Source organism: Muscardinus avellanarius, assembly GCF_963383645.1.
Source record: "Muscardinus avellanarius genome assembly, chromosome: 4".
Lineage (NCBI taxonomy): Eukaryota > Metazoa > Chordata > Mammalia > Rodentia > Gliridae > Muscardinus > Muscardinus avellanarius.
In genome coordinates this window covers 105,589,724-105,650,671 of record NC_137789.1, presented here as the reverse complement: position 1 = coordinate 105,650,671, position 60,948 = coordinate 105,589,724, and the positions used below count along the sequence as shown (strand labels likewise).

Here is a 60,948-nt window from a genome sequence, read left to right as displayed (position 1 = left end):
GGTACATGTCAAGCCAGACTCAGAAAGGGCAGTATTTCAAATGTGCATCTGCCTGGCCTTGGCCACAGCACAGTGGACCTTCACCCGCTGGCACCAGCCCTGCGGCACCACACGCAGGCACCACACCAAGCTCCTGAACGGTCCCACTGCCTAGGGCCTGCAAGTCTACAGCAGGCACCACATGCACATCCAGATCTGGAATCCAGGTGAACCCCACCGAGGCGCACACTGGAGGAAGGGAGAGATGCAGAGGCCTGGAGGAGGAAAAGCCCTTTGTTTCCAGGAAATGCCTGCAATAAACATGGGCACCACACCCAAATGGCTGCTGGCAGCCACAGGCAGAAGCCCACCAGTGGTACTAAGAAACTTGTGGGGGTGAACGCCCAGTCAGAGAGGGCTGGCCAGTGACACCTCGGACTGCATCCTCCCTCCCCTTTGCTTGTCCCCCAGCACCAGCCCTCCTGGCCCTGAGAGCTCATCCTAGATTTCTGTTTGATTGGGCCAAATGCCACCCTCCCACAAAGCCAGGTGCAAAGGGAGAAATTCTTAGAGAGCACATGCACAGACCCGAGTGCCCACTAGAGGGCAGCCTGCGCATCCTGTGACCTCTGCCTCACCCAGGCTCTGGTTGCATTGGGGAACTAGAGCCTGCAGGAAAAGGGAGCAAGGGGTGGTTGGCCCTGAGCCACTCCAAGAGGGCAAGAGAGCTGTGGGACTGTCTGCAGACTGGCCGAGGAGATGAGATGGTGTCGGGCCTTCCTGAACAGGGAGAGGGCTTCAGGAGCATCTGGCTGGGTCTGACAGTGACACCACGGTGAAGATTCTAAAGGCACCTTTGCAGGAGTGGGTGCTATCCTCACCTAAGCAAATTTCCTCTATCCACGAAGTCTCAGTGCTAAGTTCACATGTGGGGTTCCATGAGGGAAAAGGATTCACACATAAAAATCTACGCTGGTCTTCGTTTGACGGCTCACTCACCATTGGAGGGTGGCCGGGACAGGTATAGAGGACTGGAACCATGCCTGGGTAGTTCCTAAGGGCATTGGCGGGGCTGGCCTGAGGTTCAGCTCCCCTGAGTGGGCAGTCTGTAGCTGCTTGGTGTCCCCAGGCTGAGAAGGGACATAGGTAATTGCACTTGGACACAGTGAATTTAGGCACAGGCCAGACATGGTCTGGAGGATGGTGAGGGTTCAGGCTGACCTCAGGAGGCAGCTATCTGGACAGCACCTGCCAGTCAGAGGAAGGCCACGGCAGAGTAGTTCCACAGGCCAGGCCACACAACCTAACGACTCAGACAACATCACGGGCCGGCTCCAAAGGGGAATTCTTGTACCTGGCTGAGACCCGTCAGCCTTCTCCCGCCCTTCAAAGCCAACACAGGGCTTCCACCTGAACAGCCAGGGATCAGCTCCTCCCAGCATCATCCTTTTTTCTCCTGGTAGTGGAGGGCCTTGTGCATGCTAGGCAAGTGCTCTACCACACCACTGCTGCATTCTCTTAACAGGACAGCTGTAGGACATCTAGGACTCAGGCTGAGAGCAGGACCCCCAGGCAGGGCAGCACCCCGCCCTAGTGGGCGCTGCAGATGCTGAAGAGTGAGTGCCCAGGCTGCTCACAGCCTGCTGCAGGCCTCCCCAAGTGGGCTCTCTTGGCCTGGCACCATCATGCCAGGCTTCAAGAACACAACTGTAAGTAGACTTTGTAAGGGACAAAAACCACTTGATGGTGGTGAGTTGGGTTTTCTCTGTCTTATAAAACTGGTGCAGGAGGTCACTGCTGATGAGAGAACAGACTGAGAGCAGGCCGAGGGCCCTACAGGAGCCTGGCCATTCCATCTGGCTGAGGTAACAATGGCTAGGGTAGCATCACAGTGGCCTGTCGGTTTGCATTCCCTCCACATCTGGGAGCCAGCCCACCTGCCTCTTGCCCTTGGCAGTGACTCCACGGCACCTCCCGGCAGTGCGATGCGGCAGGCAGTTGCCAGCACCTATAGCACACACGCCTGGACCCCATGGCACATGTCAGCTCCTCAGTGCACAGCTAGCCCTAGCAGGAGACGCCCATCAGCAAGGGAATCATGTTCAAACACTCAGTTCTAAGTACACTCTTCCTTTCACATAGACCTGAAAAACCCTTTTCAGTGCTGACAAAAAAGAAACATGGGGCGGGCCTATGATATAAGGACTTGTTGTGAAACAGGCTCAGAACCACAGGAACTGTGCCTCCTGCCTCTCAGCAGCCATAGCCCCAGGACCTGTGACCACAGGCCTTACCTCTGCCTGCCTGCTGTCAGCCTGCAAGTGGCTCCTGGACACTGAATGTCCTGCTTTTTAGACTATATAAGGCAAAGAGTTCAGATTTAATTTGATGTAAGAGAGAGAACAAGGGGAGCAAAGGGAAGAGTTTCTCAGTACAACCCTCCACTAAGCACCAATCCCACCAGACACATGTATTACAAAATAAAGCTTCTCTCTTATAAAGTGCTATTTGCTCAGTGAACCTCGTCCCTGTACCAACATGGTGCTGCAGCCCTTTCTACTTGGCAGAGAGAGGCAGGAGTGAGAGCTGCTGTCTGCAGGGCCTGTTTTTAACCCACCTCATGGCTCTCACCACCACGTGACAGGAACAGCCACACATTGGGGCCTGTCTCCTCCCTCTGCTCCCACACTCCCTTCTGCTTTGGTATTTCATTCCCTTATCCAGCTCAAGACCGTGGGATAAATCTCAGCCAGCTCCCCATGGTGGCCATGGGGTGTCTGGCCTTCCAACCCCACGGAGCAGCCCAGCAGAAGGGCGACCCAGCCGTGCTGAGCCCACAGGGGGCTTCCCAGGAGATTGGTCAAGGAAAGTTCAGAAAGCAAGACTACTGTTAAGTAGTCACCTGCCCATTCTATGCTACTAAAGGACATGAGAAAGGTATACAATCGGCAGTAAACAAATTCTTTTAGCTCTTCATGGGTGTCCGGGGGTGGGGGAACACCCTCACACTCTCAGACATGAATGATTTCTGCTCCAGTGTCTTCAGGCTCTGTGCAAGAAGAGTTTGTGTCGGAATGGCATATTCCACGTCCATCTTTATTTTCCAAGCTGGGTTCTGTTAGTGCAGGTTTTTCAAAAATGTTCTTTTTGCTTGTTTCTGGACAGTTCTGAACATAAATCACTCTGTTATAAGCTTTGAGTCTCTTCCATAATTGCAGGTATACTTTGCACTGGACATACATAAAAAGAAGTCCTCCTGTGAAGCCAATGGCCACGACCACCAGTTTAGTCCAAAAGGGCCACTCCAAGAGTCCTGCGAGGGGAAAGACTCAATCAGCCGCTCTCTCATCAGGTTGCATTTAAGATTAGAAGTGAAACCCACTGCAGGGCTCCCACATCCAGCACATTCTTTGCTCACCCAGTCCCCCTTCCTGGAAATCAAAGTGGAGGAAGACCACCACCTTTTACCCTGCTCTCTCAGGACACAGTTCTGGAGGTTCTCACATGCCACCATTTCATCTCTTCTGACCAAGTTTTAAAGTCAACCACTGCACTCAAAAAGGATGTCTGGCACCTCCCACTTGTCCGCCCCTAGATGTTCAAGTGGGGCTGGGCAAGGCCCCGGCACTCACCCTGGGGCCAGCACTCACCTGTCGCCTGTCCGTGCTTGATCTCCTCAGCGGTGCGGTCGATGAGTACATACAAGGACCAGACCACACAGGTGATGGCGATGACATGGAAGGTCACTGAGCACATGATCTTCCTGCGCTCGCTGGCTGTCATCTGCAGCTTCTCCCACTGGAAAGACGACATGCAGAGTGAGGTTCAGGGCAAGGAGAACAACAGGTGAGCGCTGTTGATGCCCCCCCCCCCCAGCTGTGTTCCTTCCACCACTGGGCTTCAACCAGGTACCAGGCACAGCCAACCTCCCACACAGTGAAAGGAAGCTGGGCTCGAGATGAACACTGGACTGATCCTTGCAAGCAGACATGAAGTGGCCCGATAAAGGAGTCTGTGAATTCAGTCCTGATTAAAACATGCTGGGAGCTAGTGCTGCCTGAGGTCTCTCCCTGGCATCTGACTCGCATGGCCAAGAGGAGGGTCGCTAAGAACACAACTCACAGGCAGAGGTTGCGTGGGGTGAGGGTGGCAGGTGCTCATGCTGTGGTCAGTCCTGTTACCCTGGCAGCAACAGCTTGAAAGTGATGCTAAGAGATCCCGGTACAAGCAGACACTGCCAGTGCCACAACCTCAAGCAGATTGTTACAGAGCCAGACCTTCCTTCTCACCTACTGCTTTCTGAATCAGAAGAAAATGTCAAAGTAGAGAGGAAGAACAAAGCGTGAACACTGCACCCCCCAACCAACACCAATGACAGGTCATCCAGAAAGTTCCATGAGGGGCAAGCTGAAATCAGCCTCAAGGATTATCCATGTTATCCAAGTGCCCAAGTCTGACTAGAGAGATCGAAAGAGTAGCTACTCAGTAATACTTCTTTTTCATAGTTTGCCTTCTCCAGCATCCAACTGCTTCCTGCTGGGGTTTTATAACCGGCAAGCTCCCTGGGCTTCAATGTCTCCTGTCTCCTGGTTTCCTATGACTCCCGCGGCCTGCCCTTCCACACCCTCTCAAGTGCCCACCCTCACTTGGGGAACATTCTTCTACAAGACAACTTGATTGCTCTGAACTCCCTCACTTTGCCCTCAATGTCTATCTGTCCTGACAGAACTGCTCTAAAAGCAAAACCTCTACAGCACGCTGACACCTCCCCAGCACACAAGGCGCCCATGACATCTTCCTCTTCTGCCGGTAAGACAAGCTGCTCTGCCACAGGACCTAACTTTAATCTCCTTGCCTCGTGCTGGCACTGGATTGTGTGTTTCCCCTCATGTTTATATATTAACATTTGGAGACAGGACTCAGACCTTCTGCACTGGACGGGTAGAGAATCAAAGCGTTCGGCATTAGAGCTGCAGGCCAGCGTGGCAAATGGGGCTCCTCCAGGATGGGAGAGTGGCCAGACCCTGAAGACCTGTGTGCCCAGCTGCCACCCTCCCATCAGCAGACACAAACATGGGCACTCACCTGCTGGGAAAACACTAATCTCTGACATCTAGCCCTCACTGGAGGGCAAGACACAAACCGTGAATACAGAGAGAGCTCAATGGTGAATCAGATGCCACAGGCCAGTCTGTGGCTAGGCTCAGATGGCAACAAGCAGTCGACATGAAGGAACAAGGTGCTGTGAGGAGCTTCGGTACCATGGACACAAGGGCTGACAATGTGAAAGTGGGTGTCTGGCTCAGTGGGGAGGGGCCCAGGTCTGGCAGGGTGGCCCTCTCCACCCACCTTCCGCAGGGGCTTCAGCCGCGCCTCCATGACGAAGGCGTACTTGCAGAGCTCACAGCAGCGCGCGTCGGAGCTCTTGATCCACTGCTGCAGGCAGGACTGGTGCACGTAGTGCAGGCTCCCGGTGCAGCGGCAGGGCGTGATGAGCGGGCTCTCGTCGTCCCCCTCGCAGTGGCAGATCCTGAGTGGAAGGAGAAGCAGGTGCTCGGGGAGGCCCCACGACGGGGAAAGTGCCGCTGCAGTGGAAGGCCGATCCCCAACAAGGAACTCAGACGAACATCACAGAAGTGGCCCCAAGCACAAGAACAAACGAACAGAGGGGAACGGTTACTACAAGCTAGTTTCCAGCTTACCGCACCACCACGGAAAGTCGGGATCACGCTTGGCAACAGAGAGGAAAAACACGATATAAGAAACGACAAAGCTCTTTTGGGGATAAGATATAAGGACTTCTCTGAAAGGCAACATGAAGTCATCTTCCAGGTGACAAGACATTAAAAACAGCAAGAGAAGAAATGTCAATGTCACACAAATCTAGCACTCCCCAAATCCTGCAGGACTCAAGAACTCGCTAGCTGAAATCACTGGCCTCCCCTTTAGCATGCCACAGATCCCCTGCCTGCCCTTTTTCAGGGAGTTACAGAGAATCACAGAACCTCTCCTGCACCTACAATCTCACCCCGAGAAAGGCTGCAACTTCACGTCTCTTTTTGAGCCCACTCACAGCACTAAGTGGGAATTAATTTTCACACAGCCATCATTTCCAGGGAAGCATGCAGCAGGGTGCAACCACTAACCTCCAGAAACTCAAACAGACTTTTCGAACAGCTGGGGCATAGTAGGGACTGGTATTCTGAAAGGAGCCAGGCCCTGACCTGGCCAGACTCAGGGGCTGTTTGCTTAAGGCTCAGGGTTTCTGATCCAAGAGATGTAACATGTGGCACCGAGGAGGGGACACTGGGGTAAGGTCGGCCTGGGGAGTCATGGGAGGAGCGGCAGAAGTGAACAGAGAGCTGTGGGGCCAGACAAGGATGTGGAGAAGATGAGGGTGGAAGGCAAGTTGAGGACAGGGCAGGGTGGCCCCCGCAAGGAAAGAAGAAGACAGGAAGGAGCTGCTGCAGAACAGCCGCTTCCCACATTCATGGGGTGGTGGGGTGAAAAGATGAATAAACACAGGGATGGCAGGGGCAGCAAATGCTTAAAATTGGGGCTCCCAAGCTGGGAAGCTGGAGGTACTGTTTTCTATTTTCTGTCTTCTAATTTCTTTATGCAAAGTGTACTTATTTTTAGTTGAGAAAAGTCAGTTTGGCCTTTAATATGTGTAGCTTCTTCCTCTTTAAAATTTTGTTTTCCAAATAGCAACAATACTCCATTCTCCTGGAGAAAGCAATGACCCCATCACTGGCTATGGGGTCCCCTCACTTCTTTTTCCTGAAACTTCACATATTAAAGCAAGGCGAGGCCATGGAGGTGCGTGCAGACAGGCGAGGGGCGGCTCCTGGCAAACCCACCTGCAGGCATCCCCTGAGGCGGACCCCGACACGGGGGAGGTGGGGGTGCGCTTTTCAGACAGTGGAGAAGGACAGTCCAGGTCGCTGTCCTTCTCCGCTGAGCAGAGGGGCGCCCGCAGGGCCCTGCACTTGAGCTTGGCAGACGTGCTGTCCTCGAAGACGTCGTCATCACCCATGTCGTCTGAGCAGAAGCCCGCGCTCCCTGCCAGGCCGCTGGAGGACTTGGCGGTGTGTAGGTGGGCGGCCCAGCTCTCCAGCTCGTGGAACCTGTGCAGGCTGCTGGCGCTCGAGGCGCGGGAGAGTGAGAACAGGTATCGGAGCAGCCGCCGCCTTCGTGAGCCCACCTCGCCATCCACCTTCTCTTCCAGAAGCGGGGCATGCGGGCCCCCCTTGCCGGCATCCACCTCTGAGGCAAGTGAGCGATTGGCAGAAAGGGACGACACACAAGATGGTTTGGAGCTGCCAAGGGGTCTGCGGTTCAGCACCTTTTTTTCTTTCCAACGGAACCTGTTACCTTGGAGACAGGGGTCCTGAGGAAGGACCAATTTGCCTTCAGAACAGGTTCTTTCCACATAGCCGAAGTTTTCCCGAGCATCCCGGGCCCTCTCACCCACATCGTTTAGGGACTTGGAGAATGTTAGTGTTCTTCTGGCTTTAGTATCCTCCTCAGGCTTCAAGGCCTGGACCCATTCTGATCCGAAGAAACTGCTCTTGGATGCCTGCAATGTGTCTTTACAGATAACTGTCACAGTGAGCCCTTGTGTCAGAGAACTCTGGCACTGAGGAGCTTTCAAGACAACAGCAGACTGCACAGGACCGTGGCGACAACACTCAGAAAGCGCTGCACTGGAACTGCATACAGAACAGTGGGATGAAGCACAGAAGGTGACACATTTCAAAAGAGAGCAGACATCAAGTGGAGAAACGAGCTTGTGTGGTAATTCTGTGAGCAAACAGACATAAAATTTGGCCGGTATTCAGACTACAGGAAGCATGCTTGAACAAAAACCGAGAGCCCACGCACACTACTGCTCATCTCCAGGACGACACGCGCCACGCTGGCACAGGAAGCCAGGGTTACCTGCAGATGTCCTGGTTGGACGGCGTGACAGAAGTGCGAGAGAAGGCGGACACTGGAGCTGACGCCGAAGGAGGACTCCCAGCCTGGAAAGACACTCAGTCAGTGTTCAGGAGGGGCCATGAGAACGGGAAACACCACCGCCTTGTGCATGGAAGTGGGTGGAAAAGCCAAGCCCCACTGCTTGGCAAGGAACTCGTACTAGGTCCTGCAAGCCTAGGCAAAACACCTACAACAGCACTCTTGTTTCTCATCTGCATGTACTGTCCTTAAGGAGATGGGGGGGGCAGTATATGTCCCTGAATGTCCCTTTTCTTCTCCCCAAAACCTACTCGCATAAAAGGAACAATGATAGTGAGCCTGGACTGGACCTCCAGATACATCCCACCCTGAAGGACACTGGCTTTCTCTCCTGCACACTGGGAGGCAGGGAAGTATATGCTGCTGCAGGACAGTTGCTTTCGGCACACAGGCCAGCACAGTTGCTCCTTAGGAACCTGGCATGCAAGCAAACTGATGTTGATGATGTCCCTGCTTCTGTAACCTAACCCATGACATCCAACCCCTCCCTGTATAACCGGTGGGGATCCAGCACTATGGAGAGATAGGGGCTCATCCAGGCAGCTGTTCCTACACAAAGAGCAGAGAGGGACAGAATGTGCTGCTTTCAGGCAAGGTATCAGAAGCAGTGTGTGGCAGAGGTACACCTGTCTAGCCTGTTGCCACTGGAATTTCCCCTTAAACATTTCTCAATTAACTCTACGCTTCCTACACCATCTCTGGGTATCTTCCTTGGTCTCTCAGCAACCTATCCCATCACCCTAATATAACCGGGCTGTGAACCTGACACAGTGGATAAAAGTGTATCCAAGAGATACCTGAGACCACAGAGCATCACTTCCCAGCTCTCGCAGATTCGGTGGCTATGTGTTTCCTAAGCATCTAAACATACTCAGTTCATTGGTAAGCCAAGAAAGCAAGTACTAGAAAGTGCTATGCAAGTGTAAAAGACTTTTGAGGCACCATGCCTGCCAGCACTCGCTTCCCTCAGTGCTTCTTCACTCAGTTCCTAAGACAATCCTACTCCTGGCTCTACAATTTGAGGGCACTCTCCTACCTCACAACCTTAAGCACAGTACCCATGTACTGGTCCATAACACCTCACAACTCGGTCACGGTTCCCTATGCAAAGGGAAATAACCTGACTACAGGGCCCCCAAGCCACAGCTCAGCCCAAGGCCTAGGAAATGTGAATTAAAAATAACCAAGAAAATTTACAAATGGCCAACAAATGTATGAAAAAAATGTTCAACACTATTAGCACTCAGGAAATGCAAATTAAAATGACTCAGAGATTCCATCTAATTAGTTAGGATGGCAACCATCAAGAATATAAACAATAATAAATGTTGGTAAAAATATGGGGAACTTTTATTTACTATTGGTGGGATTATAACTGGAGCTCAAAAGACTAGAAATGGAACTACCATATAACCAGCTATATCTCTCCTCAGCATTTTTCTAAAAGATTAAAGTCAGAATACTATAGTGATACATGAATATCCATGTTTATAGCAGCACAAGTGCGAAATTATAGAACCAGCCTAGGTATCCATCAACAGACAAATGGATAATGAAAATGTGGTACATGCATACAATGGAATTTTACTCAGCAATATTGAGGAACAAAGTTGTGCATTTGCAAAAAAAAAAAATATATATATATATATATATAATCTGATTGCATATTTCCTACACATATATACATATATATGTATACATATATACATATACATACATACATACATATACATATACATATACATATATATATATATATATATATATATATATATGTAGGAAATATGCAGTCAGATTAGCCAGTATCAGAAAATCAAGAGTTGAATGTTTTCTCTCATATGTAGAAACTAGGAAAAAAATAGGAAAAAAGGGGAGACTTCTGATAAGACAGACAGACCAGTAGAACAGTAGAAGACTGGCAGAGAAAGGCTGAGGGGGAGAGGACCGATGAAGGAAACAGTACAAATAATGCTACCCCATATTATGCTCACCTTCTCCAGGCCCTGCTCCTTGATTTAGGGGAGCTCTACCCAGCCCATCATTTTCTCGTTGAGGCCAAGGCCCACGTGCTCTGAGTACCACACCAGGATACTCCACCTGTGGGACCCATGGCACCTGTTCACCAGAACGACATTGCTGCTACCTACCCTGAAACCCTGCCCCACCATGCAGCAAATGCGCCATCCTAGAGAAAGCCAGGGCTGGGTTGCTGCTCCTTCTCCCAGTGTGCAAGATTAAACATCGTTTTAAGTCTCAATGATCTCAAGAACCTGAGCCAGGGAGTCCCCTGCTGGCTTGCTGCATGTGTACTCCAAAACCTCTCACTGTTACTCACAAGTACATCTTCTGAATCACCAAGAACCCACATCTATTTCCTAAACAAATGTGCTATGAACACTGGTCAAGATTCTTAGGAATCTGAAGTTTATCTGGAATCATGAAAATGACCTCCCTAAGCTGGGTGTGGTGGCACATGCTTGTAATCCTGGCATTCGGGAGGCTGAGACAGGAGGATCCAGGTTCATGGCCAGCCTCAGCTACTTAGTGAGGCCCTTTGCAACTGAGTGAGATCCTGTTTCAAATTAAGAATAAAATATAGGGCCTGAATGTAGCTCAGATGTAAAATGCCCTGGGTTCCATCCCCAGTACTGGAAAAAAAAAAAAAAGATCTCCCTAAAGTAGCCTCCATTAGCACCTTTCATGATTTTTCCTAAAAAAAAAAAAAAAAAAAAAAGGAGGGGTCTCAGGACCCCTGTGGACAGGGCGCTGCTACTCCCTCTGTGTCTCACAGGCCCAGCGACAAGAGCTACTTCTTCTCTCCCTGCAAGGAAGGCTCCTCCTCACTGGGCATGAGTTGGTCCCTACATAGCTCCCACCTCAGAGACATGGCAGGGACTGACCCAGGTGTGTCTGCACTGGCAGCAGACACCAAAGCTGCCAATATGGTGGCAGCAGTCCCAAGGAAAAATGGCCTCACAGCAGGGCAGGGAGAGTCTGCCACTGCTCAGTTTTTATTTAGGAAACAGGGATACTCTCATCACCCTCTACTGATGTTCCTGCACTAACTTCATCCTCTCCCACATCCAGAAAAATGTTACAAGCAACCCTCAGGGGGTCATGTCAAAGCCTCCACGAGACCTTCAATGACAGAAAAAAGTCTCTTCTTTATCAGATAATAGCATTTCAAGGATTTAGAAAGTGAAGAGCATTTCTGTTTTCTCTTACCTGTGAAAGCTAGGAAGAAAATAGGAAGAAAAGGGACTTCAGAAAAATTAAGGCAGAGATCAGTAGAACAACTGATCAGGAGAAGGGGATTGTGGGAGGGAGGTGGGGAGGACAAAAATAAAATTGAACTGGGTCCATATGTGAAGGTGTCACTACCAAGCTCAGTAACATGTAAGAAGAAGGAAGAGAGGGGAGCGGGCTGGGATGTGGAGGGAAAAACACTACATGCTGTGCACATGTGTTTCTATCACTCTATTTCACTGATATATAGTTAAAATACACCAATAAGAGGATAAAATTTCAAGGACATTTTAAAACTCTGCGTACTATTATTTTACATAAATATGAACTTCAACAAATGCTGACTTCCTTTCTAACAAGAGTAAAAAAAAAACATCCATCAGGGCTCTCAGAAGAGGCCCCTTCTATGACCAGGCAAAGAAGAGCAGATGTCCCAAGGCTCACAATCCATCCATGCAGAACCAGAGCAATTTTAAAGAGCTTGATTTGTTGTTGGTTTCGAGATGAGTAAAATCTACTAATTTTCAACAAGGATCTAGAAGGTCAGTCTTCTAGACCATAACAAAAAAACCCAGCATCTTCCACAGCTCTTGGGGAGGTCAGGGGGTGGGGGTATCAAAGGTCAGCAATTCAGCAGGCGGCTCCCCAGCACAAGACCTCGGCAACTCTCTGGCTCTTCCCGAGAACAGCGCGCAGGTGGCACTCAGAGCCAGGCTGGCCGCACTGCTGTGCCACACAACGCTGATCCTCAGAGCCAGGCTGGCACTGCTGTGCCACACAACGCTGATGCTGAGTGTCTGGCTCACCCTCCATGGGGTCAGATTACACAGGCTACTCAGAGAAGTTACAGCTGCCCATTATGAGAAAAGCTCTGTGTCCCAAGAAAACTGAAGCCCTCCGATTGATTCCTGAAGCTTCCTGCCGGTTCCCAAAAGAGACTTTCCAAGCATTAAATGAATGTAAGGGAGTCTCAAAATAAACTAGTTTTCATGAAAATCCCCTCTTGCTACGTTGTGATGAGTTCTACCAAAACAAACCTCTGGATTCTTTCCACGCCCAAATTCCAACTGGTGTTATTTGCCAGGAATGACAATTACTTCAGTCTGTTTTGCTAGAACTCGGTCTCTCTTTTTAAAGTATCTTTTTATTGGTCATTATACATCATAATGAGATTCCAAATGACAGAAACATGCACGTGCACCGCACTTAGTGTGCTTCCCTCCAGACTGCACCCTGTTCTCTCCTCTCCTCATTCCTGTTTGCAACATGGGTGCTATTTTGTGTGTGTGTGTGTATGTGTGTGTGTGTATATATACACACACACACATACACACACACATTATTTGAACTGCTTCCTCTATCGAGTCTCTTAATGCCTTTCCTATCAGATTCAGTTTTGAATGGTTTTAAGAAGGCACCAATGAAGACTTACTACAGAGCCCTGGGAATGGGCACCTCTCACTCCTGTTTCCTTCTGGGAGCACCTGCTGCCTTGGGGGATGATGACTCTCCTCAGCAGACTCCATACTGCCTCCTCCCTGAGGACGCCAGGTGACTTCTTGCATCACTTCCTTCCCTGGCTCCTTCCCAGACTGTCTCCTTCTTCCTTCTCTACCACCCCTCCTCCTCTTTTTCATATTTATTTATTTTGGTACTGGGGATTGAACCCAGAGATGTCTACCTCTGAGCTACACCCCCAGCACTTTTTTTTTCAAATTTTGAAATAGGGTCTCACTGAGTTGCAGAGGCTGGTCTTGAACCTGGGAGCCTACTGTCTCAGCCTCTCAAGTACTAGGATTATAGGAGTGTGCCATGCCCGGCTCCACTCCTCCTCCTCTTGTTGTGAACCCCATTGTACCTTCTTTTCGTGAGCCAGTAAAGCTACATGTAAACACTGGGGTCTCAGGCCCTCAGCCTGTGTAATGTTTAGCAGCAGATGCAGGACCACAAGGAATGGTCTGGTTGGATGAGCTTGTCTTTAAGCTGGAATATGAGAAGAGAGTTGATAAGAAGGGTAAGAGGCAAGCACAGCTCACATTTACAAGTGACCTCCAGTTATAGGACAGCAAATTGATGACCTAGTAGAAAATAAGACAACCGATATATAGAGGGCTCTCCAGCACAAAGAGATGCTTCACCTCACTCACAATGAAAAGTAACAAAAGAAATGCAAAAATTAAAATCAAATGGTGTACAAGGTGGTGGGATAGTGAGAGTGTGGGGAAACCGGAGTGCTTGCACATTGCTGTAAGACAGTGAGCGGCAGAGCCACCTTAGGGTGGAGGCAGCCTTTAGAACGAGGGCACGTTCACTTTGTCCAAGCAATTCTCCCTTTAGGGATTTTCCCCCCGCACATCTGCACCCATGGGCCAGGTGATCAGATCGACAAAGGAACACCCAGCTCCTGGCAGGGGCGTTGACTCTCCCCATGGACCCTTCAGGAGAGGTATGCCTCTTTTATCCTGAGCAAAAAAAAAAAAGCCTATGATTAATAGTTTAGGAAGTAAAACAAAACTACAGACAGACAACCAACTGTGACAACTGTCTAACTTCAGGATAACTGGTGGAAAAGCAATAGATTTGGCAGGTCGTGGCCTATACCTTAAAACACCAAATAAAAGAGTAAAAGAGAAGTGCTCAGAGTGCATCTGACATGCTAAGGAGGAAGTTCTGTCTCTGGGCTGGGAGTGAATGGATTCCAGTGTGAACCTATGTCTGACTAGAGTTCATGATCAAAGTAAATGCAAAGCCACGGTATGACTATTTCTACAAAGAAAACACAAAACATCAAAATTAGTCAAAGAAGGTGGTTAAATCAAGAGGTCACGCTACGCTGTCAACACACAGATGTGCAGACAAATGGCCCTGCTAGCTCCCAGGGAGAAGGTCTCTCCTCATCAGTGTGAGGCCTCTCTTGCTGGGTAAAAAAGCACCACAGACTTGGCGGCTTGGACTTCTCAAGTATACCATCACACAGCTTCAAGGACCCCAGAGTCCAGGCACAGAGTGCTGAGGGTCTCTGCTCAAGGTCCCCTTCTTCTTGGAGGTGCCTCATCACTCATTCAGCTTGTTGGCTGAATGCTGGTCAGTGCAACTTGACGACAGAGGGTCCTGCCCACTTGCCTGCCACCACTCAAGGGCCATGTGCATGGCCCATCACAGGACCCTTCCCCGTCTCTAGTACCATCCATCTCTCTGACTTCCCCATCTGCTACCAGCAAGAAAAAAAAGATCTCTGCTTTTCAGAGTTCATGGGACTCCACTGGTGTCTGTACCCTAAAATAATCTCTCTATTCTAAGGTCCACTATCAGGACACTCACAGGCAGTGTGGCAGGAAGATGCTTTAGAAATCCTGTTTACCAGACTGCCATGGGAGAAGACAGATGATGTCTTCTGACATCATCTGTCTGAAAAGATGGTCTGAGGAGTTTCCAGAGATAGGGAGTCAACTCAGGACCAGTGGGGTCTTTGACGTATATGACAGCAAAGAATTTCAGCTTGAGGTACAATAAAAGCACAGATGTTTCTTAGGGAAGTGAGGAGTACATATTCACGGGAAAGTGTGGCCATCTAGAGAACAAAAGGTACATTTAGGGAGTTCCCAGCTCTATTTCTTTTCTTTCCTTCCTTCCTTCCTTCCTTCCTTCCTTCCTTCCTTCCTTCCTTTCTTTCCTTTTTTCTTTCTTTTTTCTTTTTCTTTTCTTCAGTACTGGAGATGGAACCCAGGGCATCTGCCTCTGAGCTATGCCCCCAGCCCTATTTTTTAATTCCTTATTTTGAAACAAGGTCTCACTGAGTTGCAAAGGGCCTCACTAAGTAGCTGAGGCTGTCCATGAACTGCAATCCTCCTGTCTCAGCCTCCCGAATGCTGGGATTACAAGTGTGCCCCACCACGCCTGGCTCCCAGGTCTTTTTTAAAAGGACACTTGGCGGGGCAGGTATGGGAAGCTATGTGGGGATGACATCAATCCAGTGATCTCAGAACAGTTGACTGTAGCCTTGTCATTCTCAGGATTCTTTAGCTGACATGGTCTCCATTATCTGATCAGTAACTCTTGAAGGTCCTCTCAAATTATAGGTTTCTCAAAATATCATATCTCTTTGGTTAAACCATTTGGTGGGCCAACAGTACACAAGGCAAATTACAGATTTACCAGAATCTGGGAGTGACAGGTCTGGAAAAGTATTTGGCACTTTAAAATTATATTTCCTTCTTTTTCCTTTATGTCTCCTTTCTACCTGTTTTTATTTCTTCTATCCTACCTTAAGACCACCTTTTAATTAGTGCACCCTGCCCAAAAGGTTGATAAAGATTACTATCCTCTCACTCCAAACTAAGAGGCCGAGAGCTCCTGCTAACTGCCAGCTCAGCCTGATTTTGGTGGCACTGACAAGTGCTGCCTCGCGTGGCATTTAGACACTGAGACGTGCAGACCATGATCGTGTCTCAGCAAACTTTCTGCTTAGCATAGAAGTTACTCTGTTAAAACCAATATTTCAATCATGAGAGTCTGATTTCTATAAATACCCAGTTGTATTTGACTCTAAAAATGAGAATAATTATAGGAGGAGAGGCTACTCTGTGGTCGCTCTGATGGACACAACGTGGACTCTGCTGAAGGACTGCCAAGAACAAGCTCTCACAGAAGCATTTAATAAGACTGACCACAAAAGTAACAAATACAACATAGGATTCATGGAGGAGATGAATGCCCAAGGACACCCATGATAGATGGCTCTTATTAGCCTTGCCTAGCAGCGAGCAGCACTATCACTAAGTTCTTCTCATCCTTGGCCTTTCAGAGAGAGCTGCAATAGCAATGTATCTACAGCACAATGTGTGGCATGTGTCACCGCCCTGCTAGAGCCAAGCCAGAGCCCTAGGGCTTCTCAGGGCCGCCTTCCCTAATGGGTCTCTCATCGATCTCAAAAACCTTTTACTACTGTGACTTTTGCAAATACAATTGAAACGTATTCTCACTGCCAAGAGCTCTCCTTTGGACGGATTCTGAAGTGGGAGCTCATAGTGCTCCAGACTCCTCCCTGGAGCACACCACAGCACAGGGGTTCAATCACTGAAAAATCATGTCAACAATCCCCAGGCCTACTGCAGGGATCAAACAAAACCCAAAGAGACACAAACGCCACACACCATTCCACGTGCGCTTCATTGAGATGCTTCCACTCAGACCCCCACTGCTTGACAGTCCGGACGGGGCACTACAGGTTCTGTATCTGCTATATACAGATACATCCCCACAGTTGCAACCACCATCCACCCGCCTGAGATAGAGCTTCTGCCCAAGCTGCTCTTCGGCTGGGCTTGGCTCAAGGTAAATGGCATGTCAGAGATGAGACGACAGCCTGGAGCACAGGACCCTGACTTCTGGGCTCTTCCTCCAAAGCCATGTGAGGTAAAAGGTGGCCAATGAGCCAGGCACAGTGATGCACATCCGTAATGCCAGTACTTGGGAGGATGATTCAGGAGGATTGGAGGTTTGAGGCCAGACTCAGCAACCTAGTGAGACCTTGTTTCAAAATAAAAATAAAAGAAAATAGAAAGGGCTGAGAGCTGCCAGGTGTGGTGGCACACACTTGTAATTCCTGCACTTGGTAGGCAGAGATAGGAGGATCACACAGGTTCGGAGCCAGCCTTGCTGGCTTAAGAGACCCTGTTTCCAAATAAAAGTATAAAATAGGTCTGGGAGTGTAGCCCGGAGGTAGAAGAGTTTCCAGGAACCCCAGTACCACAAAAAAAAAAAAAGGAAAGAAAGAAAAAAGAAAGGGCTGAGAGCATAACTCAGAGGTACAATGCCCAGTAAGACATGGGCGCGCACGCACATGCGCGCGTGCGCGCACACACACACACACACACACAATGGCATAAGAAATCTGTCTTCTTTTTGAAGCACAAGCTCACTCACACAATCTAAAGGAAGGTTCAGAGACCTGCCTGAAACCTCCACACTGGCCTCCATCCTGGCTGTCCCTAGAGGGGCCTCTGTACTCCACTGCTAGCCAGTGGCCCACAATTCTCAGCCCAGGACCCCTACCTCCTGGTCCTCCAGAATGCTCCTACACCCACCTGGCAGGCCTGGGGCCCCCCACCACTTGCTGTCTGTGTACCCTGCTCATTTCTTCCACAGTACCATCAAGGTGTTTCTGGAACAATACATCAACTTCGTTTGAAGATGTGGAACAATACATCAACTTCGTTTGAAGATGTGGCTATCTAGCCTGGCACATAGCAGGTGTTAAATGAATACTTTTTGAATGAATCAAACAACTATATTCTGGGGAGACCGCCTCTAAAACAGTCTAAGGACTGCTTCATACTCTTTAAAACTGCTGTGCCCTTACCCAATGAGCTTTTGCACTCAATATTTACTGCATTAGGACATATTAAAACACAAGAGCATATTCCACTAGGGTCTGATGGAAAATGATCTCTTACCTATTGCTCAGCGTGTGCTCCTAAGAATGTAGTAGAAAAAACAAGGAAGAACTCAGTAGCATCATGAAACTCAACCCCCTACTTCCAGAAGATCCTGAGTCAGTCTTGGAAAACTGCTAGCCTATCACTTAACCCAAAATTAAACTGTAAGTAATAAGAAGAAAGAAATATGCAAAAATATGATCCTTTGACCTTATAGAAGAGGACCCACATAGCAGGCTTTGCTCCCTGGGCTCTGCTGGGATGCAGGCGGGGCCAAATGGTACCCATGATGCAGATGGAGCAGGCTGCTGCTGCCTGGTACTGCCAATCCCTTCAATGCAGTCCTCTTGCTTTTGTTGCATAAAACAAGTCTCTTGTCTTGGAGATAACTATTTTCTCCAGTATAAATTAAAAACACCCACTGTCTCATATGTACACCCAGGAGTCCAAGTAACCTTGCCTGTCATTGGTCAATTCTAGAAAAGAGAAGCCAACACTGGCCTTGACAACTACATCTGGGTGTGCCTCTAAGGAAAAGCAAGCCAGCAAGCTCCCTCCTGAGGTTGTCCATACACCTCACATAGGACATCCTGCTATATCTTATTTCTGTCTAAAGGAAAAATGACCAGAAACTATTCAAGGGGCCTAAGCAAGTAACTGCTCAAATTTATCAAGTTCTGTTTGCCTATCAGTACAGTAGTGACCTTCAATGCTCATTACAATGTCCAGTCTGACTTCTATCCAAGACTATTGCCAAAGAAGAGGTCTATCACTCATGGTATAAGAATACAATTATGCTGAGCTCTAAAAATTATTTCACAGGGGTGCCAGTCTTCGGTCAGAGCTGGAGAACCTGGAGATGGTACCTGCTGGGGGCTCCTACTGCTTTCTCTACGGGCAGGTGTACCCACCAAGATTTGCTCCAGCAATGATGTTACCTGGACCAGCACTGGACAAGAAGCCTTCCCTCAGGGTAAATTAACATAATGGGTAGAGTGCTGCGCCCATGCCCCACATGCTGCCAAGAGGCTTTTGAAAGCCCCACCTTTGGTAAGCATGGCCTTGGCCAATCCGGGGATATAAGAAAGTCCAGTTGGATGGTGGGTTCAGGCCTTCTCCTCGAGGAATTCCAATTTGTCTGTAAAGGATCTCAGGTCAAGGAACTCACTGGAATAGCTGTATCCACACAGCCTCATGGGCTCCAGACACCTGCAGTGGTCCATGACAGCCTTCACTGCCTCTCTGCTTCCTGGAAGCACTGAATTTCCCTGGGAGGGACAAGCTCTTTCTACCACAGTTTGCCTCCATCCTGGCTGGCTCCTGCCCACTATCTACCTCCTGCTTAAGTATCCCCTGCTTAGTCTGAACCACGCGTGGTGGCACACACTTGTAATCCTAGCATTCGGGAGACTGAGAAAGGAGGATCGCAGTCCATAGCCAGCCCTAGCTACTTAGAGAGGCCCTTTGCAAACCAGTGAGACCCTGTTTCAAAATAAAGAAAAAAATAGAGTTATGTGTGTAGCTCAGAGGTAATAATGCCCCTGGGTTCCATCCCCAGTACTGTTAACAAAAAAAAAAAAAAAAAAAGAAGGAAAATAAAGGTGACTGAACCACTTACACTTTGGTGATGAGAATGAGCCACTAGGAAACCCTGAAATCCAATCTAGATAAAACACTATGAAACAGACTGAGGTTTATTTCTATCTCTTCTCATCCTCTAACACCCAACCAACAAAAGGTAAACTGCAGAGGCATAAAGAAGGGTCTACTGGCAAAGGCAGCGAGGATTCTGTGTAGCAGAAAATGTGCCCCTGTTCTGACCTCCTTTCCTTTTACCTTTTATCTCAAGGGTATGAAGCATCTGATAAAATATGTCTGCTCCACTGAAGATAGGGTTTTTATACGTCATTGCCTAAAAGTAGCCACAAACAGCAGGTTCATTTGACACACATTGCAATAAGGCACTACATTCTCTACAACAAAGTTATCTTATGAAGGGTCCTGCCCACCTTCCCCCTGGCAGTACTGAACTGGTTCAGCCTAACAACTTTAACAGCATTCTAACTTTCTTAGTTCTGAGGGATACACTTTGTGACAAATCTCAAACTAATGGATTTCCTAGGAAGTTCTATGAACAGTAAAAATTTCAAGGAAGACACCTCCAATGGCCCCAGTAAGTGCCACCGAGTAAGGAACTCAGTAGCCACAGTTAAACACAGACAGAACATAATCAAAATGTGTACAAACAAGGAAGGAAAAGCTTCTGTCCTTGAACAACAGTAAATATAGTAACAGCCGCCACTAAGAACAGTTTGGGCCCCATCTGTCCAAGAGGTCACCAGGATCTGATGCTGTTTGACAACAGTCAGGTGTGTTGGTTCTGTGCAGTGAGGGAGCTGCCTGCTAGTTCTAGGACAGGGGAGGTCAGAGGCCCAGAGCTCACTCATTTCCTTGAAGCCTCATCTCTGTCCACTATTGTTCTGGGAACCCAATTGTCAAGAACAGAGACTGTGGGAAACATTCCAGATGCAAGCCATAGCACTCAACCATACCTACATCCACCTCAGACTGCCCTGCAGCACCTGTCTCCAGACACACTGCTGCTGAACAATATAAATAGATGTTCATGTTACTGTGGTTGGCTTTGTGTTACTTCTCGGTCAAAATCCTAAATGGGACGACAGACATTTCTGGTTACTAAGATGTCTTTTGCCTGATATGATTTTCTGGAAGACATGAAAATTTCCCCTGTACCTCACTTCTCCTGACACATACTCAAAACTGCCTCACTAGAAAAACATAATTGCCATACATCTTATATATCCCAGAGCAGATTACAGAAACACATCAAGAACCAGAGTCTTTAAATGACAGGAACACAAACACATGCAATAGGTGTAAGAATACAAAAGCCCCAAGGCACTGAAATAACATATTCTGTTGTACTCTACCTTAGAAATGTTGCTTGAATGACTCATGGAATGTCCCAAAGTCTTCTCATTCTGCAAGAAAACCAAACAAGTGTTAAATATCAAGCTTTGATAGAAATATACAAAGAACAACTCACTGGTCCCAAAAATCTTACTGACAAATTTTCCTGTAACTGGAATTTGAGATGCACAAACTACTATGTACTAGATGTGTGCAGCCAGATATTAGATACTGGAGAACTGGGAAAAATTAATAAAACAGTAGTTTATACCCTGAAAAAAATTATCAGGAAAAAACCCAAGAATTTCAAATCAACTAAAAATAATACCTGTCTTAAGACACACTCAGAGCCGGGTGTGGTGGCGCACGCTTGTAATCCCCGTGCTTGGGAGGCGGAGACAGGAGGATTGTGCTGGTTCGGAGCCAGTCTCGCTGGCTTAAGAGACCCTGTTTCCAAATAAAAAAATAAAAATAGGTCTGGGAGTGCAGCCCAGAGGTAGAGAGCTTCCAAGAACCCCAGTACCACCAAAAAAAAAAAAAAAAAAAGACACGCTCAGGTGTAGGTTCAGAGGTGAGAGGCCACATGTTCGGTGACACATGCTACAGTCCATGCTATGAAGAACCACTAAGTTTCACCTGAATCATACGGCTGCCAAAGTTCTGGGCACCCAACAGGAACTTCTCCGTGCTCACAGCTCCATCAATCTGTTCTTCCTCTTGGAGCAGAAATCTGAAGCTCTGCTGGCCCCTGCCCTCACAATCCTCTACATTCAGTCACAAAGTCTTGTATTAACTCCTCCACCTTGATGTCTCCCCATCTCAAACCTGATTTCCATCTTTATTATCAGTCCCCTAGGTTAGACTTTCTTCACTGGAATTCTTCCATCATGGTTTGGATATAGAATGTCCCCCAGAGAAAAGCTTATGTACTGGCAATGCACAGATGTCCAGAGATGAAATAATTGAATCATGAGGATTCTAAGCTTAGGGTGAACTAATCAATGATTTAAACAGATTTGCTGGATGGTACTGTAGGCAAGTGGAATGCGGCTAGCGGAGGTAGGTCATGGTGGGAGGGGTCCCTGGCCCTTTTCTCACCCTGCTTCCTGGCTGCCCTGAGCCTCTTTCCTCACCACACCCTGCCACCATGCAGTTTCTTCCGTGGTGTCACCTGACCATGAACTGAACCTCTGAAACCATGAGCCAACTGGTTTTCTCTTCTAAGTTTTTCTTGTCAGGTATTTTGGTCATAGCGATGAAAAAGCCAACTGATACAAGTTCCTACCTGGCAGTTTTGCTTTTATATTAATCTTCCTGATATATAAGAGTTATAGCATAAACTCTGTACTCCTCTTCCAAATTCATATATTGAAGTCCTAACCTCTAATAACTCAGAACGAGACTATATCTGAGGGGGACTTAAAAGCTGATTACATTAAAATGAGGCAATTTAGGAGATCCCTAATCCACTATGACTGGTGTCCTTATAAGAGGAGCTTAGGACACAGGCAAGTGATAAAGATCACATGAAGACATAAGAGAAGAGCCATCTACAAGCTAAGGAGAAACCTCAGAGGAAGCCTATCCAGCTGGTAACAAGCTCAGACTATCAGCCTCCAAACTATTAGTTAAGCTCCCAGTCTGAGGTATCTTGCTTTAGTAGTCCCAGCAACTGAATACAGTAATTTTCTACACTATGCCTTTCTTTTGAAAAGTAGACATTCTAAATATAAATCAAGAAGATGGATTCCTAAGAATAGTAACCAGTGGCATAAGAATTAATTAGATAAGGCTGAATGAACTGATGAGGTTGATTGTAATTTTTCTTGGGAATACTGTTGATAATGTTTGAATGTTCTATTTTCTAGACAGCAAAAAATTCTTATAGGTACTATATTTGAAATCCACTAAGTTCCTGGCTTGGATTCCTAGCCTTAGGAACACACATTAAAGAGGCTTTAAAAAAATACAACCTGAGCTTCCTCAAGGCAAATTGCAGCAAGACAAACTCAAGAAGGCCCATTCTTACTGTGCCTTTATAAAATAAAACAGGCAAAAACCAAACAGATGTTATCGGATGTGATCAAGAATTACTTTTCTATGAGGATTAATTTTTTGTTAGTGCTTTTATTGGTGAATTGTAGAGGTTCGGAGTGACACATACATGTGTGCAGGATTCCCACTCTGCCTCCCCCTCCCATAGTCTTTTACACTGATACAAATAACTTCATGTATGAATAAAGGACATTGGTTTTTTATATGAAAAGGAGAGCCTATAGAAAAAAAATGTGTTACAGTGGAAAAGTATTTGCTAGTTCTTTGTTGCAAATAAACTGTAGGTATCTGGTAGATATAAAAGTGGTGTCCTGTCTGAGAGTGATGTCAATTAAGTTTATCCCCATATGGAAAAACTAGTTGTGTCTCCACTTGTAATTCTTCCTTTTCTCCACCGAAATTGTTGCTCTGTTGATTTTTTTCCTTCAACCTGGTGAAACATTTGTCTACTACTCTCATAGCATATGAGTAAATTATATTTCTTTAGTACATGTTCATAAGTTGTTTTATCTTTTCTCATTGCAAGCTCATAGGTTGTTTTATTTTTTTCTCATTGCAAGCTCATCTTTTCTTGCTTCTTTTTCCTTGTGGTTAACACATATAAAGTTTACCATTTTTAACCGTTTTAAAGCATGCAATGCAGTGATATTTAGCATACTTACAATGCCACGCAACCATTATCATTATCTAGTGCCAGAACATTTTTATTATTCTAAAGTTAAACCCCCAAACTTTTTCTTTGGTGGTACTAGAGATTAAACCTAGGGGCATTCAACCTCTGAGCAATACTCCCAGCCCTTTTTAAAATTTTTTTGTTTTGAAACAGTCTTGATAGGTTGCTGAGAATCTTGCTAAGTTGCTGAGACTAGTGTTAAAACCATCATCCTCTTGTCTATGCCCCACTAACTCTTCAGCATCTGCTCATTCCTCTCTCCCCTCACCAGGCACCCGCTGATGTACTGAATTTGCCTTTTCTGGATATTTTATACAAATAGAATTATACAATAAATATGTGGGCTTCTGTCGCTGGATTCTTTCACTCAGCACAATGTTTTTAGAGCTCACCAATGTTGCAGCATACCTGAGCACTTCACGCCCTTCATGTTGAATATTCTATTGTGTGGATTCACTACATCTCGCTTACCCACTCATCCACAATGGACATTTGGGTTATTTTCCTTCTGGTTATTCTGAATAGTGTTGCTATGAACATTCATGCCCACATTTTTGCTTGAACATTTGGATTTTAGTTCTTTGGGTTTGTAAATCTAGAAATGGATTGATGGGTCGTATGGTAGGCAGTGCTGTTTAACAACTGGAGCTCCACCAAACTTCTCCATAGCACCTATACTACTTTTCATTCTTACCAGAAATGTGTGGACAAGGTCCCAGTTTGCCCACATCCTCAACAACGTTCATTCTGTTATTCTGATGACAGCCTACTTAGCAGGTATAAACTGGCATCTCTGCAGTTTTGAATGCATTGCCCTAAAGAATATGGATTTGCACTTACTGTTTCTGCTTGTTGGCCAAGACAAATTATATTTGACTACACAGATGTTGAGGAACCAATCAGCCATGTCCCTAACAGAAGTGCAGTCCTCACTTGTAAAACGAAACTTTTTGACTCATAAATTCAGGAATTTTCTGAGCCTCTCAACTCGTGGTTACCAGGGGCTGGGAAGGAAACAGTGGAATCAGTTCAAACACAGTTCTGTCAGAATTCAACCCTATACCTCTTCCTGGCAAGCACTAAAATGTCCCCTCAAGAGCTCACTTAATGTTTGGAGCCAATGCAATTGGGTCATGAGGGTTGCAATCCCAGCACTGGAGAAATCTACTGTAATGGATTTACCCGGAAGGTACCCAGCAGGCTGGTAGGGTGTGGCTGGAGGAGGTGGTCCCTGGGGCTGCCTTGGGGATTATATAAAGTTTCTCCCCCTGCTCTCTTGCTCCTGGTCCCCATGATGCGAGTACAACCATGTGCTCTCCCTCCACCATGCTCTGAGATCTCTGGACTCCAGCCTAACACAGGCTGAGCCTGAAACCTTACATAAGAAAATAAGTCTTCTTAGCTCTAAGTTATGTGGTCAGACATTGACATTATAGCTGCAAAAATACCAGTGGATACAACAAATGGTATCAGAAGTGGGGATGTAAGACCAAATGCTTGCCATGCCAGCTTTCATTACTGTTTTGATACTATTCCTTTTTTCTATGGCTCAATTCTTCCTTTTGGAAATGTAAAGTTTTTATGTCTTGCCACTGCATATGGGATGCATGTAACTCGCTTTTTATTTTGATCTTGTCTTTTACAGGGACTCACTGAAGAGTTCAACTTGACTGTGGGTACTCTTGGAGAACACTAAACACATTTTGCATTCTGAGCTAGGAATGAGCTCTTTAGATGCTGGGGTGAAATGTTATAGTTAGATATAAAATGTACCCTAAAGAATTCAGAGTCCCTCCTCCCCCTGCTTTGTTGCTTTTGACCCCTGTGCTGTGAGGAGCAGAGCCCATGTGCTCTCCCGTCACCGTGCCCTGAGATCCGTGGCCCCTGCCTCATGTGGACTGAGCTTAGAACTATCAGAAAATAAATCTTCTTTCCTCTAAGTATTGTGGTCCAATATTTAGATTATGGCTGCAAGAATGCTGACAGATACACCTACCTACAACTGCTGATTCTGAGGAAGCCAGATTGAAAACCTCTTTAAATAATGATTTGAGGAACAGGCAGGGGAAGACAGAATGGGAAGGAATTCTACAGTCTCTCAAAATATGGGCATGTTAAAAAGTAGACTTTTCCAACTCATAGGGATTTTATGTGGTTTGGAGCTTTAGTTTCAAATTGTTTACAATTTTACTTTCTTGAAAAGAATAGAAAGGTATTAAAATCTTACTTTAAAAATATTGGTGTGGTCGGTGCAGTATACAGAATTATGTGCCCCCTAAATTCAAGAAATGGGAACTCTAAAACATTGTTGGTGAGATTGCAAATTAGTGCAACCACTTTGGAAAACAGTATGAAGAATCCTCAGAAGAATGGGAACAAATCTACCATTTGATCCAGCAATACCACTTCTGGGTATCTACCCAGAAGATAGGAAACCAAACCACCAAGCTAATGCATATGTATCTATGTTCATAGCTGTACAATTCACCATAGCCAAACTATGGAACCAGCAAAAATGTCCATCAACAGATGAATGGATTACAAAACTGTGGGATATGTACACAATAGAATTTTACTCAGTCATCAAAAAAACCCTCAATTACATAATTTTAAGGGAAATGGATGGAATTGGAGGACATTATGCTAAGTGAGATTAGTCAGTCACAAAAAATAAGAAATCAGATGCTTTCCTTAATATGTGAAAGCTAAGGAGAAATGGGTCATAGGAGGAATTCTAGATGAAAAAGAAAATCCTATAGAGGAGCAAACAAGACAACCTAAATGAGGGGATGGGAGGGGAGAATAAGTAAATTGTCTAAAACACACAATGTACTTAAACATATCAAAGTCAACCACTAAGCCAAGCATGGGAAGGAGGGATGGGGAGAGAATGTGGTGGGAATTGGGTAGGGGTTAAATCGGTGATGTGCACATGTACGTACACACTTTTTTTTTACCCCAATATGATGTATGAATATAATGCACCAATAAAATTTTTTTAAAAAAGCCTCAACTATAGCCATATGATCAAATTAGAGACATGAGCTTTAGGAAGTAACTGAGATTACATGAGATCATAATGGTAGGGACCTTAGCCCAATAGGACCAATGTCCTTACAAAAAGAGAAACTGACAACAAGGATGTACACACAGAGAAAATGCCACAAGAGGATGCAGAGAGAAGGTGCCACCTGCACACCAGGGGCAGCGCCCTCAGTAGAAACAACTGTGCTGGCCTCTGATCCATCTCTCAGAACCTTGAAAAAATCAGTTTCTGTTGTCAGAGCCTTAGTGTGTGGGATTTTGGTACGTCAGCCTTAGCAGGCTAATATAGCCAGCAGAGCGGACTCAAGAGACACTGATATAATCTACATTTCAAAAATAAAAGAAAAAGAAAAGTAGTTTTAAGGAACAACAAAAATGGCACACACAATATCATTCCATATGAAGTACAAACTTAAAACTTGGGACACATGAAGTTATTACAACTTTAACAAGAAATTTAATTTCAGGGAAACACAATCGTGTCACAAAAGGGGGGAAACCCTACAGTTTATAACACTGTATTTTAACAAAAGGAGTAAGGTAATATAATTAAAGTAAGGCAAAAAATGCAACAATTGCTTTTCCTAAGGAAAGCAATATAGTCCAAATTCACAGTAGTATGGTTGTCTGCTTCCGTACTTCTTTATGCTTTAATTGGACAATAATGAAGTAACAGGTGTCTAAAAAAAATAGATGACCAAACACATGACCCTAACAGCTAACTCCTTGTGCTGGGGCCACTCCTGCAACCTCTGGATTGGGGCTTCTCCTTTATTTGGTGGGCTTCTGGAGAATACCTCCAGATTCTCTGCAATTGCAGATGTGGTGTGACTACCCAGAGTATGCTGCCTTGCTTAGCACCATACATGCTCGAGTTTAAGACTGATGGAAGTACAAATACACACATTTAGGGTTACCCTCTGACACAGACAAATAAAATGCCTTCTAAAATCTACACAAAAAAGCCAGGCATAGTGGTCCACACCTGTAATTGTTGGAAGGCTGAGACAGGAAGAATTGCAGGTTCTTGGATAGCCTCAGCAACTTAGTGAGACACTGTTTCAAAATTAAAAATTATAACAGAGCTAGAGGTATATCCCAGTGGTAGAATGCCCCTGGGTTCAATCCCTAGTATCACCACCACCAAAGGGGGGGGGGGGCATGAACAGAAAGGTATGGTGGCATCTGCCTATAATCCTTGTACTTGGAAGGCTGAGACAGGAGGATCACAGGTTCAGACTGTTTCAAAATAAAAACATAAAAAGGGCTAGAGGTATATAGCTCAGAGGTAAAATGTCCCCAAGATTAATCCATAGTATTCCCCCAACACACAATGTAGATAAATGTGGTATGATTAGAATCATAACCTACTAGCAATACATAAAAATTATTTTCAAATGCATTTTCTGAATATGAAATAAGGTTCTGCTGAAGACAAAGGTCTTTGGACTACTGAGTTTTTAAAAAAATATTAACTATATAAATAGTAAAATGAACAGATAAACTTCTGCCATTTAAAAATGATGCATCCAATTAGTACACAAAACCTTGAAGCTGAAATACTAATCAGAATGTGTTTGCTATAAAAGTTGCTATAGAAACTATACTACTACTTCCTGCAATGCTATATGAATACCAAGCTCTGTCCAGAGGCTACAGAAGTCCTCCGCACAGAGTGAGGGACATTCAGAAGCAGTTACTGACAACCTACTATGAGCCAGCGGCTGCTCTAGGCCCTTGGAATGCTGAGTGAGTGAGGTGAGACCCGCTCTATGCAGTTTCAGAAGCATGCTGCAGGAGACTGTTGTCTTCCCAGGCTGGTGGAGAGCTCACAGAGTCTATTCTAGGTGTAAAGCGGTAAATGATAGTTACTAACAAGATAATGTATCCAATTTGGCTCAGATTCCTTGGTGCTCTGCTTCTTCTCATCTTTACTATTTTTGTGTTTTATAGCTCAAGAGAATCTTACAGTCTCAGCAAAGTTTTTAAAAGAGAGAGTATCCATACAAAAGCAGACAGACAAAGCAAATGGCTATGTCAGAACGGCTCTGCCAAATGAAATTACAAGTCTGGCTTTTACTTACACACACACACAGTAAACAATAGCAACAAACAGAACAAAGACCCTTTGTTCTGTCTTCTATACATTTTTCCATCCTATGAGAAACTAAAAGATCTTTCCAGAATGAATGTTTCAGCAGAAAGAATTGAGATAGTTTCAGAGAAAATGCTTTCTGTAGAAAATAGCAAAAGAGCCTGCAGCTGTACTCATTCAAATTATGAAATAAGTTGTCTTTCTCAAGATTTTCCAAAGCCATGATTCAAAAGTCCATGATTTAAAATCAAATGGGTAACACTACATCAATAAAAAAGATATTTTTTAGAACAAAAGTAAGATGATATCATTAGCATGCTATAATATGTGCATTTAAGCTTATTGGCTTCAAAATAGTTTCCACAATTTCAAGGAACACTTTGGTTAAAAACAATGTACACCCTTTAATACGTGCACTGCCAAGATTCTTAGATGGGGTATCTCTATAGAGACTGCTTCATCTATTTGTTCCAGAAAGCCTAAGGGCATCCCTCAAATCTGGAAGAAGCCCAGCACTGCTAGCAGGGCATTCTGCCTACCTGAAGCTTCATTGTCCAGCAGGAGTGCATCGGTGTCTCCTCAGTGCTGCAGTCCCCCACAGCATGGCGCCTGTGCTCCATGCTGGGGATGGGCTCTGCCTGCCCTGCAGCTGCCTCCCCCTAGCAGTGAGCAGAAAGGCATCCTTGTAGCCACAGGATATGTGGGGCTTGCTGGGGCTGGCCCCAGGGCAACACTCCTGGATCAAACTGGACTACTTCCTCCAGCTGATTTTCAAGGGACAGAGGTAGCGGATGAATAATTCATGACAAACCGATTCCAGCAGCCAATTTCCCTCTGCTCTGTGGTCTCCCCACTGCAATATGCAATGTCAAGACTGTAAGCCATGCCTACTGGCAGGCAAGGAAGGGAAGTTCAACTCTCCAGTCAATGACAGGAAATGTTACTGGATGTTTGCTCTTCTTGTATGCTAACCTATCACCCAGGCTTACTCGGGTTAAGAAAAAATATGGAAAAAGTAAATAATTAACCACAGATGTCTGGGAGAACAAAAAAAAAAAAATCCTTTTCTCTCTAAGCCTATTCCACATAAGGACTCTGGCTACAGGAAAAGCAGCACAGTGCCTGCAGGTCAGTATTTACATTTAGCAAAAGACCAACGCCTGCAAAGTTAAAAACAAAAAACAAAAAACAGGCTGGGGGAGGGGAGCTCTGATGACCAATGCCAGGAAACAAACTGCTTCAGAGGGGAATGTTTCTGCTATAAATAAACCTTTCATCTTATTGGTATTCTAGGAGGCAGATGAATGTTCATTTCCCTCGATGTATCCACACTTCCACAAGTGCAATTTGAGCAGTCAATTCCCTGCAACTAAAGGCTCAATTCCAGGAAGAAGCTGAGCCAAAGACCAGAGACCCAAACTCCTCCCATCTGGCCTCTGCCTCTACAGAGCCAGTCACCTGTGATATTCCCCCACCCCCCGCCGTTCCCTGCAGCCTTCATTTTCACCTAGCTTCTTTGGTGTTTCTTTTTCTTCTACACTACTAGAAATACTTCAAGCTTTTGTGTGCCCAGTGAGATAATTGGGGGTCATGAGTATTTGGTTCCTAGCCACTTCTAATTTATATGTTGCTTCTGCACATAATGTTTTCTGAGTCTCCTTGCCCTGAGTCTCTCTTTTCCCTTCATTTTGTTACTTTCTTTTCTTGCACTTATGAGTTTATGTGTTACACCACTCAAGTTTCAAAACTATTCCACAGTACTCAGGAATTCTCCTGTTTTAAAGGGAAACTGCTGCTTCCAGAACGGACTCTGCATCCGACTTTGGCACACCCTGTGCCTTTCTGTCTGTGTGGAGGTCTCCCGGTGCTTCTCACTGGCTCGTGTGTCACAAGGACGCCGTGTGCCACTGTGTGTCTGGAAACCTTCCCCTTGCTGCTGCACTGTGAGTTGTGAGCTGGTATGGCCACTCTGATTGGGGTTAGATGGGATCTCAGTGTGTTTTTGATTTACATCTCCCTGACTGCTAACAATGTTGAGCATTTTTTCATGTATCTACTGGCCATCTGTATCTCTTCTTTTGTGAAGTGTCTATTCAATTCAGTTGCCCATTTCTTGATTTGAGTTATGCTTTTCTAGTGTAAAGCCTTTTAAGTACTTTGTATATTCTAGATAATAATCCTCTGTCAGAGGAATTACTCTTCTCCCATTCTGTAGACTTTCTCTTTAGATTCTTGATGATTTCCTTGATGAGTAGAAACTTTTTAGTTTGATGCCATCCCACTTATTCTTATTTTAATTTCCTGAGCTTTGAGGGGTCCTGTGGAGGAAGCTTCTACCTGTGCCTATATGTTGGAGTGTTGAACTTATGCTGTCCTCTACTAGCTTCATAATCTCTGGCCTAACTCACACGTCTTTGATTCATCTTGAGTTGATTCCTATGCAGGGTGAGAGGTAAGGATTTAGTTCCATTTTTCTACAAATTGCATAGGCAGTTCTCCCAGAACCTTGGCCACTTGGTCACTGTGAATAATGCTGCAGTGAACATGGAGGTGCAAACATGTTTGGCATAATGGCTTCCTTTCAGTGTTGAAAAGGCTGTCTTTTCTCCAGCATATGTATTTGACCCCTGTGTTGAAGATCAACTGACTGTAAGTGCACATGCACAATTCTATCCCATTCCTGGAGCCTCCTACTCTCTAACGCAAGCATAAGAGAATAAGTGTAACATCAAATGAGAACCTCTTCTATAAGAAGGGCTTAGCCAACTGCTGATTAAAATTTCTTAAACTATGAGCCAAAAATAAACTCTTCTTCCTTTTAAGCTGTTTATCTCAGTTAACTAGCTACAGAGACAGAAAGCTGACTAGCACAATTTAAGATCCTTCCATAGCTATTTTAAAACATACAATAATATGATACTATAAAATCAAACAAACCAGAACTTACTTCTGCTATCTAACTGAATCACATCTGCCCTTTTCCAACCACCCCCACATCCCGGCCTCTGGTAACCACCATCCTACTCTACTTCACTGAGTTAGCTATTTTTAGATTTCCAATTTAGGTCAAATCATGTGGTATTTGTTTATCTGTGTCTGGCTTATTTTACTTTACATAATGCACTCTAGATTTATCTGTGTCACAAATGACAAAATTTCCTGGGTGTTTTTTTTTATGCTGAATAGTATTCCATTGTGTTATACATCAGAATTTTAAAATCTGCCTATCTGCTGATTCAAGCTTAGGTTGTTTCCTCATCTTGGCCACTGTGAATAATGCCAGAATGAACAGGGAGGTGCAAACGTCTCTTTGGCATAATGTTGTAACTTCCTTTCAGTGTACACCCAGAAATGGGATTGCTGGTTCACACACTCATTCTATTTTTAGTTTTTTAAGAAGCCTCCATACTGCTTTCCAAAATGCTGTATTTATTTATAATATAACCAACATCGTAAAAGTTTCTTTTTCTCCGTATCTTCACCAAGATTTATCTTCCATCTTTTTTATAACAGCCAATCTAATAGGTGTGAGATGGTATCTCTTGTGGTTTAATCTGTGTTCTCTGATGATTAGAGATGTCGAGCATTTTTCATCTATCTTTTGGCCATTTCTAGGTCTTCTTTTGAAAAACGTCTATCCAAGTTCTTTGACCATTTTTTATTAGGCTTGTTTCCTTGTTACTGAATGTTTGAATTCCTTGTATATTCTGGGTATCAGCACCTTATCTGATGTATGTTTTACAAATATTTTCTCCTAATCTTTGGGTTATCTCTTCACCATTTTGTGGGTTTTTGTTTTTTATTTTACTTTTTTATGGTGCATTTTATTTATACATCATAATTGGGGCAAAAAACTTGTGTAGACATAAATGCACACATCACCCTGCCAGCCCCCACCCAGTCCCCACCCCACTCCCTCCCCCCCATGCTTGGCTTAGTGGTTGACTACGATATGAATACGTGCATCGGGTGCTTTAAAGGGTTTCCCTCTCCCCCCTCCCATCCTCACAGTCAGGTTGCCTTATTTGCTTTTCTGTAGGATATCTTTTTTCACCTAAAGTTCCTCCTATGACCCCTTTCACCTTAGGTTTCACATATTAGGGAAAACATTTGATTTCTAACTTTTTGTGACTGACTAATCTTGCTTAGCATAATGTCCTCCAGTTCCATCCATTCCCCTAAATGCTGCAATTGTGGGGTTTTTTTATGGATGAGTAAAATTCCATTGTGTACATGTCCCACAGTTTTGTAATCCATTCCTTCCTCTGTCCTCACCATTTTGTTTCCATTCCTTTGCAGAAGAAACCTTTTAGTTTGTTACAATTTCATGTGTCTGTATTTGCTTTCCCTGCCTGTGTTTTTGGGGTCATTTTTTAAGAAATCACCTGTCATGGAGTTTTTTCCTCACTTTTTCCTATTAATTTTATGGTTTTAGGCCTTACATTTAAGTTTTTAATGCATTTTAACTGATTCTTATACACGGGCTATAAGTGGCAATATCTCCAAGTTGTAGTAGTCTTATCTACATTTATGTTTCAAAACTTATATGTACAAAAGGAAACTTAGAAGTTCAAAGCCATCAATTGAAACTTAATGCTCAGCAGTACCACTCTCTTTATGTCTAGAAAAGCATCAGAATTTGCCTCTTCACTCTCAAGGAAAACAAGCCTTTACAGCAGAAAGCAATCATTTAGTTAAGAGGTCATCTTAGACTCTTAAATGGCACGTGTGCTACATATTTCCTATAAATTGGGAGACATCCCAGGACTTTACCACTGTCTGTTTTTTAAGACTGTGATCACTGTCTTTTACCAGGTAGAAAAAACAACCTCAGAAACAGATCTGAAAGAGCCACTCCAGGGCCCAAAGGAAAGCTACAGATACAGAACAGCTACCAATTACCACAGTAAGTCTGGTTTCCAGGGGTGAGAAATGCTACTACGGCTTGAACGTGGTGTGACCACACCAGAACTCATGTTGTGGTGTGGACCCAAATACACTGGTGTTGACGGATAAGTGGAGCCTTTAGGAGTGTTCTGTGCTGCTAGGATGAATATGGCTCCCATGAGGGAGGTTAGCGGTCATCAGAGTGAGTTGCTACAGAGAGTCTGGCTCCTCCGGGACCTCCTCACTTGGCTCACCCACATTCAGCTTTTCTGCAGTGAATGGAGCAGCATAAGGTCCCCAACAGAAGACTTCTGGCCTCCAGAACTGTAAATGAAATAAGGCTCTCTTCTTATAAATTACCAAGTCCCAAGTGTGCTGCTATAGACATATAAAAAGGATGAACACAAAAAGCCTCTTGAGGCTCTTGCAGGTGAGGTAGACAGGCGGCTTGAGAAGCTGTGCAAATGGCCTCAGAGTTGGTGATGCCTAACCTGACAGTAATCTGGAACAGAAATGTTTTAAAAATGCATATTCAAGATGCAAAAAGAAGCCAGGAATGGTCTAAAAGTGGTAACCAGAATGCTGAGTGTCAACAAACTGATACATTAAACAAGGAATTTAAAAATTTTTTTAAATATACTTTTACTGGTGCATTATAATCTCGTGTCATAATGAAGCTCAGGTTGATAAGGACATAAATGCACTAAGCACTTGGTGGGCTTCCCCCAGCCACCAGCTCACTCCCCCTCCCCTTACCTGTACATGATATTGAGACTGGCATTGGTAACTTTGTGCATGTACATAAGCTCAATGGAAATGTTTCCTTTACCAATTCTCCCTCCCCACACACCTCCATCACCTCAGTGGGGGTTTCCCCATTATCTACAGTCCCTCTTATATCCCAATGATTACTCTTTAGCTTCTGCATATAAGAGAAAACATGAACCTTGAATTTCTGCGACTGGCTAATCTGAGCATAATATTCTCTAAATCTATCCATTTTCCTGCAAATGACCTAATTTTGTTCTTCCTCATGGCCGAGTGGAATTCCATTGTGTGCATATCCCATAATTTCATAATCCATTCATCTGTTGTGGACACATAGGTTGGTTCCATAATTTTTCTATTGTGAATTGTGCTTCTATAAACATGTGTATGAATGTATCACTGTAATATTCTGATTTCAATTCCTTTGGAGAGATACCCAGAAGTGGTATAGCTGGATCATATGATGATTCCATTCCAAGACTCTGAGGACCATGGTGTCTGCCCTAATTTGCAATCCCAGCAACAGCATATAAGAGTTACTTCCCTACATACTTACCAGCATTTGCTGTTTGAATTCTTGATGATTACCATTCTTATTGGAGTTAGATGGAATCTCAATGCAGTTATTTTTTATATGTGTGTTGTACTGAGGATTGATAATTCTACTTCCAAGCTATATCCCTAGTCTATATTTTATTCTTTATTTTCAAAAACAGGATCTCACTAAGTTGCAGAGGACTTCACTAAGTTATCTGGGGCTGGCCGTGACTCTGCAATCCTACTGTCTCAGCCTTCTAAGTACTGGGATTACAATTGTGTGCCACCACTATGGGTCTCAGGGTAGTTTAGCATTGCACCTCCCTGATTGCTAATTATATTGAACATTTTTACATATTTATTGAACATTTGTATTTCTTCTTTTGTGAAATGTCTACTTGGTTCCATTTTCCATTTTTGATTGGGTTATTAGGAGTTGTTTTAATATAAAGTTAGTCATATATTCTAGATATTAGTTCTCTACCAGCAGAGTAGCTGATAAAGATCTCCCATTCTGAAGGCTCTTTCTTTACACTCTTGATGGAAGAGTTTACTGAACAGAAACTTCTTAGTTTAATGCCATCCCACTTATTAATTCTTGTTTTAGTTTCCTGAGCTTGGAGGAAGTTCCTACCAGTGCCTGCATGTTGGATTTTTGTTCCTACACCCTCGTCTAGTCATTTCAATCTCTGGTCTAATTTCCAAGTCTTTCATCCATCTTGAGTTAACGCTTGTGCAGGGTGAGAGGTTGGAGTTTAATCCCATTTTTCTACAAATGGATAACCAGTTTTGCCCACACCATCTGTTGAAAAGGTTGTCTTTTTTTCTAGCATATGATTTAGGTACCTTTGTCAAAAATTAACTGGCTGTAAATGTTCCATTGGCCTATACATTAGTTTTTGTACCAATACCATTCTGTTTTTATTAATTTGAAGTCAGGTATTGTGATGCCTACTACATAGTTCTTCTTGCTGAGAATTGCTTTGGCTATTTTGGGGTTTTTTTCCATATAAATTTTAGGAATTTGCTGGGCATAGTGGTGCACGCTTGTAATCCCCACACTTGGGAGGCAGAGACAGGAGGATCGCGCAGGTTTGAAGCCAGCCGTGCTGGCTTAAGAGACCTTGTTTCCAAATAAAAGTATAAAAAATAGGTCTGGGAGTGTAGCCCAGAGGTAGAAGGGTTTCCAGGAACCCCAGTACCAACAAAAATAAAAAATAAAAATAAATAAATAAATAAATTTCAGGATTTTATTTTTCTATCTCAAAACAAGGAATTTTTATCCTAAAGAATAAAACTATAGTTCCTGGAAGCAAAAAGTAGATCTGAGCAATAGGAGAAAGCTTGAGACAGGTTGGTTTTTTTTGTGTGTGTGCGTGTGTGTGTGTGGGGGGGTCTAGGGATGGAACCCAGGGGCATCCAAGCTACACCCCTTGCCCTATTTTTTATTCTTAATTTTGAAACCGGGTCTCACTGAGTTGCAGAGGACCTCACTAAGTAGCTGAGGCTTTCTGCGAACCATGATCCTCCCGGTCTCAGCCTCCCAAATGCTGGGATTACAAGCGTGCGCCACCACACCTGGCTGAGACAGTTTGTTTTTATCAGACCTTAAATCTCTAGCAACCAAAAAACACAGAAGAACACTCTTTGGAAGTAGAAGGTCAGGACCATGGTAAATACTCTAACAGGGCCTTCAAAACGAGCTGGCCCTTATGGTACAGAGTAGGTTCAAGCACTATACTAGAAGCCATGTTAGATGATGGAAAATTCTGACATATTAAAATTCTAGGTTTTTCCAGGTTCCTAATATTACACATTTATTAATTATAAGAGAATAATTCATCTGGTAGAGGAAAAAACAATGATTAAGAGGTAAAAGCATGGTAAATGTGCTTCAAAATACTGTTATTTCTTAGACAATTGTGAGGCTGACTTCTGAGGAGATGTCAGACACAGGTGAGTATAGTATTAACTGTCAACATTTATTTATCTACAGAGCAAATATAAAAGTGTTTATTTAACTATCACCCTGATGCCTAATGGTAAAAAATCCTCCTGTTGACCTCAGAAGCAAGAAGATGAGGCCAATAGTGGCCAGAAATAGCACAGTTTATAAACAAATGAAAGAAAAATACCACTTTCACTGTCCATGCAGCTTACTGTTTAAATATGAGCTAACCATGGAATTACCTTTTCGTTTATCCCTTTTCCAGAATACCACAGTGTATACTAGTTCTTTCAGAATCTCAGTTTAAAGGGGTGGAGAGAAAAAAGTTTAAAAAAATGTATTTTATGGAGAATCAGGCCTGATTAGACTTCACCAATCCAAGGTGGTCATGCTCAAGTCTTTGGTTTGAAAAGGAGACATGGGGGCGAAAGGCAGAGAGCAGGGCATCTCCTCAGCACATCCATGGCAACAGTGGCCTGGCTCCAGAACCAGCACCTTCCCCCTCAGTCAGCAGTGCTGGCTACAGAAGTGGCAGATTTTTCAGCCATGGTGAAGACAGATGTGTTTTATAGGAAGTGGCAATAGCAACTTTTGGACTCGTCAGCTCCTGAACTCAGCAGAGAAGTCTTCCTGGGCTGGAAATAAGCTCTTCCTAGAGACCAAGGAAAGGTTAGCTACTCTCTATGCATCTGCGTCTGTGTTTCCTCTTCTTAATCTAACTGGAAATGATGCTGTTCCTAACAGTAGATCCTAAAACTCTTATGTGTTCACAAGAAGATGAAATGGACATTATTCTAAAAGAAAAGTAAATTACAAAGAATGTCAAATGAAAAGTGTACTTCCAAACACTGACTTAATGGTGAAATGTAAAACTTTTGGACTTTAAAAATTTATTTACTAATAATTCTATGCTAAACTGTACACAATTTTTTGCTGACTTTAAAATGTTTATTCTTAGCTGGGTGTGGTGGCGCACGCTTGTAATCCCAGCATTTGGGAGGCTGAGACAGGAGGATCATGGTTCGTGGACAGCCTCAGCTACTTAGGCCCTTTGCAACTCAGTAAGACCCTGTTTCAAAATAAAGTATAAAAAATAGGGCTGTGGGTGTAGCTCGGAGGTAGAATGCTTCCAGGTTCCATCACTGGTACTGGAAAAAAAAATTTATTATTTAAAAAATCAGTTGCTTTTTATACATCTACACAAAGTTCTTAATATTTCTCTGGCAACTGAATATATGGAATTTTACAATATAAAAAGTTACCTTTGCCTAAGAAATAGTTTTTACTGTGTGTACATGATTGACTGACAAAATTCTCTACCATCCAGCACCCTAAGTAATTGATTAAATAAACTACCTCATATTACAGGATTTCCAAAAAGAAAAAAAGAAAGCTATAGACAGACAGACAGACACACACACACACACACACACACACACACACACACACTCACTCACACTCTGTGGCTCAAAACACAGTATCATGGCCCTATCTGCAAGAAACTTGCAATAATTGCCAAATATATTTGGTGATAAAAAATTCTTTCAGTAGCTGGGCGTGGTGGCACACGCCTGTAATCCCCACACTTGGGAGGCGGAGACAGGAGGATCGCGCAGGTTCGAAGGCAGCCTTGCTGGCTTAAGAGACCCTGTTTCCAAATATAAAAAAGTAAAAAATAGGTCTGGGAGTGTAGCCCGGAAGTAGAAGGGCTTCCAGGAACCCCAGTACCACCAAAAGAAAAAAAAAATCTTTCAGTAATGAAAAAAATACTTATAAGTCCCACTGAAGTACTGCTTTAGCTTAACTATACATAAGAAATTACTTAACCTTCTACTATTCCAAATATACTTAGTAACTGCACTGTATCTCTGAAATTAAGCAGAAAATAAACAAACAAATGAAACCCAGCGCTGGTGACAAATATACAGCACATTCTTTATTCTTCACAAAGACTGAAAAAAATTTTCAGGACCATGAAGAGCTAGAAATTCACCTATTTTCAAAGACTTGTAGACTATGCAACAGCTTTGTTGTCTTTCCTATATTCAAATTTTTCAAACTCCCTGCCCCCATGACTTCCTCTGACTCCACCACAAAATCCTCGAGGAAGCCAAGCATGGTGGCGCAGGGGACCCTGTTTCCAAATAAAAATGTAAAAATAGGTCTGGGAGTGTAACCCGGAGGGCTTCCAAGAACCCCAGTACCACTAAAAAAAAAAAAAAAAAATTCCTCGAGGGATAGTAAAGGTATTACCTCTGCCATCACCACGCCCTCTGCCACCATGGAAACCAAGACCTCCTTTGCTTTGGTACCCTCCACGGCCACAGTTTGGGCAAAATGGGATTCCAAATGTATCAGCATTTAAAAGTTCTTCAGCCCAGGTCAGTCTTTGTTCCCCATTATCATCACAAGAAATGTTATCAAAGAAAGATTTCATCTTATATTAGGTCCAAGTGGATCTTCATTTTTTTTTTTTTTTTTTTGGTGGTGGTACTGGGGTTCCTGGAAGCCCTTCTACCTCCGGGCTACACTCCCAGACCTATTTTTACATTTTTATTTGGAAACAGGGTCTCCTAAGCCAGCACACGCGGCTGGCTTCGAACCTGCGCGATCCTCCTGTCTCTGCCTCCCAAGTGCGGGGATTACAAGCGTGCGCCACCACGCCCGGCCAAGTGGATCTTCTTCATCAGCATTTTCTTCACTGTTTTGGGCTATCAACTCCTGAGTCTCCTTTACCTTCACCATTTATAGGCTTCTCTTGTTTCTCAAGTTTATCTTAAGTTTATTATGAAAATCTGTCAATTTCCTTGTTAAATTGTGCATTTGCATTTTCAAAGTCAAAGTCTTTTCAAATTTCATAGGACCATCTAAAGGAATACCAAATCTTCCCCTGACACCTCGGCGACCCCTGCACCCTCTGCTTGGAGCAGAAGAACCACCTGGAACTACTTGTCTCTTGCTATCATTTCTGAGTTGCTCAATTTCTGGTCTTGAAATTTTGTGGGCTTCTGCTCACCTGTGTTCTTGATTCTCTATTGCTTTTTGGCTGGTAGATGGCAAAGGCCTCGTTGAGGCAGGGCTCCTTCTCCCAACAGGTGCTGGAGCAGGTAAGTGGGCCGAGGTGGTCTGTACTGCTTGTCCCATGCCATGGTTGGACTTTTTCTCAAAGATCTGAGGGCTTGAACGACCCTGAGATAACTGTGTTTTTATAGCCCTTGTATGCTGTGTAAAGGCAGAACCAATTGCAAAAGTCGACTTTGAGATAATGTGCTGCTGTTTGATGTTTCAGTTCCAAACGATGTCAAGGAGCTTCCAGAAACACCAACAGCACCAAACTGCTGCCCAACTAATGAAGTTGGACTGACAGTATGTTGGCATCCTGCCAAAAAAGATCCATAGGAACCCAGGATTAGAATTAAGAAGTAAATTAACCTAAGGATTACTGAAAAATAGCTGGGTCCTGAGGCAAAGAACATTGTGGGTTTGGTGGCTCACAAACAGTGAGGTCTTTAACATCACTCCCACGGAATATAATGTGTTCAAAAACATCATCTCAAGGTGGTATTGGATGATCTGTTGGTCTGTCTTTTGTACCAAAGGATCAAACTTTGGCAAGGGCCACAGTGGAGTTCTCGGTGTCGATGGTGTAGAGGCTATCCTCGTAGTAGATCTCCACCTTGGAGATGAGGCTGATCTTGCTGCTGATGTAGGGGATGCCCCCGCTCATGGTGCCACCGCTGCAGAGCCCCAGATCCCACACTGCTCCATGGCACTGCACCAGCTCCACTAACCTTCCCACCCTCCCACCCCGCCGGCAGCAATTCACAGGATGATTTTTAGTATAGGTCTAACTGGAATCAAACAATGTATTTCTTTGTATTTGTGATATAACCACGACATCAAGTTTCCATATGCAGACCAGAGTCTGAAAAGCAATGGATCAATGTCCATAAAACCCTAAAAAAATACTCCTCTTTAAGAAACATTTACTAAAGTGAAGTGGCAACAGAAATCCTTTTAAAAATTACAAAACCTTCTACTTATTCATCAACTGTAATGACTAGTATATGAAAGTCAACTCTCCAAAGAAGACACAAATTGTAGACACAGGCTCATGCAGTAGGTGCTACAAAAAGAATTGAGCACAAATTCAATTTTGGGATAGCAAGAGACAAAAGTGGGATAAGTTTTTTCTTTGCAGTTCTGAAAACAGGAGACAAGGGGACAGAAAGAAAGGAGGGGTTCCTCTGAAGAGCTGCTTTCTCATCTCTTCCTCAAGAACCTTCCGAGCATAGGAGGTTCAGAAATCATACTGAAAGATTTGAGGTTAAATTTGTACCAGGAAAACTGGGGGGGGGGGGGGGAATGGGCTCCACTGGTCACAAATTTACCTTCTAACCAATCATGATGTCACATTTCAGGCCTTAGAAACCTATAACCACTGCTCCCAGCACCATGCCGGCAGCTGCCCATGCTCTCAGGGCCCTGCCAGCTTCTGCTTTCAGTGCAGTTCCACCTCTGCCACACAGTGGCCTGTGACTACCAGTGTTGTCAGGTTTGTCCCAGGCACTCGCTTCTTTTCCATCAATACCAATCAAATCCCTAATTGCATAAATAAAACCAGTCAATGCCATTTATTTAAACCTTGAAGACCCTACCACATAGATCAATTCAATAAGCATTTATTGAAAATCTACTTACAATGAAATCTGTCATCGGGTATATATCTAGAAGAATCTCCCTTTTTGGCCTAAAATTGGACATTTTCCTTTCTCTGTTCCACAGAGTTTGTATAACTTTCTCATATACATGCTGCTACAGTTTAAATGTCTATCTGCCCCAAATTCCTATGCTGGGATCCTGGTCCCCAAAGCGACAGTATTTGGTGGTGACACATCTGAGAAAAACTGGGTCCTGGGAATGGAGCCCTCACGATAGGGTTAGTGCTCTTAGACGAAAAGACACAAGGGAGTTTGCTTCCTCCTTCTCTCCTCAGTAGGCGAGGACATGGCAGCTAGGCTACTGCTCAGGTCAGGAAGCGGGACCCCGATCTCACACTTCCAGTTTCTATAACTGTAAGACATCAATGTTTGCTGTTTAAACCACTTGGTTTGTGGTATTTTGTTACAGCAGCCAGAGCTGTCCAACATATGTACCAAGTAATCTCGGCCATCTGTTGTCCAAATTCAACACTGCAATGAATGATGAACAGACAGTTTTGGGGTGGTATATATTAAGCACCCAAGACCAAGGTTATGTTTAGTTATTTTAGAAATCTACTCCAAGTATTAATTTAAATAAATCTTCCATTGACAGAATATGGGAAAAATATTTCAAGGTATTCTTCCATTTATTTCAGTAAATAAAATCCTGAAAATAACATGACATCCTCTAATTATCTACCCTGCCACTATCCTCAGCCAGCATTTCAACCAGCACTGGTCAAAACATAAATGAAGAATATGGAAACTTTGTTCAATTTATACCAGAATTATTATTTTCTGCAGTCCATGTACTTCAAGATAATATGACAGATGTTTTTAAAGCTGCTTTATGGAATAAGAGAAAGAATCATGTAACATCATATATAATAATTCACATTCAAATGAGACATTATTTCTTAGTCATGGGCAAAGATTAAGTTTAACCATAAAATAGAAATTCTCTAAGAACTAACTGGCAAATGTTTATACAACACGCTGTGAAGGTAAGAGAGAAAAAGCTGGGCGGCACCTCCGATTACTTCATGTCCCTCCCTACAAGCATCCACCACACCCAATGGGTCAGGAAACTAAATCTCCCTTTCTCCCCATTACTGCTATCCCAGATAAGGTCAATGATACCTTTTTCCTGGGCCAAGGATCTGCAGGGATCAGCCTGTGTGCCAAAACCAGCCTTTACCTGTTTTTATTTCTTTTGTTTGTTTTGGCGGTGCTGAGGATTGAACCCGGGACATTCTACCTCCAAGTGACTCCTCCAGCCTGATTTGATTTCTTATTTGGAAACAGGGTCTCACTAGGTTGATGAGAGTCTCACTACTTGCTAAGGCTGGCTGCAAACCTATGGTCCTCCTGTCTTAGCCTCCCAAGTACTGGGATTACAAGTGTTTACCACCATATCCAGCTTCTGCCTGATTTTTAAACAACATTTTATTTGAACAGAGTCATGCCTACATATTTACACATTTCTCCACGTGTTTCCACACTATAGTGACAGAGCTGAGTAGCTGTGACTGTCTGGCTCACAAAGTCTAAAATACAGTCCTATACCACACAACTGTGTAAGATCCTATCACTACTGACATTTTGCCTGTCTTAGTATATTTAAATCTATTCTATGATGTTTGAACAATGATGAAATCACATTACAAGCCCATTTCTTGGAATGTAGAATGTATCCCCATCAGTAAGCAATGTATGACTAGATTTACAATCTAGCTCTTTGCAGGAAATGTTTGCCAAACATGGACTCTGTAAGCTATTAAATAATCCTCTAACTAGTTTTCCTACAAATTATCAAATCCATTCTTCAAACTCCAGCCTCAGTGAGTTTTACAAACAAAAATATGATCATTCATTTCTTGTACACAGAAAAAATAAAATTTCTTAAAGTAACTTCCTGCTAATTCTTCCACCTCCTATCTTGCTACTTCCCAATCTGACCTTTATGCTCAAGTTACTCTGTTTTACTCTCCTTAAATGTACCTTGCTCTAATCTTTGGGCATCCAGCATGAAGCATCTCCTCAATCCAGGATGCTCTACCTTCTCCCTTTCTCCTAACCAACTCCAGGTCACTGTTACAGCTTACCACACACATGCGGTCTTCTCTAGAAAGACATGCTTGATTCCTGGCCGTGAACCAAGAGTCCTGAACTTCCTCCAACATCAACCTTATTAAACTCATATGATATTTGATGGTCAATTCAGATCACAACCAGTATGAGGGCAGATGGGCTGTGTGGTATTTAACATGGTGCCCTCTGAAACAATCAAAGCATTCCTAAAATTTTGTTCCAACAAATATATGCTTTGAATCATATTCTGCAAATTCAAAGAATATTATCCTGGTTATTTACTAGACATAACCAGGTAAACTTAACCAAGATCTGAAAACCTAGAACCCTTACAAAAGACAATTGCTGCTGAGGAGAACTATTTGCGTGCCTCAGAGGATATCCCCAGGGTAAACTGTAATCTTCAGAGCTAAAGTAAAATTCTAGATCATATTTAATACAATCTTAGTAAGAACAACAAAACCAAAAAAAGGGGGGGTATTTTCTCATTACCTGTTCTTCCTTCTCCTTTTCTTTGGTCTTACTTTTGAAGACTTTAGCAGAGGTGGCATCCCGGGGTGGAATGGCAGAAATCTGATGCAGTGGCATGCTCATCCCAGCCTCCCGTCCAGTCTCCCTCTCTACAGAAGATAGTCTCTACTGACAGGGTCATTTTGGGCCATGGACTTTAAGCTGAGGGAAGTGAAGAAAAACATAACTGGGTTAAAACATGTTTCAAAATTTCCAAGAGGGAGATTAGCATTTTATATTTATATTTAAATAAGCTTCAATGGCAGATGGCACTTCTTCCCAAACTGTCTAAAAAGTCAAAGTAGTTCCTATCAAGATGAGAGTTGACTTTGCAGAAATTTGACAAGCTAGTTCCAGAATTCAGGAAAAAACAAAACAAAACAAAAATACAGACTAGCCAAAGCAATTCTCAGCAGTAAGATCCATGGACACAATACCTGACTTCAAATTATACTACAGAGTGACAGTCATGAAAACAGCATGGTATTGGCAAAAAAAAAAAAAAAAAACAGACAAATAGACCAGTGAAACAGAATAAAAGATGCAGAAACAAGTAGACACACTTATAAACACTTGATTTTTTTTTTTACAAAGTTGCCCACAACATACACTGGAAAAAAGAGCCTTTTTAACAACTGATATTGGAAAAACTGGTTATCCATTTTGTAGAAAAGTGGAATTAAATCCCTACCTTTCACTCTGCACAAGATTCAACTAGAGATGGACGAAAGACCCTCCTGTCTCAGCCTCCCAAATACTGGGAGTACAGGCATATGCCACTATGTATGGCTTAAAGAACTCTCTTACAATTCAATAGCAAACCCAATTATAACTGGTTACTCATTAGCCATCAGAGAAATACAAATTAAAACATGAGATAGCATTTTACTTATGTACCTAATTAAAGATAAATAACAAGTGTTGGCAAGTATATGGTGATACTGAAGCCTGATGCTAGTAGTAGGAATGTCAGCAGCTGCTCTGAAAAACAGTCCAAAATGTTAAGCATGTTACCATATGACCTAGCCACTTCGCTCTTAGGGCACACACACCCAAAAGAAATAAAAACATCTACCTCATTCATGAATACTGCACAAAATACTGATTACAAATGTTCACAGCTCAGTACTCCTAATAGCCAAAAGGCAGGACAACTCAAATGTCCATCACCTGACAGATAAATATGTGGCATTATCCACTCAATGGAATCACATTCAGGAATAAAAAGAATAAAGTACAGATACATGCAATATAGACGAATGTTGAAAAATATTCAGTGAAAGCCAGTCACAAAGGCTCATATATTATGACAAATTTGCATGAATGTCCACAGTAGGTGAATCTATAGAGACAAAAAGTAGATTTGTGGTTGACAAGGGCTGGGGTGGGAAAAGTTTCTTTTCAAAGTAATGAAAATACTTTAAAATTGGCAATGTTGATGGATATAGTAAGTCTTGAGTACACTGAATGCTATAAGGATATGCTTTTTGGGTTTTTTTAGATCTTTTTTTGCAGCCCAGGGGCATTCTACCTTTGGGCTACACCACCAGCCCTATTTTTTTTTTATTCTTTATTTTGAAACAGGGTCTCACTGAATTGCAAAGGGCCTCACTAAGTTGCTATGGCTGTCTGTGAACTGCAATCTTCCTGTCTCAGTCTCTCAAATGCTGGGATTACAAGCGTGTTCCACCACACCCAGCTCATAAGGGTATACATTTTAAGTAACTAAACTGTAATGGATGTAAACTATATCTCAATAAATCCGTTTTTTTAAATGTGCAAATAGTTAAAGTGGACTAAGAAAGTCAGGCATGGTGGCATATGCTTCTAATCCCAGTACTTGGGAGGCTGAGACAAGAAGATCACAGGTTCAAGGACAGCCTCCCAAATAGTGAGACTTTCATCAACCTAGTGAGACCCTGTTTCAAAATAAGAAGTAAAACCAGGCTGGGGATATAGCGCAAAGGTAGAATGCTTCTGAGTTCAATACCCAGCACCACACACAAAAAAAGTGGACTAAGTAATAAATCCATTTAATTTTCCTTTGTGCTGTCTTTCACATATACACCCAGATGACATGGGATGGCCATTGCTTCTCTCTCACTCTTCTATTTCTGAGAGATAATACCAAGAGCAAAACATCAACAGTCAGAAACTGACATTCAAGTCCTCATACAAATGGAGAGACTTCTAACCCCATACCTCCTGCCTGTAAAAGCCTAGAGTATAGCCAGTATTCAGTTCACAGGGCTGCTGTGAAGCTCAAGACTGTGCCATGCGCACATGCGTATAGGCTCTCCCAAGGGTGCACACCAGCAGGGTTTGCCAGGCATTTGCAGTAATGTCCTCTCACTGTATCACAAAGGCCTATTTGCTTTATCTTTTCAGTACTATTTTCTATGCCCTTATGCCTCAGTCTAATATAACACTTGGCCAGCTGGAACCTTAAATTCTTTCGGACATTTATTTGGACCTTTCGAAAAACTGAGGGGAACCAAGGATGGTAATGCCACCCCTTTAAGATGAGCAGGAGGAAGTCCTGTTGACAACGAAAATCAGCATGGCTCCACAACTAAACTGTCCTGTGCACTTTCCAGATGGCCAAAATAAACAAACGATTCTGCTTATTCTAACAACGCTGTAGACAAATACAGATAATGACACGGGAGCCAGAAAACTAAGAAGCCAGGTGCAGCCTCCTATGAAATGATCACCCACGAAAAAGTCCACCATCCTCCCTGCACCCTTGCTTGTACTTTCACGGTGCTAGATCCCAGTAGCACCCTGCTCTGCACCCCAGCTTCTGCCTATACATTCACAAGACAGGGATGTACCAAAGAGCAAGGGTAACAGGGGCATGTTCAATGTGCACACACTTGAGCCTCACACGACTGTAGGAAACCCAAGGTATGTTCACAGTGAAGATGGGGAGCCACCACCGTACAGGACTAAGACCTGGTCTCCCAAGAAAGACATGCAAAATCAGCCATTTTTGCCATTAGATGCCACAGGTGACAAAACCTAACATCACTATAGAGTTTCAAAGCCTTTGAGAAAGCAGCAATTAGAATTCCTAATAACATTAAAAAAAAAATCTAAGCTGGGCATTGTGGTGCACGCTTGTATTCCTAGTACTGGGGGAGGCTAAGACAGAGGATTGCAGGTTTGTGGCTAGCCTTTGCTACTTAGGCCCTCCACAACTTAGTGAGACTCTGTTTCAAAGTAAAAAATAAAAAAATTAAGGCAGGGGGTGTAGCTCAGAGGCAGAATGCCCCTGGGTTCAATTCAGAGTACTGCAAAAGAAAGAAAGAAAAGAAAGAGAGAGAGAGAGAGAGAGAGAGAGAGAGAGAGAGAGAGAGAGAGAGATCTAGCTCAAACCAAAATTTAATATGCACAGCAAAATTCTTAAGAGACCTTTTAGCAGGAAGATCCCAAGCAAGGACAGCCTGATCAACCTGGTGAGACAGTTTCTAAAAATAAAGACTATGGATGTAGTTCAGTGTTAAGAGTGCTTGCCTACTATGTACAAAGCCCTGGCTTCAATCACCAGAACTGTAAATAAAAATACATATATATATATTGGTTGAACTAGTTTGCATTCCCACCAACAGAATGGATAGCAAAACTGTGGGAAATACACACAATGGAATTCTATTCAGCCATAAAAAAGAACAAAATTATATCATTTGCAAGAAGATGGAAAGCCCTGGAGAACATTATGCTCAGTGAGATCAGCCAAGCACAGAAGGAGAAGGTACATATGTTTCCTCTAATATGCCCAAACTAGGAAACACAGAGGATACCAGTGAGACTCCAAATATTGGAGGGGAAATACTAGCTAAGTTTGAATGGTAAGATAGGAGAGGAGGAAGGCCGATCTTGATTAATGAGGGTCTACACCTGAACATGTGTAAAATTATGAATAAGACATGTTTAACCTGGACAACCATTGGTGGGAGGGGGGAAGGGAAAACGGGGGTAGGGGGAAGAGGGCACCAAATATAGTTTAAATGTATACTATTTATGTTCAATAAAAAAATTATTAAAAAAATAAAAATAAAAAATAAATGTACATCACTTTCAATATGTTCCACTTATAAATAAAATAAAATATGGAAAAAAATAAAAAATACATATATATATTATTCTAATTAAACTAAAAAGCAAAATAAGCACATTGTCACTACTATTTTGTGTGTGCGTGTGCGTGTGTGTGTGCGTGTGTGAGACAGACAGAGACAGAAAGAGACAGAGAGAGAGACACAGAGGAAGGAAGGAGAGAAAGAACCCAGGGCCATTCTACCTCCAAGCTACACCCTAGCCCTATTTTTATTTTTTATTTTGAAACAGGGTCTCACTAAGTTGTAGAGGGCCTCACTAAGTAGCTGAGGCTGGCTGTAAACCTGATATCCTCCTGTCTCAGCCTCCCCAGGACTGGAATTACAGTGTGCACCACCACACCCAGCTATCACGGCTATTTTTAACATATGCTTAAATTTCTCTGCAAATATACAAAAGAAATCTATACACACATGTGTGCACACTGAGTTATACAGAAGAGTATAGTAGCAAACAAAGGGAGCAGCCCAAAATTATAGGAAGGAACAAGTTATTCAATAAGTAGTACTGGGATAACTTTGTTAACGATCTTAAAGGGGAAACTATCAATTTATACCCACACCTCATTCATCAAAATAAATTCTGACAAATATAAAAGTTAAATATAAGCACACACAGAGAAAACATTTTCAATTACACCTTTAGAAACTAAAGGGAAAATGACTTTCAAAGCCTAGAATTAATGTTAAAAACCACAAAGAAAAAATAGTTTGTTGGTATAACTCTCTAATGCTTCACTTGTGTATGGATGTACAACGATTAATAGCACTAGCACATACAGGAAGTGAGGAGCAGGGTGTGTGTGGAGGGAAATGCACCAAGATACTGTTGCATACAGAAATGTATCACTTGAACCTTACTATGATGTGTAACCACAATGCACCAATAAAATAAAAAGTAAATAAATTAGACAAAGGGAAGACTGGAAAATGTGTAGTATACGAGACAGAAAATTAATCTTTTTCACAGATGTGTTAATAAAAATAAAAATTTAAAAACCATTAAAGCCTCATAGATGAGGACATAGGAATAGCCACTTCATGAATGAGGACAGAGAGACAATAAAGCATCTGGTTTACTCTCCCAGAACATTACTGACATCTTCATATCAAGGAAAGGCAAACAGCTCACAGAACCACATTTTCCCCTAACAAATTCCTACAAAAAACATGGTAAAAACCTGTCAGCTTAGCCTGTGTTCTCACAGCCTTCTGTGAGAAGCTCCAAAAACAGAGAATACCCACTGGAGAAATGGCTGAGCCAAAGGGCCCACAGGCCAAAAAGAAGCTTCTGTTTGGTAAGCTTAGCCTGAAAAAGCATGCAAAAATCAAGAGCCCCAAGATGTTCAAACTAAGTAACTAAATTGGGGAAAAGCTATTTAAATTGTAGTATTTGTAGAATCAAGGAAATAGCATGTAGTAATTATAAGCAATAAAGAAGTGTAGAGAAGCAGGTGATAAAATTACACACACATAACTGGGCGTGGTGGCGCACGCTCGTAATACCCACGCTTGGGAGGCAGAGACAGGAGGATCACGCAGGCTCGAAGCCAAGCCACGCTGGCTTAAGAGACCCTGTTTCCAAATAAAAAGGATAAAATAGGTCTGGGAGTGTATCCCAGAGGTAGAAGGGCTTCCAGGAACCCCAGTACCACCAAAAAAAAAAAATTACGCACAAACATCACACAATATTCATAATAAATATTATAATGACAGCAGTTGAATGAAGCAGTATGTTTTTTTTCACTTCTCTGATTTTCAAATCTTTAGTAATGAGACATTAGTTTTATAGTTAAATATATATATGTATATAGCCGGGTGTGATGGTGCACGCTTGTAATCCCAGTACTTGGGAGGCTGAGACAGGAGGATTGCACAGGTTCGAAGACAGCCTCAGCTCCTTAGTGAGGCTCTCAGCAACTTAGTGAGACCCTGTTTCCAAATAAAATATAAAAAAAAATAAGTCAGGGATGTAGCCCAGAGGTAGAGGCCCCCGGGTTCCATCCCCAGGACCACACACACAAAAATAAATATATATATGTATATATAGGTATATATGTATATTTAACTATAAGTATATAAATAAATTAAATATAAAATATACACTTAAACACGTAAATATATATGCTCCGTACTTATAACAAAGAGCTGAAACGATTCCACACAGGTTGGCAATCATCAGCGTGTCGTTCTCCCTAAGTTGACCTTTTGTGAGGAATGTGTGTCTGATGGCCTCACAGAATGCAAGTCTAGCATTTCTACTCATGTAAAGGAGGAGGACACAGATGGTTTTCACTGTAGGATTTTCTTTATGTTTCTCTTCCATCTTTCCAGCATCTCTTCTAATGTTTTTGCACAGTGCTTTCCCTTAAGAAAGGCAATGTGCATCACGGAGACACTGTCATTCTTCATCAAGTTCTTAGGTCATTACCAAAGTTGCCTACCTTGTAGACTACATTACTTAATATTTTACTTACATTGAGACTAATTTTAGTTATATTCATGCCATACTTTCCACAAAATGCAAATGCAATGGACTGGCCGTTACACAACCCCAGACACAGATGGAGCGCGGAGCATGAACTCGTAGCAAGCAGGAATCCAGCATTATGCCACAGCAGACAAGGGAAGCTTGGTACCTGCCCACTGTTCAGAAATTTGAGCACTGGCCCACTGCTCCCCGCCCCCTCAGCGTGTGTATCTCTGGTGCTATGCTAGAAACATATCTGTGGCAGGAACCATTATCTTTTACAGAATGCAGAAAAGAATAATGAACAAGAGCTGTTCGTAAATGTGGTTTTCTCTTACTCATGGTTATAAAAGAAACTTCTTGTTCTAAAATAGTGTAGAAGCCTTCATTCCACCAGAGGAGAATGAACTGTTCCTGCTTAATAGAGTTCCTTGTGTGGGAAGTCCACATATAGAGGGTTTGACTGCGAGTTTGCACACTTTGTCTATTTAACAATATATTGTAAAGTTCCTCAATTTCTTTCCACTGATCCTACAAACTTCCAACCTTCTCATGAACCAGGTAAATTATGTTATGTGATGCAAAGCCGGGATTCCCCAGCTCTAGGAAAATACCTGGGGCTCGGCAGTGCTTCTCCCCTGGCCACACAGGGCTCTATCCTATCTGCTAGCTTCCTCCACCCATTATTTTCACTTTTGGCTTCCTAAAGTCTTCAACATCAGTTCTTCAAGAAAAATGCGTGGAATGAGTGTCTTATGTCCCTAGGTGATGTTATAAAAAATGAAAAAAATCAATGTCACTACACAATTGTAAGTGTGCTTTATATATCTCTCATCCCTAAAAACAAAATAAAAATACTTTCAATGCTACTACCCTCCTTCTCTCTATAACCAGATTTTCTCAGATGTCTATAGTGACATCTAAGTGCACAATACAGTTGTACTGGCTCAGCAATCTAATCTGCGTTCCTCTTTCAGAGAGATGGTCCTTAGCCTTTTCTACTTTACTACTCTCACTCAGTAAATAGCTCCAAAAGAAATGGACCCAAACAAAAACATACAAAAAAGAAAACTAGGAGAGACAAGGATTTTAAGTTTTTTAACTCCCTTTGAATAAGTCAACCAATATCCTCTCAGAGGTACAAATAATATGAAAGAGGAAAAATAAGAAACACTCTTAGAAGTTAAAAATGACAACAAAATTAAAAGTCCAATACAAGGAATAGAAAATTAAATCACCTAAATTGTCAAGACACAACAGAAAACAAGAGACAAAGATGACAGAAGAATCTGTGAGACTAAAAATGTCTGCAGATCAGTCCTGGAATTCCAATATCTGTCCCAAAAGGAACTCCAAAAGGAACACAAAGGAGCAGGGAACACAGAGGGAGGGAAATCATCAAATCATCATAAACAATACAAGAAATTCCAAAGACAGAAAGACACTGGTCCACAGACTGAATGGCCTAGTAAGTACCTGGTACAATGAATTTGTAATACAAAAAAAAATCCATGTCACCATATTTATACTATCATAAAGTTTTGGGGTTTTTTTTGTGGCACCAGAGATTGAACACAGAGGCATTTTACCTCAAAGCTAAACCCCAGCCCAATTTTATTTCTTATTTGGAAACAGAGTTTCACTAAGTTGTGGAGGGCCTCACTTAAGTTTTGGAGGCTGGCTTTGAACCTACCATCCTCCTGTCTCAGCCTCCCATGTACTGGGATTACAAGTGTGTGCCACCACGCCTGGCTAAGTTCTTTATTTTTCTTTTATTTTGTTCTTTTTTTTTTTTTCAGTACTGGGGATTGAACTCAGTGTCTCCCACATGCTATGCAAGTGCCCTACCACTGAACTTTATCCCCAGGCCTTTTTTGGCAGGTACTCGGAATTGAGCCCAGGGGCACTTTACCGCTGAGCTACATCCACAGTGCTTTTATTTTTTATTTTGAGATAGAGTCTTCTTCAGTTGCTCAGGCTAGCTTTGTGTTTATGATCCTCCTCCCTTGCCTTCCCAAGTAGCTGGGGTTATAAACCTGTGCCACACACCTGACTCCCAGTCCTTTTTAAACTTTTATTTGATCAAGGTCTTCCTAATTTGCTCAGGCTAACCTCAAACTTGTGATCCTCCTGCCTCAGTCTCCTAAATACTGGAATTACAGATGTGTGCCGCCATGCCCAGCAATATATTATCATAAAGTTCTAAGATAGCAAAGATAAAAGCTTTCCCACAAGGGTCGGTGAGACAGTTCTTATGTTACAAAGGGATATGAATCAAAATGAAACTAGACATCTCAACAAATGGCAAAGGTATAATATTTTCAAAATTCTGAAAGAATAATTCAACATGGAATTCTATGCCCAGCTATCAAACAAATGAGAAGGGAGAATAATGGCATGTTGGGGCATGAAAAGTTGGAAAACAAATTTCCCAAGCTTTTTTTTAAAAAGAAGTCTTGGAAGATAAGTTCTAGAGCAAAATAAGAAACTAAACTGAGGAAGTGAAAAACAGAGTGCAAAAAACAAACATTTTAACTTGGAAAAAAGCACAGAGCAAAAGCTACACAACAGCCAAGAGAGAATCAATAGAGAGTAGAGCAGATGTTATGCGGCACTTCCAAGGCAGGTCTATAGCATAAAAGACGTCTCAAGTGGAAGATGGAGTGACAGATACTATCATGGACACCTAAGAAGAACTGAGCATATGTATAACAAAAATCATGCAAGTGAAAATAGGAAGCAATTGTCAATACAGCACACTATAAAAGAAAAATATAATTACTTGGCTCTAAAATAAATAATACTTCACTACTGATAATGGTGTGAACATTATAATGATCTAAGTAACAATGTGACATGGACTTCATGAGGATGGGGAATAGGGACATGGGGTATAAAAGGAAGTCAACACATAGTACATAATAGTCATGAGTTAAAAAAAAACAGTATAAGCATATTATTTGAAAACATGGAATAACCATCAGAAGAAACAGCTACAGGTTACATGCAGCAGGTGCATACAGCTAGGATCAAAAAGCCAGTAACACTAACTACTTGGTTTAAAAAGACTGGAAGCTTCATATGTGCTGATGGGAACCCTTTGAAAAATGGTTTGGCAGTTTCTTAAAAAGTTAAACTTGGCTGGGCGTGGTGGCGCACGCTTGTAATCCCAGCGCTTGGGAGGCTGAGACAGGAGGATCGCACAGGTTCGAATCCAGCCTAGCTACTTAGTGAGGCTCTAAGCAACTTAGTGAGACCCTGTTTTCAAATAAAGTATAAAAATAGGTCTGAAAATATAGCCTGGAAGTAAAAAAACCTCTGAGTTCCACCCCCAGTACCACACACACACACACACAAAAGTTAAACTTATCATATGACTCAGGTATTTGAGTCCTTGGAGTCAATACAGAGAAATGAAAATGTATATTTACATAAAGTCACACAGATTAACACTCATAACACCATTATTCCTAACAGCCCCAAACTGGAACTATCTCAAATGTCCATCAGCTGATAAATGTCTAAACTGTGGCCCATCTATATAAAGGGATACTCTTTCATAATTAAAAAGAACACAGCAATGACACATGCGATAATGTGGCTGACCCTCAAAAAGCATGCACTTTGAAAGAAGTCAGATGTAAGTAACAATATACAGTATAGTTCTGCTTTTATGAAATCCCTTGAAAGGTGAATTCCTGGAGACAGAGCAAACCAGTGGTTGCCTGCTGTGGGGTAGGTGTGGGCAGAGCTGCACATGGGCACAGGGGAAGTTCTGGGGTGATGGAGACATGGCAAAATGGCTCACAATGAGGAGTGCACATGTCTACATTCACTGCCCTCACCGAACAGTACTCTCATGATGGTGAATTCTCTGGTGTCTAAGTTACACCTCAAGACGCCTGTTTGCCAGCCTACGGGGGCTGGTATGGTGGGACTGCTCCTTTGGTGCTGCTCAGCAGCCATGGCGTTCTTCCAGTCTTCTCCCAGTTCCCAGCTCCTTCCCACTGTAGGGCCCTCCTTTCCTTCATGATCCAATCACCCCTTGCTCAACACTCCAACCATTTTAGGGAAGAAGTTCCACTCTTATATCTCATCAGAGCATCACTGAAGAAACTCTACATCAGCTGTAACGATCACAGCTGGAATTTCACATTTATCAAGTTCTATAATTAATGGCTTTCTCCCCTACTGGGCTGCATGCTCCCCAAAGGCCAAGATTGCTCACCATTCTCTCTCTCTAGCCCAGAGCCTAGCAAATAAAATCCATTCAATAAGAACAGGTTGGATCAACCTCCCTTAAACAGTATCCTCAAAATGGCAGGAAATTTCATTTGCAACTCAAACTACTTACCAACCCTGTTCACTGTCTGAAATACTGCCCACATACCCTAGTGGAAATTTAGGACAGTCTAAGAAAATTTCAGTCTTTTTACAACCTGGCACAATTCATTTCAATTTTGAAGAAACCACTGACCTTTAAATATCTTCAGTATAGTCGGGTGTGGTGGCGCACACTTGTAATCCCCATGCTTGGGAGGCGGAGACAGGAGGATCGCGCTGGTTCACAGCCAGCCCCGCTGGCTTAAGAGACCCTGTTTCCAAATAAAAAATATAAAAATAGGTCTGGGAGTGTAGCCCGGAGGTAGAAGGGCTTCCAGGAATCCCAGTACCACACACACACAAAAAATCTACAGTATATTGACCACAGCATACGGTTCAAAATTATAATGGAATTCCAATAGAGAGAGGGGGGATCTAAGTATCTTTTAGATGTAATTTTAAATTGCCACAATTACAAGTTTTTTTAATTGCTGAGAACAGCTCTTTTAAGATAGGGGGAAACTTAAATTTCATACGTTACAGATGAGAAATTTCAAACCTTGACTCAAAAGTCCAATACTGGATGAGTACCAAGGTACTGAGCCACATCTACACAATCAAACAAGGGCACAAAACACAGGTCAGCACCAGTCCCACTCACAAGACTGCTGGGGAGCAACGCCTTGCCATACAAAGACTGCCTTACTCCTAACATTTGCCAATATGAAAACCAAAACTAAACCTCACAGTTCTGAGGAATTTCAGGGAAGATAATGGAGTGATACCATAATACACTCCAGCTGAAAACAAACTCCTTTGTTACTGAGGCTTTTTCTGTGCTACAACTTGGATGCTGAGCCCCCTCCCCAAAGGCTTGGTCCCCAAGATGGCACTAAGATGAGGTGGTGGGACCTTTAGGAGCTGGGGCCACTAGGAGGCCTTTAGGTCATTAGAAGCATGCCTTTGGAGCGACAGTTGGACCCAGGCCCTTCCTCCTTCTTGCCGCTGTTTTCTGGCCATGACATAAGGGGATCTGGCACTGCCACATGCTCCCACCATGACATGTTGTCTTGCCACGGACCCAGAGCAACAGGGCCACTGACCAATGACTAGAACTTCCAAAACTATGAGCCAAGACAAACCTTTCCTCTATGTAAGTTGATATCTCAGGTGATTTGTTATAGTGACAGAAAGCTAACACAGTCTAACTTCAAGAACAATAAGCTTATTAAAATATCAAAATTAACCAAGAACTTTAAACACAAAAATAAAGAAGTACCTAACTGAAAATACATATGCAATGGCCCAAAGTGAAGAGATCATAAATCATACAAATATATCCTACAGACTAAAGCATGCTCAGAAAGCAATAAGACTTAAATGCTTAATTTTTTAAGTCTCCTAGAATTCTGAGTATTACTAAAGGTAATAAGGAGTAAAATCAGTATTCAGTAAAAGAATACTATCTAAGCACTGTTGAAAATATATGGAGAATGAAATTCAAAGCATAAATGGCTAAAAGCATAGAAATACCATCTGTGAGTAACAATGCTGGAGGAGAAAATAAGAGATGAGAATACTGGCAAATCCTAAGCACTTCACACTGACATCTGGCAGTGCCAGGAGGCAGGGAGAGTTTACACCATTTCACATATTTATAAAAGTTGATCAATTTGCCCAAGACTTCACAACCACATACACAGTAACCTCAGATGTTTGCAATGCCCTGAGCTGATGGAAGGTGCCAACACAAAGCTCATATGAAACTAGACCATGACTGTGCCCACATCACCTGTAATGCCAGGTTCCCAATTTCAGAACTGTTAACACACAAATGTGCAATCCAGAATTTACTAAATATGATAGCTTTTGAAAACTTACAAGGTAAGACTAAAATGCACACTGGGTCTCTACTTTGGAAAGAACAACAGCAACAACAATAAAATATCTGCTATGTTGTTGATCCCCTTGGAGTAGAGTTTCTATAACTGCCATAGATACAAAATGTAATTCACAGTTACAACATTAAATGGTGATCCGATATGCTTTTTGCTATCTGGAGATACATTTGGTCAAAGCAATGGTTACTACTTGCTAAAAGTTCAATATGGATAATAAACTAGAATTTCTTTTTTATTTTTTTATTGGTGCATTATAGTCATACAGCTTAATGGAGTACAAGATGGTAGAGGCATACATGCACACCACTCATTTAGCCCTTCCTCAATTCCCACCCCATTCCCTCCCCACTCCCTCCTTCTCATGTTTGGCTTAGTGATTGACTTTGATATGTTTGTGGATGTACATTAGGGAATTTCCCTCTTACCCCTTCTTCATCCCCTAAGTTAGGTCACCTTATTTGTTCATCTATGCTTTCTACTTCTTCATCTGGAATTTCTCCTATGACCCATTTTCTCCCTAGCTTCTGCATATTAGGGAGAGCATCTGATTTCTTACTTTTTGTGACTGACTAATCTCACTTAGCATAGTGTCCTCCAGTTCCATCCATTTCCCCACGAATGACATAACTTTGTTTTTCTTTATGGCTGAGTTAAATTCCATTGTGTACATTTCCATGTTTTGTTCTTCTTTATGGCTGAGTAAAATTCCATTGTGTACATATTCCATGTTTTGTAATTCATTCATCTGTTGATGGACATCTTGGTTGGTTCCATAGTTTGGCAATTGTGAATTAGATTAATATGAACATAAATGCATATGCATGCATTAGTTTGGTACTTTGGTTTCCACTCTTTTGGGTAGATACCCAGAAGTGGTATTGCTGGATCATATGGTAGGTTCATTTCCATTCTTGAGGATCTGCCATACTGTTTTCCAAAGTGATTACACTAATTTGCAATTTCACCAACAATGTATTAGAGTTCCCACTTTTCAACATCCTCACCAGCATTTGTTATTCGTGTTTTGAATGATTGCCATTCTAGTTGGAGTTAGGTGAAATCTTAGAGTAGTTTTGATTTGCATCTCTCTGATTGCTAATGATGTTGAACATTTTTTCATACATTTATTGGTCATTTTAATTTCTTCTGTTGTGAAGTATCTGTTTAGTTCATTTATCTATGTCTATATAGTTCATTATCTATTTTTGATTGGGTTGTTTTCTTAGCTATGAGTCTCTTGAGTCCTCTATATATTAGCCCTCTATAATAGGAATAGTTAGCAAAAATTTTCCCCCATTCTGTCGGCTCTCTGTTGAGGTTCTTGTTGGTTCCCTTTGCCGTACAGAAGCTCTTTGGTTTAATGCAATCCCACATACTGATCCTCCTTTTAATTTCTTGTGCTTTTGGGGTCTTGTTGAGAAAGTTTTTACCTGTGCCTATGTATTGAAGTGCTGGACCTGTACCCTCTTCAGGGAGCTGTAAGGTCTCTGATCTGATTTCTAAGTCTTTGATCTATCTTGAGCTAACTCTTGTACAGGGTGAGAAAGTGGGGTTTATTTCCATTTTTCTGCATATGGTTAACCAGTTTTGCCAATACCATTTGTCAAAGAGGGTATCTTTTTTCCAGTGTATGTATTTAACCCCTTTGTCAAAAATCAATTGGCTGTAAGTGTGTGGATTTGTTTGAGTCTTTTCTGCTGCATTGTCCTATGTGTCTGTTTTTGTGCCAATATAATGCTTTTTTATTACTATGGTTTTGAGGTATAATTTGAAGTCAGGTATCGTGATGTCTCTTGCTTGGTTCTTGTGGCTGAGAACCACTTTAGCTATTCTGGGTTTTTTTTGCTATTCCAAATGAATTTAAGCACTTATTTTTCTGTCTGTGAGGAATGATCTTGGTAACTTAATGGTGTTTGCGTTGAATCCATAGATCACTTTTGGAAGAAGAGCTATTTTGATGATATTTATTTTGCCTATCCAAGAATATGAAAAATCTTTCCATCTTCTAAGGTCGTCTTTGATTTCTTTTTAAAATGTTTTATAATATTTTATAGAGGTCTTTTACCTCCTTGGTTAGGTTTATTCCTAAGTATTTTATTTTTTTGTGGGATATCCTGAGTGGAAGTGTCTTCTGTATTTCTTTATCATTGGATTTATGGTTGGTACACAAGAAAGCTTCTGATTTTTAAGAGTGATTTTGTATCCAGACACTGCAGAATTTGTTGATCAGTTCCATAAGCTTCTTGGTTGAATTTGTTGGCTCTTCTTAGTATCATGCCATTCATAAAGAGTGATAGTTTTAGTTCTTCTTTTGCTACTTGCACTCCTTTGCTTTCCTTCTCTTGCCTTATTGCTCTGGCTAAAGTCTCAAGTACTATATTGAAAAGAAGTGGTGATAATGGACATCTTTGTCTTGTTCCTGTTTTTAGGGAGAATTCTTGCAGTTTTTCCTATTTAATATGATGTTGGCTGTGAGCCTATTGTACGTTACCTTTATGATGTTGAAGTATGTTGCTTCTATTCCAATTCTCTGCAATGCTTTTAGTATAAATGTGTCTTGGATTTTGTTGAAGGCTTTTTCAGCATCTATTGAAATTATGATTTTCGTCTTTGGTTCTGTGTATGTAATGAATTACATGAATTATTTTTCTTATGTTCAACATAAGACTTGCAACCAGACTTGCATCCCTGGGATGAACCCTACTTGGTTATGGTATATGATTTTCTTGAAAGCAGACAGATTGAAGACTGAAGGCCAGTGGGTGCACAATAGTTAAATAAATAGGTTTAAATAAAGCAGTTTACCTTCCATAATATGTGTGGGCCTTATTTGATAAAAAAAAAAAAAGACCAACCTCCCCCAAGAAAAAAAGGTAATTCTGCCAGAAAACAACTTTTGGTCTCAGATGCCCAAATCAATTCTTCTGGGGTCTCCAGTCTGTCAGTCTGTCTGCAGATTCTATGCTTGCCTCTACAATAACATGAGCCAACCTACACTAAATAAACTAAAATGAAAAAAATATATGTTACTATATGGACATGGTTTACACAAGAAGAATTATAACTGTTCAACCCATACAGAGTCAAAGATGACTCTGACCCTAGTTGCCTCCAGCATCTCCCACTACTCCCAGAGCAATTCTTTGGTGGCAGTAACTGTACTCTTGGATGCTTCCAAAATCAAGTTATTCTGTTTAAAATGAAATCCATATATATAGTGGCAAAAGCATGTGTGTTTATGTATTATACGTGTGTGTGTGTGTGTGTGTGTGTGTGTGTGTATGTATGTGTGAGTGAAAGGTATTTGTTACAGTACCATTTGTAACAGCAAGAAATAAAGGGCAACCCAAATGTCCATTAACATGGGACTAGTTGTAAAATCAATGATACATTTACACAAATATGCCACAGCAGCAGAAGAGCAGAAAGAATCTCTTGTACTACCATGGAGTTGTCAACAGGAAATAATAGGAAGACAAAAAGTGAGAAGAAAATCAGACAGTGTGCTACACTCACCTAAGATGGGACAGAAACATGTAGGTGTGCATGTGCAGATACACACATGCGCACACACTTGCTTACATGTTTTAAATAGAATCCTCAATAAAATAGATTTTTCTGATTCTGTCTTGTTCTACACACTTGGCTCTAGAACTACGTACATGTTTTCCATAATTATTTCTTTTTAAAAACCTGTTACAATGTAGATCTAGAATGTACCCCTCAAAGTCTCGTGTTGACAACGTGATCCCCAATGGACCAAAGTTCAGAGGTCAAGCTTTCAGGCAATGATTAGATAACATGGGCTTTGATGTCATCAGTAAATTAATAATCCATTCTTTGGATTAATCTATTGATACCTGAATGAAAGCTGGGAAAAGGGCCCTAGCTGGAGGAAGTAAGTTACTTTGGGTATGTTCTGGAAGGATTTATCTTCTCCTGGCCAGCTGGCTTGTTTCCTTCCTTCCCTCCTCTTTCTTTCTCCCTCCCTCTCTCACTCGCCTATTCCTGGCTGTCATGGGTGAAAGAGCTCTCCTCTACCAAAATATTACATAGCAATTACATAAACACACAAAATTCTTCTGTCAATTAGAAATTTTTAAACAATTGGGGAAAATGCTTTTAGTTCTAAAAGTATTTCAGTAATCATGGTAGTAGTAATAATAGTAAATACTGGTAACAACATTATGAACCAAGATTTTCAGCATGAGG

At 42.7% G+C, this 60,948-nt stretch overlaps 1 protein-coding gene and 1 pseudogene across 5 annotated transcripts; both read right to left on the bottom strand.

Annotated features, from left to right (window-relative positions):
• Window positions 1-2,990: 2,990 nt before the first annotated feature.
• On the bottom strand, window positions 2,991-44,008 carry MARCHF8 (membrane associated ring-CH-type finger 8; the record flags this gene model as incomplete). 4 transcript variants are annotated; one of them, XM_080693671.1, is made up of 7 exons in its annotated part: window positions 2,991-3,292; window positions 3,630-3,777; window positions 5,329-5,509; window positions 6,840-7,691; window positions 7,921-8,003; window positions 20,633-20,683; window positions 43,907-44,008. In XM_080693671.1, the coding sequence occupies 7 exons, from the start codon at window positions 44,006-44,008 to the stop codon at window positions 2,991-2,993; spliced, it is 1,719 nt and encodes a 572-aa protein (XP_080549797.1). The 4 variants fall into 4 exon arrangements, with proteins under 4 accessions (XP_080549797.1, XP_080549798.1, XP_080549799.1 ...); XM_080693672.1 differs by lacking the exon at window positions 43,907-44,008 and adding an exon at window positions 29,020-29,049; XM_080693673.1 differs by lacking the exon at window positions 6,840-7,691.
• LOC308262105 (protein LSM14 homolog A-like) lies at window positions 38,635-40,347 on the bottom strand (annotated as a pseudogene). Its single transcript has 3 exons — window positions 39,267-40,347; window positions 38,828-39,057; window positions 38,635-38,701 (listed from the first exon to the last, which is right to left on the bottom strand). The product of its transcript is annotated as a protein LSM14 homolog A-like (transcript).
• Window positions 44,009-60,948: the final 16,940 nt, after the last annotated feature.